Source organism: Rhinolophus sinicus, chromosome 2, assembly GCF_057876585.1.
Source record: "Rhinolophus sinicus isolate RSI-liver-muscle chromosome 2, RSI-T2T, whole genome shotgun sequence".
In the NCBI taxonomy this organism is placed as follows: domain Eukaryota; kingdom Metazoa; phylum Chordata; class Mammalia; order Chiroptera; family Rhinolophidae; genus Rhinolophus; species Rhinolophus sinicus.
The window spans coordinates 103,585,774-103,644,355 of NC_142502.1; the positions used below are offsets into that span (position 1 = coordinate 103,585,774).

The following is a 58,582-nucleotide window of genomic DNA, read 5'->3' on the forward strand; positions in this document are numbered from 1 at the left end:
AGGGATGGAGCCCAGGCAGATGGAACCAGCCATACTCTCCCCACTGCCCCACACGGTCTGTCCAGCGAGAGCAGACATGGGAAAGCCCTTCAGGGCCATCCACCCCATCCAGAGGTTCTTCACGCAGGACCATGCATGGGCTCAGTTTCCCCCTGAGATTATGTGTAAAATTCTGTGGGGGGGGGAGGGAGGAGTTTTCCAGGGAAATGGTCCTCAAAGGGGTGTGGGACCCAGAGAGGTTTGGACCCTGTTTTGGGCCACATGTGCATATCCCATGGGAACACTGAGGCAGAGGGTGGATGTAATGCAGGGACTCAGCTCCCGTTCCCCACACAAGACCACAGGACATGGTGAGGCCAAAAAGGAACAACGGAGCCACACATAGGGGAGTCAGACCAATATATTCTCGATGGCGGCTGGTCAAGACACAAAAGCAAACATCCGCCAGTATCCTAACAAGGGGTCTTCCTGCACCCCCATTTCATTGGCGGCCAGGTGAGACATGGGAAGTAGGATCCACAGGATCCTCAATCCACCGTCTGCTTCTCTGCTAACCAACCCAGCCCCTAGTGAAGCCACGGCAGTTATGTCAGTGGCTAATGGCTAACTGGTTACAACTGATGGCCAACTAGCCACAGCTGATGGCCAACGAGCCACAGCTGATGGCCATCCACTACCCGAACCAACACCTTTCCACGTGAGGCCGAGAGCCTGGAAACTGCTCTCCTGGCTCTGTCCCCACAGTGGGGTAATGACTTCCCCAGGGTCACCCAGGGACTTGGTAGTACAGCTGGCACTAGAACCCAGGCATCCTGCCCCCAGCCCAGGGCTGCTTTCTTGGCATCACACTGCATGTTTCTCAAGTGAATGGGGGTGAGGTGGGCAGAGAGGCCACCAGGGCCCGGGAGGTGGGTTCCTTCACACGCACCCCCAAAGCAGGGGAGGCATTGTCAGCAGCAGTGGGTGCCAGGCGTGGAGGTCTGGGTGGAGAAGGGACCGAGGGGAGGGCCCCTGGCTGATGGGCTGCTCCCGGCAGGAAGAGGGTGAGCTCTGCCTGAACAGCGCCCAGTGCAAGAGCAAGTGCTGCCACCGTACAAGTGGGCTGAGCCTGGCCCGCTGCGCACCCAAGGCCAGCGAGAACAGCGAGTGCTCCGCCAAGGTGGGTGCCAGAGGTTGGGTGTGGTGGTGGTGGTGGGAGCGGAGAGGGGCTGTCCAGAAGGGGAGGGCCCTGGAGAATTGGGGTGGGATCAGAGAGGATGGACCTGGAATGCTGAGATGTGAGAGGGAGGTTAACAGGCTTCAAAGCACTTTTTCCCATCCCGTGGTCTGTCTTGACACTCACAACTGACCAGTGAGGTGGATGGGGGCAAGGATTTGGTGTCCCCATTTCATGGATGGGTAAACGAGGCTCCCCAGAGAGATCTAGTTAGTAGGAGCAAATGAGCCGGAATGGGAACCAGACGCTGGGTCCTCCAGGCCCACAGCGCCCCCTGGGGAGGCAGTCAGGAGAGGCACCATCAGAAAAGAGCCGGCTGCGTCTGGTTCTTGGGGTCAGGCAGGTGGCAATTGGTGCCCAAAGTAGCCCCACACAGCCTGGGACTCCCCTGGCTCCATGTCTCTGCAGACGCTCTATGGGGTTTACTACAAGTGTCCTTGTGAGCGGGGCCTGAGCTGTGATGTGGACAAGTCTATCGTGGGCTCCATCACCAACACCAACTTCGGCGTCTGCAAAGATGCTGGACGCTCCCTGGAATGAAACCACCCACCCAGCCCTGCTGGCAGCGCAGCCCACAGAAGGCTCTCCTCCTTCACCGTCTCTGCCTGGCTGGCCACCCCCTTGACCACCACCTCCATTTTCTGATTGGGTTCTTGGCAATTAAAGCCCCTCCTGCAAACCTTCCCCAGGCTCCTGGATGTTTTTGCTGAATCAGCGCCTTCCTTTATGTTCCGTCAAACCTTTGCCTCAACGGGGTAGGCGTCATATAGGAAGGAGGGATGGGTCTGGTTCCAGGCAGGATGAGGCTGGACAGACTGGAGACAAAGTTGTGAAGCAGACCCCGGCAGGCTGGGAACCCTTCCATTTCTGGGGAGCAATCACATCTCCCTGGGATGCTCTCCTTGCCCCTCGAGTTCTCAGACAGACAGGCAAGTGCACACATACACAACCCTCTGGTGAGGAGTTATAATGACCCATATTTTTTACTCTGCATCAGAGCTTACCTGTCCCGTCCTGGGCTCACACCTCTTTTCTGGCCCCAACTCTCAGATGTGACAGCTATCGGACTCAACCCACGTGTTAAAGAGTCAGACCCCTAACGTTGTGGGTTAGTTACTGTGCTCGCAAATCCTCACAGCGATCCTGGGAGGCAGAGTTTATTGTCTCCACTTCAGAGATAAAAGAAATTAAGGTTCAGAGAGGTTAAGTACCTTGCCCAATCTCACAAAAAGCTGGCACTAAACCCATCTATCATCACCCCACCCTTTCTACGATTTCCTGTTCTTTCCCAATCATCCATCACCAAGACAATTGGCTGGAATTGCAGGAAATTTCGTTTTGGCTTCATATGAAAATGTCATGCCCCCTGGAGCCATCAAACCTGTGCTGCCTTAGGCAGACCCCATCTCTAAGATATGCAAGTGGAGGTTCACTGACCCCTCGGTGGGGATGCTGGAGAGGAGATTCACACCAAGAATGTGGGAGAGGAAACTAAATAAAACTAAGATACTCTCCCAGGCCCAGTATTCTGTAGTTCAAGGATCCATGAATCATTTGAATAACCATGAGGTTTATGAGTTAGGACTGGATTTAGCTGTAACAAAAAACGCAAGTAATTATGGCTTAAACAAATAGTGGCGTATATTTCTCATGAATCAAGAAATCTAGACATAGGCAGTGCTGGCATTTGTTTGGGTGCTGGCAGATCTGCAGTTCTCTTGACCTTCTCCTCACAGTTGGCAAATGCCTTTATAGTAGCTCCTATCCTCTCACCATATTCTGAGTTAGGAAGCATGGAGTAGAGTAAGGGTGGGATAGGCGGTGAAGGCAGAGTGTTTATCCTAGCATACCTTCTAGTCTTGCCCTAAAACCTCCAGGCAGACTTCTCCATAGCTCCATGACTGCAACGAGGTCACCTGACCATCTGCAGCTGCAAGGGAGGCTGGGTAATCAACTATTGGGAAAAGGGAATGGAATTGCCGTCACTGGCTTAGACTAATTATGATCTCTCTCCTGGTGCTGGGCACATACTACCCAAACAATACTGGGGTTCTGTTAGCAAGGGAGGGGGTGGGGCCAAAGGCTGGTAACAATGTCTGCCACGCCTGAATTAGTGCTCAACCAGAGGGGCTTTCCACACCTTAGCCCAGCAGGGGTCTCAGTCCTGAGACAAGGGTAGGTCATACTCCTGGGTGCCCAGACTCAGCCCTGGGGGAGATCTATATTCATTCACTTCTTTTTTTTTTCCCTACCCCACTCACTCCCCAACTCTGAGTCAAGCCATTGTTCTCAGTCTAGTTGTGGAGGACGCAGGACACCAGCCCGTGTTGGTGTTATGGGCATTGCACTCTACCCAGCTGAGCCGGTCAGTCACCAGCCACTGGCCGGCAGCTCACCGCAGCCACTCACGGCAGCCCAGCTCCAGATCGAGCCATTGTTCTCAATCTACCTGTAGAGGGCACAGCTCACTGACCCATGTGGGATTCGAACTGGCAACCTCAGTGTTAGGAGCACAGAGCTCCAACCACCTGAGCCACCTGGGCCAGCCCTGTCCATTGTTTCTGTGCATCTAGGTTAGCTCACCTTTAAAATGCCCCCTTTCAGACCAATACTTCTAAAACATACATAATCTTAACTAGCCTGTAATCCAATTCCCACCTTGCTTTCTCCCACCCTCATGTAATCTTCCTTATGGTCCCTCCTTAATCTTAAACACATAAAAAAAAAACTGCAAAGTTGTTATTCTCTGGAGCATTTGAGAGTTTGCTTCCCACATGTTGTGAGCTTGGCTGAAATAAACTCTTATAAAAATTCTCGGGGCCGGCCCGGTGGCTCAGGCGGTTAGAGCTCCGTGCTCCTAACTCCGAAGGCTGCCGGTTCGATTCCCACATGGGCCAGTGGGCTCTCAACCACAAGGTTGCCAGTTCAACTCCTCGAGTCCCACAAGGGATGGTGGGCTCTGCCCCCTGCAACTAAGGTTGAATATGGCACCTTGAGCTGAGCTGCCTCCCGGATGGCTCAGTTGGTTGGAGCGTGGGCTCTCAACCACAAGGTTGCCAGTTCAGTTCCTCGACTCCCGCAAGGGATGGTGGGCAGCGCCACCTGCAACTAAAATTGAACACGGCACCTTGAGCTGAGCTGCCGCTGAGCTCCCCGGATGGCTCAGTTAGTTGGAGCACATCCTCGCAACCACAAGGTTGCCGGTTCAATTCCTCGAGTCCCGCAAGGGATGGTGGGCTGTGCCCCCTGCAACTAAGATTGAAAGAACAACAACTTGAAGCTGAACAGCACCCTCCACTACTGAGATTGAAAGGACAACTTGACTTGGGAAAAAAAAAAAAAAAGCCTGGAAGTACACAGTGTTCCCCAATAAAGTCCTGTTCCCCTTCCCCAATAAAAAAAAATCTTAAAAAAAAAAAAAAAATTCTCCACAAGTTTGGATGTTTCTTATGTCAGCATTCCTCAATCCCTGTTTCCCCACCTGTAAAATAGGATGATAATGGTAACTACTCCTTAAAGGATTTTTGGAGAATTTGAGATCATGTGTGTAAGGCATCTCGCGTGGCCCCTGGCATCTAATAAGTGCTCAATAAACATTCAATTCTGTATACATGTTTGTTTTGTACACTTTTGTTCACATTTCTGAAATTTAAGGTCAGGGAACCAAGAGCTCAGATGTAAACTGAGCTTATTATGGCATGAGCTGAAGCCAGAAAGGGGTTGGGGTGGAGAAGGGAGCTCAAGTCTCCTCTGAAGGACTTTTATTCATGTTCCAACAGGGGAAAGACCCTGTTGACCCCGAGAAGGAATATACCTGCCAAGAAGGACTCCTTGTAATTAACTGGGCTCAAATTCATAATCAGAGTCTAGCAGCCATTGCTGACAGGAGCTTCTCACACATTCTGCATTTCAGGGGAAAGCCAAAGACTGAACTGTCAGCCTCCTGCTCTGTGTTTCTGCCATTTGAGCTGACCATTATGAAGGGGGTTCCTGGAATTGTCTTTCAGCCAATGGGCTGAGATCTGCCCAATATCCTCATTTGCATCCTTACTGACCAATCAGAGCAGCTCCATAATGACCAATCAGAACACGTGATTCCAACCAATCAGGGCAGTGCTATTTGGACCAATAAGACTGCAAATTTGGATTCCTTATTTGCATAGAAATAGACCAATCAGGGACTGGGACAGGGACTTTCTCTATAAAAGCAGGCTTCCCCTTTGTCTCTGCTGTGGTGGTTGCTCACTCCCGGGTTGTGAAAGAATTCATGAGGCACAAAGGAATAGAAGTTAGAAAGTTTATTTAAGAAGAAAAGCACCGGCAGAGGAGTTGTGGGGGTGGGGGGGGAGGGGGGAAGGGCGGCTGAGTCTAGAGTAGACAGATGTGCTGAGTTTCTGTTTAGCTGGGGTTTTATACTTTTCTAACCAAGATGTAATTTGCTTCAGCCTGTAGTAGAATCTTCTATTGTGTTCAGCTTTGTCCTTTGGGATGGGGGAAGGTGCTGTTAAACTTGTTATCATAATCTTTGCATTATTATGTAAATTTAAGGCGGAGCCAGCCCCCTGGAGTCCATTCCTGTCTACCCCTTCCTGTCTTATAATCGGCAAAGCACTCTTATGATTTCCCCAGGAGGCTGCTTCTCTCCATTTTGCAAACTGTTCATCTGAATAAAGTTTCTCCTTTTACTGCACCCCAGATTGGGAACGCCTGTTGGCATTGGATTGGTGGCTACAAACTTTTGTTGACAAACCCAAGCCTAAGAGAATCTCTTCCTGTTTCCTTCCTCATCTCCTCACGACCTCCTCACTGCCCCAGGAACTTGTCCCATGCCCAGCCCAGCTGAGCCCACCCAGCGCCCAGCTCCAAGGCAGCAAACATTGAAAACTCTTTATTTCAGTGATGGAGCATTATCCTTCCCTCCCTGCCCCTCCCCTGTTGGTAGAGGCTCTGGGGATCAGGGGCAGGAACACAGAGTTCTGGGTAGACATGGGGATGGGTGGAGGAGGGGCAGGAGGCAAGGAAGAAGAAACATTAGAAAAAAAAACTTTTCTTAGTTGGCCTATTTTTTTTTCAATTTTCTTATAATGGCCATAGACAATTTCAAACAATTTCTCATTCTTTGGAAATACACAAGTCAGGTCTGGCTGTCAGCGACACTTGTTATACAGGCCCAGGAACATCTGGGAAAGGCGGGACTTTGACCTTGACCTTAGCAGCTGCTCTGCCCTCAGCCCTGAAGGGCAGCCCCCATTTCCACCCCAGCCCAGCTCTGGGGCCCATCTGCTTCCACATAGCAGAGGAACCTGGGCATAAAGGACCCCCTCACCCAACTGCTCAGAGTTTGTGTCTCTGGTTGCCTCCCCCAGGCTGATCCTTAGGATTGTTCAGTGCCCTTCTAGCTCTTCTCCTAAATCCTTTCATGGGCAAATCAACTCACCAATCCTGCACACCTAGCTCAGAGGCTGCCTCAGCCCACCTACCTCCAGGAACACCTGGGGCCACAGCAGAACTCCTGGGGCTGGAGAGGAGGGGTGAGTCTAAGGCAGAGTAGACCTTCTAGCTGTGCGCATTTATGGTGCTACTTTCAGGGTTTGTTGAGATGAACCCTGGAGAACAGAAACCCATGTTAAAAAGGGGATCTTGACCCTATCCAGGATCCCAAGCCCCTGAAGTAGGAACCCACCTTAGGTCTCTCCTCAGTCTCTCCCTGGCCCCAGGAAGCTTGGAGATGCAGTCACAGCAGAGAATTACAAGCTCTGGGTCTTTTCCACCCCCTTACCCTTCCCTCCTTCCCGAGATCTGGGTCCACCCTGGATCTCCCTTTCTGTGAGTCCCTCCCTCCTCAACTACCCTCCACCCAAGGCTCCACGCCTACACCCACCTGTGAATGACACCAGTTGCTTTCAGATCCCTTTATGGCACAATGTGACTGGCAGTTGTAGGACTCCCGGTGGCAGCATCTGCTCTTGCACGTCTTGCTCTGGATGAACATCTCCCTGTTGTCAAGTTGGGAGATGACCCTGCCTGCTCCATCGCCGCCCACCGCCTGCACACCAGGAATTTTCTCCCTGCTGGCTCCCCCAACACTGTGTCCTTACCACCACTTCCACTGCCGCCAGGCTGGGCCATCTCTAGTTGGAGACTGGGGCATATCTGTGCAGTAGGGGGCAGGGAAAGAGGGCACCAGCAGGACGTGACTTGTGCCTAGAGGGGCTAAACAGTTTTTAAAAATTTGCCCTTAGTGTCCCCAAAATAGTTACTTCTCTAGCAAACACCAGGGTTATCCAGACCTTCCTGTCTTTGCTAATGCAGTTCTTTCCTTGGCACAAACTTTTCTCCTGCAAACTCCTACTTACCCTTTCACTTGAGCTGGAATGTCACCTGCCACCGCCCTCCCACACGCACGCACACATATAAACACTCACATACATCAGTGACCCTCACTGCTGGGGTTTATGACACGTTATCTATCACTGCCATCCACCACCTCTCTGTCAGACAATTTCACGAGTCATTCAACAAGCAAATGCTGAGCACCTACTGTGTCCAGGCACTGTTCCAGGCACTGTTCCAGGCACTGGGGACACAGCTGGGATCAAAACAAACAGAGCTGACATTCCAGAGCAGCAGTCGAACAGAACTTTCTGCAATGCTGAAAACGTGCTTCTTCTGCATGGCCTACTTTGGTAGTCCCAGCCACTATGGCTGCTGAGCACTTGAAATGTAGCTAGTATGCCTGAGGCGCTGAATTTTACATTTTGTTTAACTTTATTAATTTTCATGTAAGAAACTGCATGTGACTAGTGACTATACTATTGGACAAGTGCAGCTCGAGGGGAGGAAACGGATTATAAGTACATCAGTGAAATAGGGAGTCACAGACAAAATGTTAAGCAAAAGAAGCCAGATTTAAAAAAAAAAACACAACACTGTGTGACCCCATTATATGAAGTTCAAAAACAGGCAACACTAATCTACAACGATAGAGGTCAGGAGAGTGTTGTTACCTTTGGTACTACTGACGGGGGAGCTTTCTGAGTGCTGGACAGGCTGTGTAAATAGATCTAGGGGTTGGTTATGAGGGTGTTTGCATCGGTTTGAAATCCATTGATTTTGATGTCAGTCAAGATTTGGGCATTGTATTGTATGTAATTTTTACCTAACATAAATGTTAGGTATTATTAATTAATAATTATGATATATATTACATGTGTGTAATTGTATCTATTATGTATGATTAAGTGCTATAAAGAAAACAGAGCAGGAAAGGAGGGCTGGATTGGCATTAGCCTCTCCCTGGTCTCCCTGATTCCACTCTTGCCTGTAGCTCACCCCAGTCCCCCACCTCTACCCGGACACTCTCACCTTCTCCTTCCCACCTCCTAACGCTCCCTCTTTCCCATCAGTTCTTCCCAGAACAGCTAGCAGAATCTTTTTTAAAGGGTAAATCTCATCACATCATTCCCCTATTTCAAAACGTCCAAGGACTTCTCAGGGCATTTAGATAGAAAACTCTTTATGGGACCTGAAGTGCTTGTTCATTCCAGGGCTGGCCTCCTGTCACTAGATTTCTTGCTGTACATCTCCCCCCACCCCACCCCCCCACACACACACACCCTGCAGATACCACTGGGGCTCTGAATGCACCCAATTCACCTGGCCCCAGGCCATTTGCACTGCTGGTCCCTTCCCCCAGAACACCCTGCCCTGTGAGCTCTGCCTGGCTGCCTCCCTCTCCTGCCCTCACGTCAAGGCCTTCCTGTACACCCAGCTAGAACGGTCCCCATCACCTGCTTCTCAGCGCTTATGACTCTCTGAAATTGTCTTCTTTATTTATCTTTTATTTTTTAAAAAACTCTCCCCTTGCTAGAACCTCAGTTCCAGGAGGGCAGGGATCTTTCACTACCTCATTCACTGCAGTATTTCTTAGCCCCTAAGATCAAAGTCCTCGCACATAGTAGGTGTTGAATGCAAAGCAGCTGAATAAATGAAGACACTGTAATACTCTGTCCTTTACCCCTCTGACCTCATGCCCTATTATTTCCACTCTCCCTCACTCCTCCTTGTTGTTCTTTGAATCTGCCAGGCCAGGTTCCAGCTCTGGATCTTTGCCCTGGCTCTTCCCTCCACCTGGAACGCTCTTTCCCACATACCTGCCTAGCTGGCTCCCTTTAGGAAAGACCTCATTCCCTTCAGGCCTTCGTTTAAATTTCATTCTGTTAGTAAAGTCTCCCTGTCGTCGGCCCCTGTTTAAAACTGCAACCTCTCCTCCTATCGCCACTCCTGAAGCCTCTTCCTTGTTTTTTTGTCCCCAGGTGTTTATCACCCAGGATATAGTAATATTTTACTTATTTGCCTCCTACAGGAGAACATCAACTCTACAAGGGCAAAGATTGATGTGTCTTGCTCACAGCCCTATCCCTACCAACTAGAAAAAGAATTTACATAGAATAGGTGCTGAATGAATGCATGAATGAATGAACGAATGAATATCTCTCTTACCAGATATGGGCCTGGGGAGGGGGGCGTGCAGCGTCACATTCCCCTCTGTGATGGCCCGCCTGGGTGCAGCTCCCGTGACTCAGATGAGTTTCCTTTTCATCCGATACGTCTTCTGCCCAACACTCCCTGCTGCCCCCCCACTCTTGGCTTTCACCCATGTCAGCCTCTGTGCCCTCCCACCCTCCCCAAACAGTACAGGTCTTAGGATGGTGGCAGAGGACGTGACTGTACCCTCAAGGTTCCTTACCAAATTTGGGGGTTGTATCTGGAAAAATGAGCCCCTGCTGAGGAGGAACAAAACAGAAGAGAAGCAGGAGGACCGGGAGCAGCAGCCTCCGAATCACGGCCCAGAGGTGGTGGTGGCACTTCTAAGGTCCATCTAACTACACTGCATCTGCCATGTCCCTGCCATGTGACCAAGGCCTAAAGGGTAGGTAATAACGTGTGACCGCCCAATCCCAGCATGGACAGGAGAGGCTGGCAGTGCGGGGCTGGCTCCCAGACCAAAGACAAGCAATGGGGAAAGTGGACGTTCTCGGGAACCGCTGTGCTTCCTGGCCCACGTGTTGTGCTCATCTCACTGCCGGCAGAATAGGCTAGTCCGTGTGCTAGGGCTCCGGCAAGATCTGGGTTCAAGCCCAGCTTTCTAGCTTACTGGCTGTGTGATCTTGGGCAGGCTTCATGACTTCTTGGAGTCTCAGCTTCACCATCTGCAAAACGGGGGATAATAATATTACCTCACAGGGATGACGCGAAGTTTAAACAACCGGTGTCGTGCTTCACATAGAGTAGACACCCAGGAAATGGAAGTTGTTCTCTTGAGAATTAGAAGATCTCAGAGTTACAGGGATTTGAAAAGATTCTCTCATCCAAACCAATGGTACATTATTGTTAATAAACAGCATTATAAACATTTTGTCTCTCAGATGAGGTGAGTAAGTAACAAAGAGGTTGCCGTACTTCCCCAAAGTCAGCAAGCTAGCAAGTGACACATTAGACTCTAGTTTTCATCTTTGTACTCCCTTCCCCCAGAGACCTTCCATTAGAATTCAATAACTCCATTTCTGTAGAAAATCCAGAATGCCTAGATGCACTTGCGTAGGCCTTTTTGGCAAACACAAGAATAACAAGCCTATGACTCACAGACCGTGAATGGGTTGTGGTGTCAGAGTCTTAGGAGTGGGAATGGATGGTAATGCAAAGGGCAGAGCAACGAGAAACATTTTTATATACACTCATCAGGCAGGCCAGGTACTGCTGTGGGAACAAACTACCCAGGACTCCTAGAGACTTCACACAACAAAAGTGGATTTCCTGCTCACTCAAAGTCTGCTATGGGTCCGGGGACTCTCCAGGACAGCATGTGGTGACTTAGTGATCCAGGCATCTCCCATCCTGCACCACCTGGCCATGGCAAGGAAAGAGAATTGTAGAACTCACAGGCTTTCTGGGTACCACGCTGAAGGTGAAATCAACCCCCAAACCCCCATGAGGTCACGTACCAAGATGATAAGAAAAGGTTTATTACTTGAATTACATAACGTTCTAGGGGCAGCAGGCAGGTGCAAAGAGATGTGAGTGGCATGAACGAAGGTGCCTGTGTCTTTAACTTTTACTGTGGCTAGAAGATGGGGCCAGGGGGACGTTCCCATGAGCAGGCTGGGGTTTGTGCGGTTTGCACTTCCCAACAGCGCCAAGGGAGGGCGCACGTGCTTTTCTTATTGACTTGCTGATTTGTAGGGCAAAAGGGGAGTGATGGGGACTTGAAAGCTGTCATCCGCCAATCATCAAACATGGAGTCTTGCTTTGTATCACATCAGGCTTGCTCTTCTCTGCGTTGGCCCAGAAGTTGCACCTGTCGCTTCACACAATCAGAAATATTCACACAACCCAAGCTACCTGCGGGAAGGCAGTCTTTCTGGTGCTGAGGGAGAAGACAGGAAGTGGGATTTGCTGAATTCACAGCATTGTCTCTGCCTTGTGTTGAAAAAAAGAAAGGAAAGCTAAAAGGGTGTGGACCCCGCCTTAGAAATACGGCTTCTGAAAGGATGGACATACATCTTGGTGTGTCTGAAATGTTCCTATAGTCCTGTTGTAATTATTGACAGTGTTCACTTTCTCAAATAGGGGAACTGCATGAAAAATATGATCTGGGTATAATTCTAATTTCTATTGTAAACGTTTGTCAATATCACAAAATTCAGCGCTATTCAGGTTGACAAAGGTGATACATTATAGAATTGTACTTCTGAAACTTATATAATTGAGACAGGTTAGTTAACATGTTGTTAGGCAGACAGGAAAGTCCCTGGTAAAATAAGTAAAAAGCAGCCATATCCTGAAACTCCAGGTTCTGGAATGTCTCCTTCACTCCAGGACAAAGATATGAGAATGTGCCTTGAGGTTAATAAATTATCTATAAATCTCTTTTGGCAAAGGAGCCGATCTGATAGATAGGGATGGGTTCCTTAATCCCTTCAGGATGGGCAAACAGGACAAACCTGATAGACGAATTCCATAAGAAGGCGCCAGTTCCTCTTCCCCAAACAGACAAGGGAAGGTATAAAAGTAAGAATTTTTGCCTCAATCACTGGGCAGCCCGGTCAGGACCCCCTCTCATTCCGAGAGCTGCGACTCTTTACTCTTTACTTTTAAGAAACGACCCTCTTTTAAAACTCCTCGCCTCTCCTTGGTCTGTGCTTCCATTCTTTGGTTTCCCAGGACACAATCCGGCACGAAGAAAATATTCTACATCATGATGTGATTAAGCAACATTACCCTGATAAATTTTTAAAAAATAGATTTATGATATGGGTTTATCAATCTGGAAAATGGCAAATTAAACATGTTTATTTAAAAAAAAAAAAAAAAGAAAGAAAGAAGGCTTCTGAGAGGGGCTGAGCCTGTGTTTGGGCAGAAATAAGTCTGATATAACGGGAGGAGAAAGATTTGGTGAAATTCAGGTGGCCTGGAGCTTTTGCCTTCTCAGCATCAAGTTTGTTTCTCTAAAATCTCCAAGTGAGGAACATTTGAATATCCAGATGCAGAAAAACTTCACCTCTGAATCTGCATGTTAACTACCATAATGCAACAAACAAACAAAAACAAGTATTTATTACTATAGCAAGAAAGGGAGATTCTGAAAAGCTTCTCATCTGCCAGGGACAGAGAATCAGTCAGGACTTAACTTGGTTACAAGTGACAGAAACCCAACCCAAAGTGGTTAAAGAAAATAGTGAATGTACTGGGTTATGTTACTTAAAAGTCCAACGTTAGAGCTATCTGACTTAAGGCACAGCTTGTTTCAGGGGCTAAAATAAAGACATTATAATCTGGCTAAATTCTCCTCTGTGTTGCCTTCATTCTGAGTCCATATAGTGATAAGATGGCTGCCAATAACCCCAGACCTACTTTTTCCCATGCTCAAGTCCAGTGAGAAAGTATTTCATCTTAGTAACTCATACAAATCCTGAACTTCACTCTGATTGGGCAAATTGGGCCATGTGCCCATGGCCAAACCTATCCCGAAAGCCAGGGCAGCAGAACCAACCTCATGGCCACCTACTGAACCAATCTCTGTTTCTAGAGGACTCAGCATTCTGATGTGGATGGAGTCCCACCCAACTTCATGAACTGACAATGGAAGCGGGTTGGTTTCCTTACAGGAAATTCAAGGTTACCAAGAGAAAGGGAGCAATGGATCTTTGGCAGGCAAAATCAGTAAATGTGCCTTAGATAGGGCAAATGGGAATTTTTAGGGGACCACCCACTATGCCTAACTTAAAGCAATGCAAAGTGTCATTAGCACAGCTTTTATTTAGTGTTTTCAGTCTTTATTGGTTTTAAAGTTTTTCAAAGTAAAAGTATTTATAAGACTTTTTATAAGTCACTACCATTCTCAGCTCTCTTTCCAAAGCAATTGTGTTTTGAGTGAATTCTACCCATTTAAGGAGAGTCTAGAGTTCCAGAATTGGCTTTGCCTCCACTTGGAAAGTTTCCTTCTCTACCAGTCAATGTCCAGTCAGGAAGACAGAAACTACTCTAGGTATTTGAAAGAGAATTTAATATACGGAAATGGTCACACAGGTGATGGAGAAGCTGCGAAACCAAACAGGATGTCAAGGCAACAGGGAGATTAGCGATAGCAGGAAGACACCAATGCCCCTAGAGCTGGAGAAACAATGTGATGAGGCTGTGTGACTGGAGTCCCTGGGGACTGTAGGGGAGGGGCTGTCCTAAGGGAGACAAGAGGACTGCTAGTGACATCACCTGAAGTGGAAAGCAGAGGCTTGGGAGGAGGGCAATCGCCCCATTTCCTGCCCTCTGATCTTCAGCCGGTCCTAGAAGCCCAGAAGACAAAGGAGCCTGGGAAATGTAGTTCCAGGGATAAAGAGCTGAGCAGGAGGAGGGCAAACAGGGAAATGACTGGCCCACCTTCCTTCCAAACCCTCCAGGCTGGGAGGAGTCAGTGTGCTTCTGTCTTTTCCCCACTTTGTCCCTCTCTCACTCTTATGTCCGGCTTCAGACATAATGCTAAAGTGGATGCTTTACTTATAGGGGGACTTTAAGGGAAGGAATCACACCTGCCACAAAGCTCATCATTAAGCCTCGGGATAGCATTGATGTCAGTGTTTAGGATGGGGAGACACCACTCTGTGAAACAAACCTCAAACTTTTCCTGTTTTTTTTGTGTGTGTGTTTTTTAATCTTCATAAAAATTTTGCCATATTCATCTCCTGCAGAAAAGAAAGCCACGACTTGCTCATGGATATACATATAGGTAGCTGCTCTTCTGAGTACACTTCTACCATGTTTCCAATAGGGACCCAACTGGACTTTACTGCAAGGCTTGCTGGGAAGTTGAGGGTCATGTGCTCCCCTTCCACCAGCAATTTCCAAAGCCATGGTGAAGCCAGAGTACACAGCTCCAGGAAGAGCTGCCAAACAGTACACCATTGGCTCTAGGTCGTGGGATCCAAACTCCCCTCGCTAATTAAAATAATAATAAAGGGGTTTGTGGTGGCAACTTTTTCCCACTGTAGGTTCTTCTTTTGTCCTTTGGTACTAGAACCCCAATCTTTAGTTGGGCACATGGACACCCAGATGAAAACTACACTTCCCAGTCTTCTTTGCAGTGAGCTGCAGTCATGTGAATAAGTTCTGCCCAGAAGTAAGAGAAAATAATTTGTGCTGCCTCTGGGTCATGCCCTTTTAGGAAGGGTGAGCATTTGCTGTCCTTCTACTCGCTTTCGTCTAACTAGCATATGGACACAGCAGATAGGGTGATGAGCCATCTTCGAAGATGTAGAGGGAAAAAGAAAAATATCCTAAGGCAGAGCTTCCCAACTAGTGTGTCAGAGATACAGATCCGCTCTGCCCTCAGGAAAGCCCCACAGCCCTTCCACTTTCACCCCACCGTGCTATACAGATGTTGTGCTTCTATGTTTGCTGCGCTGTAAAAAATAAAACAATAAAAATAAAAAGGAAGCAGAGCAGCAGACGGCCAAACGAGAAGATGGAAAGCGGTGGGGAGGGGAGCATGGACAACCTCACTCAGCACAGCCTCCACCCAGCCTCCTCCAACTACCGGGTGAAAGACAAATCGTCTACCTTGCTTAAGCCATCATTAGAGTAGGTTTTTGTTTCTGTAGCTATAACCTTGTATCCTTAAGAACATAGATGGTTTGGATTAGGAAATGACTTTATTGTCTACCCATAAGGAAAGAGTTAAGCAAAATATGGTCCATGTGTAATAAAATTAGGCAGTCATTAGTGTCTTCACAAATACTTGGTGACGTGGGGGAAATGATCAAGATAGAATGATATAGGAGAAAAAGCAACATCTAATTTCTGTGTGAGGCAAAGGATCTCTGAGCTGCACTGTGGTTCTGTCAAACGAGGAGTGGTGAATGGGTCTAGGACAGGGTGGCCCTCAAGGAAGACTAAATTTGGGGTGAAGTAGAGTCTCAGGGTTCCAGACTGACCCAGGAAAGTGGGTCCAGACATCAGAGCTGTGGCCGGACATCTTTGTCAGGATCTGGCCCAGCAAGGAGGGGGAGTTCCGAGTCCCAACTGTGTGGGTGCCCTCTTGGCTGTGGGGATGCCAGAGAAAACCTGCACCCACCCCTATCAAAATTATCCCAGGGAGGCTGACTCCACCCAGGCTAAGCCAAGGCTAAGCCAATCCGCAATTTCTACCACATTGACTGGTTCAGGAGTGAGTTTGCAGACTAAGCCAGTCTAATCAGAGTCAATCTTGGGGTGTTTGCTAAGAACTTGGGACAGAGATGTTCCCTTTTTCTGGAAGGAACAATATGCATGGGTCAGGTGGATTTGTGGTTAAGAGCCTGCCCTCTGTTGCAAGACAGCCTGGGTTCAAATCCCAGTCCCATCCCATACCGTGAACCCTTGAGAAGGGTACTGTGAGCCTTAACTCCCTATTTGTAAAATAAGAATAATTATGGTGTGTACTATAATCTTGTAACAATGAGTTAATACAGATTAGAAAGCACTTTGCACAGTGTCTGGGACATAATAAGTGCTCAATAAATGCCACCTGTTTTTATTAGGTGACACCTGGAACTTTTGTGGCCACCAGGAAGAAATCCAGCCTGAGGGCCATGGATTCAGCCAGACCGGAAGCCTGCCCTGCTTCTGGATTTCTAGTTCTCATCACCAATGAATTCCCTCAGCATCTAGATCAATTTAAGGTTTTGTTTTCGTTTGTTTTGGATACTTGCAGCAGAAAATTTCCTCACCAATACCCCCACTGTGTGACCTTCGACAAGTCACGTAGCTCTCTGAGCCTCAGTTTCTATATCCATAAAATGGAACTGATAATATCTGAGATAGTAGAGACGTCAGTGAACCAAGCCCTTTCCAACCACAGGCATGAGCATTTTTGTGTTTATACGTCACACATACTCTCATAAATACTCTCTCAATGACCTCTACCCTTTTGCTCCCTTGGCAAAGCATTTACGTACTCCCTCTCAGTCCTTCCCACATACACCCATCCATAGGCACCTCAACCTCACTCTCCAGACACATTCCTCAACCCTCCCCCAACCCACACACACACGTACACACACGGCCCTCCATCCCAAGACTTGGCCCTTTCTGGACTCAGCCTTCTCTCACTCACACACACCCCCTCACCCCATTCCCGTCCCTCAATTCTGCCCTGAGGCCACCATGCCTCCTCCAGACAGGCCAAAGCCCATCAGAACCTCTTTCATGCCTCTAGTCTCCCTTTTTATCCACCCCCAAACTGGAATAATCCCTACAAGGTTCCCTCACCCAGGAAGTGCAGACAGAGGCCAGAGCCAGGAAGAAATTTTCATGTTTCAGGAGCTGGATTTTGAGCAAGATGGAGGCTCCCAAGGCCTCTGGCCCCAAGGGAGGGAAGGAAAATGGCAGTGACCAGCATGTATCCTCCTCTAAATCAAACGGCACCGGCGGGGACACATCTCGTCCTTGGATACGCACCTCAAACCCTTTTGGCAGGGGCATATTATGTTGGTGGCTCCCTTGGTCTGCAGGGAAAGAGTATGAGAGTTGGGGGTCACCAAGGTGCAGGGGAGAAGAGGGTTAAAGTTCTTGAGGAGAAGAAACAAGAGCACAAGTGATGGAGTAAGACAGACCTGGGATCTGTCAGCCGTACAGCTTATAACCTCCTGAGCTTAGGCAAGTCAGTGAGCTTCTTTGTCTCAGTGTGGTCATCTGTTAAATGGGGATAACAATAGTAACCCAGCTCTTAGGGTTAGTGTGAGGATTAAGTGAAACAAGGTAGATCAAGTACCCATAATGAGAAGACCCTCTGGCCACTTTAGCTGGAGAGTCAGACCAGGCAGGGGCCTGGTTGGTTTCTAACAGCACTGGCAGTTCCCCAGACAGGGACATGGAGGTCGAGCCCATGCTCCCTAGAAAGACTTGGGCCTGGGGCCAGAGAGAGAAGACAAGCAGGAACAAGACATACTGTGCATTCTGCTCCCTGCATCTCCACGAGCTAATAACAACCACGCTCGGTTGAGCGCTGTCGTTGCCAGGACCACATATTCTTCCCAACATCCTGGTGGGGTGGGTACTTTAACCCCATTTTACAGATGAGGAAATTAAGGCTCAGAGAACACAAGTGACCTGAAGTCTCAAAGACAGGGGGCGGAAAAGCCAGGATATACACTCAAGTCCAACTCTAAAGCTGTGGTCCTGCCACTTCAGCGCCCTGCTCCTCTCTGGAAGTGAGGTCACTGTGGCAGGTAGGTGGGGATTGCTAGGGAGAAGGCCTTTCCCCACCTACTGTGCCTCAGTGATGTTAGGGTAGAGATAGTCATTCATTCAACAAATATTTGTCCAGCAACTACTTTGTGCAGACACTAAACTGAGGGGTGGGGGTCAAATATAAATATGCTGCAATCCTGCTCTTGAAGAGCCCCCCCAGTGGCAGAGACAGACAGAAGGCATGGCAAATCAGGGAGCGATGTGCTCTGCTGAGAGTATGAGCCAAGGGTGTGGGAATTCTAAGGAGAGAGGGCTTCTCAGAGAGCTAGGCTGGAGTTGTATTGCAGGATGAGTAGGAGTTTGCCAGGTGGAGAAGGGGGAAAGGGTTTCCCAAGTACAGGGTGAAAAAGCAGGTGCAGCCAAGTGGGGTTTTTTTTGTTGTTGTTGTTTTGTTTTTTGACATGCTCCAACCAACTGAGCCATCCGGGAGCTCAGCGGCAGCTCAGCTCAAGGTGCTGTGTTCAATCTTAGTTGCAGGGGGCAGAGCCCACCATCCCTTGCGGGAGTCGAGGAATTGAACTGGCAACCTTGTGGTTGAGAGCCCACTGGCCCATGTGGGAATCGAACCAGCAGCCTGAACCAGCAGCCTTCGGAGTTAGGAGCACGGAGCTCTAACCGCCTGAGCCACCGGACCGGGGGGGCCCCCCCAAGTGGGTTTTTTAACCTTCCTTCCCCACCCTACTTGCCAATGGTGCTGCCCCACCCCAGAGCCTCACCTGGGGCAAGCATACTGTGGCTATTTTGGTCTTGGGGGCACAGAAGGAGCCACCGTGGTCCAAGTCCATGAGGCAGCAGTCACTGAAGCATTCAGCGTGGTGGGCGCACCCAGCTCCATTAATCTGTGGGGACAATCCAGTCAACAGCTCTCTGGGGGGAGGGGGGAGGGATCTTGGTATGGCCAAGGCCCCAGGGCTCCAAGAAGAGGAGCCTGAAATAGTCACCCCCAAGTCTCCCCCCCATGTCACCCCCTCCCCCCCAGCAGCATTCAGAGGAACAGGGGAGGGAAAGAGTGGGGATTTAGTGTTTTCTTCTCTGCCTCTTGTTTCCCAGGGCCCTCTCATTTCTGTGGGTCCCAGAGGGTGACCTGTGCTGGGGGAGCAATACTCCCAGATCACACTTTCAGTAGGGAGTGGGCAGAAAGTGGGGGAGAAGAAAGATAGAAAAGGGAAGAAAGAGTCATTGTGCCTGGAAGTGGGGGGGAGACTGGGAGACACTAGAGCAGGTAGGTTAAGGCAGGGCTGGAGGGCCAGGGCTGAGACGTCCCGAGTGGGCGAGTGGGAGCTGGGTGCGGGATGGAGGGGATAGTGCTAGTCATAGGCACACATTCTTTCACTTCCAGGGCCACCAAGGAACGCATCAAAGCTTCCAGTCTGGGAACAAATCCCCAACGTGGGCTGCTTCCCACCCCCACCGGCCACTTGTCTCTCCGAACCCAACCTGCACCTTCTGGCCAGACTGATGCCTCAGCCACCACATTCTACTGCAGTGAAAGATTAGAAACGCTCGCTCTCTCGCTCACCTTCGTTCCCCACCTTTTCACCTGCGGGAACGCAGCGCAGCAGGGGAGCAGGACCCCCGCGAGGAGCAAGTAGGCTGCAGCCATGGGCTTGGGCAGCAGAGGTCCAGCGGGGCTCCGGAAGGGCCAAGGGGATAAACCCCCTTCTCTGACACGTGACCCCGCGCCCCGGGGGCCCGCCCTCGGCGGGAGGGGGAGGGGAAGGAAGTCGGGGCAAAGCCTTTTTCAGCGCCCCGGGAAGGGATGGAATAAGGAAAGGCGCTCCGGTGAGACCCTGATTCAAGCCTTGAACAGGCTGGATTTTATAGGTTGAAGGGGCCCTGGGGGCGTCCATATATGTTACTTCCAAATAAAAACTAAAACTAAAATAAAACTTTACAAATTTTATTGAAAAATTATGCAAAATTTATATGCTGAAATGAAAATGATACCGTGCTAAGGTCTGGCTGCCTGCCGCTTGAAAAAGTTAAACATCGAGAGACATGGTTGGTGGAAAGAAAAGCAAGTTTATTCAGGATGGCGGATTCCTGTCCAAAGGCCATCTCCCCGTTCCTAGACGGGTCAGAAGGTTTTCTAGGTGCACAGGAAGAACAAAAGACCGGGAGCCGGTCAGGAGGGTCGGAGTGCTGATCCTTCCGGGGGTCTGGTCTGTGTTAAGATCATGTTGTCGCCGGACTCCCCAGACTCAGCCACTGCAGCCTGGGGCTTCATCTGTATTCTGGTGTCTGGGCACCTGATGATTAAGCAATCGCTCCTTTCAGGTTAGGATTCTGTTAATTATATGGCTTAACGAGATATGGGTAGCCTTGAGAAAGGGAACAAAACAGAATTCTTCAGTTAATCAGTGAGGGGAGAAACAAAGAGGAAATAGCTGAATATCAGGGCAGATGTAACTGCAAACCAGCTAGGTTTAATTACAGGTGGCTAGATAGCGAGCTATGCGGTGAGTCAAACTGCAAACCAGCTAAGTCTAATTATGTTATTGATTTACCGAATTTCACCCTTACAAAAAGAGCTTCCTTCTTGATATTCTGACCGTCTCTCCGCCCTTGCTGCACCACACTTCCCCACCCCTTATCTTTTGCATAAACTAGCCCTGACTTCTGGGGCTTCTCCAGGCCCTGTCTCATCATCTGTAAGAATCGGGGTAAGACAAGATGACCTCTTCCAGTCCTAATGAGTTGATTCACTATCTAAGAATTTATTTGTGAATTCTATGAAAGTCAGGGTGTGGGGGACAAAACGGAAGGGAGGAGAGAGTAGAGAGGAAAACCCAGAAGGAAAAAGAGGATAAAGGGTAAAGGGAGGGTGCCTGTAGCAATCAGTGGAATTGGGGGCGGTGGGGGGGGGGGGGATGCAGGGATGCAGGCCTTTATCACGTTAACCCTGGATGAAAGTCCTGCCTCACCGCACCCATGCCTGCTTCTGCATTTAAAAATGTGCTCTTAAGAAAAGATCTGAGGAGCCCAGTCTTGATGGGGTGGTATGCTATAGACTGAATTATGTCCCCCCAAATCCATGTTGAAGCCCTACGCCCCATGTGATAACATTTGGAGTTGGGGCCTTTGGGAAGTGCTGTCTCGTCTCTCTGCCATGTGAGGACACAGCAAGAAGGCAGCCATCTGCAAGCCAGGAAGAACTCTTGCCAGAACCCGGCCATGCTGACACCCTGCTCTTGACTTCCAGCTTCCAGAATTGTGAGAAATAAATTGCTGTCATTTAATTCACCAGTCTATCGTATTTTGTTATAGCAGCTGAGCTGACTAATATAAGGGGGCTTAGGTGTTTTCTCTAAGAATAACAGCCCCCACTGTACTCTGAGTGTTTTGTGTCTATTATCTCTATTCACCCTCCCTGTCTTAGCGTCATTGACGTTAGCTGTCACAGCTAAGAACTCCTGGAATTTCAGTGGTGCAATACCACTTTATTTGCCAAACATGTAAAGTCTGATACGGGACAGGAGACCTTTCTTCCATCCTGTAGCCACACCATATGGGAGACTGGCCTCTGAGGTCATTATGGAAGATGGAAGAGAGACATGGAGGAAGCACACAGACACTTGAATGCCTCAGCCAGGGGTGACACATGCCTCTTCCACTCACAGACCATTGGCCAGAACTAGTCACATGACCACAATCTGCTGCAAGGGAGGCTGGGAAATTAAGGGAACTCAGGAATATTTAGTGTATTCTATCATTTCTGCTGCATAACTCTTATCCCTATTTTACAGGTGAAGAACCTGAAGCTTCAAGATAAAATAACTTGCCCAAATAACGCAATTAAGTTGCAGAGCCGGATCTAAACCCAGGGCATTCTAGCTACTGAGCCCAAACTCTTCCCACTGCCCTACCCTGCCTCGGGAGGTCAAAAGGCATTATCCCCAGTACAGGGATTCCTGTCGGGGCAGCCGGATGGCTCAGTTGGTTAGAGCTAGAGCTCTCAACAAGGTTGTAGGTTCAATTCGCGCATGGGCTGGTGGGCTGTGCCCCCTGCAACTAAAGATTGAAAACGGCAACTGGACTTGGAGCTGAGCTGCGCCCTCCACAAGTAGATTGAAGGACAACGACTTGGAGCTGATGGGCCCTGGAGAAACACACTGTTCCCCAATATTCCCCAAAAAAAATTTTAAAAAGAAAGGACTCCTGTCATCACCGCGTCCTCTTCCTCCAGTAGTCACAGCCCGAAACTCTTTTCAGACCCGTGTCCTGCTGCTTTGGTCAGCGAGTTACCCATCCATAAAGGTCATTGTGTCTCCCAGCCCCACTGAGAACTTACGAAGAGTCCCCAGGGACTAATAATTCTTTGTATAGAGTAAACACCTTCCCTGAGCTACTTGGCCCTGCCGGTGATATTTGAAAAGTACTATTGATTGTTTTGAAGGGGAAGATTTGAAAGCAGGAGAGCAGCAGCTGTGTATCCAAATTGGCAAGTTGGGCTTCTTGATCTGGGGCCCAGGGCCCCCTAGGAAGTTTATTGCAGGCCCTGAGGGGTTGGTGGATCCCCTGAAACACTATGCAAAATATTTTGTGCATGGCTTTAAAAAATGATTTTTGACAGTGGGCTGTGATTTTCCTCCGAAATGACTCGAGACTGGTTCAGAATCTTTATGTTAAGCCGAGGAAACTGAGCCCAGAGAAGGAAGGGACTTCCCCAAGTGACTCAGCAGAGCCAGACCTACACCTCGGGCTCCTGACTCCAAGTCCTGTGCTCTCTCTTCTGTACCGAGGGCCTGCCTCCCAAATCCAGCGGGGTTGGACCTAAGCTCAAGTCCGGGACACCTGCACTGTGAGGGGGACGGAGCCAGTGGGGCCAGTAGGGCCATCCCTGAGCCACCTGACCTATGAGCATGGCCGCAGCTCTGCCCGTTGGTCAAGGCCCAAATCTGACCATCCCAGTCTCGTATGAGGAGAAGGGGGGTCGGTTCAGGGCAAGGGAGCCCCTCACTGGTGGATCTCTGTCTCCCCCATGTCCTCATTCCCTGTCCTTTTGCCTTCCCTCGTCTTACATTCTCCAGTGTCTCTCTTTTTCTTTCCTGCATCTTTCTGGTGGTTTCCATGACAATGTTCTCACTGGTCTATAGCAAAATGAAAAGAATAAGGGTAATGTGGTATTTTTGGTTAAAGATAAATGTACTTAATTTAAAGAATGATTCTTTATTCTGAAATTACATCCCTCCTACTTTTTTAGTATTCAATGTGTTTTTACGAAATAATGGCAATAACACAATGGTTGTTTTTTTCAGTTTTCCATGTTATTGCTTGGTTGTTATATATGTTGTTAAATATATACAAATTCTGTCAGTCTGCAAAATTTTTTGCAAGTTTTATCAGTCTGCGACATCCAAAATAAAATTCTGGAGAAAAGTGACCTAGTGGAAATTGTGTTTCTCAATCCATTCCTGAAGGAACTCTAAAGGTAATCTGGGGAGATGATGAACGAGGAGGTGTCTGAGAGTGTTTGAGATGTGGCGACAGCACAGCAAAGTCTTCTTAGAGAAGAGGACCTCAGTGGGAAGTCTTTGGAGGTGAGGAGGCACCGAGGTCCAACGTAAAGCGCCCAGGACAGCCCTGGATGCCAGCAGGAGGGCTCTTTGTGAAGCTTGAAGGGGGACTAGGATTTGGACAAGCAGAGAGTAAAGGCCTTCCAAGCAGGGATCCAGAGTGAGCAAAGACGAGAATGTGTAGAGCGCAGGGAGAGCATAGCGAGACAGGCTGTCTGCTAGTGGAAGGATGCAAAGTGGAGTCAGGGCAGTGTGTGCTCCAGGGAACTTGGGGGACCATGAGAGTAACCCCAGCTGAGATGACGCTTCAGTGGACAGCTGGGCCAGTGGTAGCAGTGCTGGAGTCAGGGAAGGAGTACCCCAGACCTAGCCTGGGAGCCATGGGTATGAAGGTGAGGGAGGCCGCCCTGCTCTGTCTGTGAGGAGGGGAGGGGACTCCTGAGAGAGGGAGAGGCCCAGCATGCACTGGGAGAGGTCAATACCTGCCCAGCCTCAGGTCTCTCTCTCTCTCTCTCTCTCTCTCTCTCTCTCTCTCTCTCTCTCTCTCTCACACACACACACACACACACACACACACACAGAACCAGGGGCCAGACTCAGAACACACAGCTCTCATTTCTTCCCAGGATAGGCTGAGCCTTGGGGAAGGGGAGGGGGTAGCTGTCAGCTCAGCTGGGGAGAAAGGCCTGAAGGGAGAGGACAGAGCTAACTAACCAGCAGCCTCTTCCAGACCTAGGCAGCCCTCAGACCCTGGGGCTTCCAGCTGGAGGACAGAAGTGGACAGTCATACCTAGTGGCCGTTGCCTCCCACCCAAGGCAGTGGATTGAGCTCCAGGCCTTCCTCAGAGGGGTCATGGAGGGCTCCCTACAACCTCTATGTTAGGTGAAATGCTCATGCAGAAGACAGTCCCCAGAGCATTCCGTGCGGCTTCGGAGCATCACAGAGGGATGGCCCACCCTGGCGCCCTGGACACGCGGCCTAAGTGTCGGGTGCATGTACAGCCTCGCTGGCACTAGATCATCAGCATCTCGTCCTGCTCCCACTCAGTGAGTTTCTGAGCCACATTAGTACTCAGTCTCTTTGGCAATGAGGGCCCCTTGTCCACCTCCAGGAGCCATGAGGTAATCACGACTCCTTCATCGGCAAGTGAAAGAAACCCAAAACAAACTAACTTATTTTAAAAATAAAAACCAAAAAGAACAGTACTAGGGCAGTAGCTGTGTGAGGCTGGCTTCCAGGTTCCAGAGATACGCATGCTGACATCAGATGTCTTTCTTCTTGTTTCCAACCTTTGCACAGGCCCCATTCTCTTTCTCTCCAAGAGGAAGACTGCCTCTCTGCGGAGAGTGGGAGGGGGAGGGCAAAGCTCTATACAGCCCCCAGCACCTCCACTCAGCACCCATATAGAAAACCCTGGAAAACTTTGATTGGTCCAAATTGGGCCAATCACTGCGGCCGGGAGTGCAGGGACTGGTTGGTATCAGCAGAGCCTCATGGAGCCCGGGCAGAGCAGGTTCCCAAAGGCAGGGGAGCTGAGGGGTCGCCGGGTCCTCGGGAGATGCCAGCAGGCAGAAACACGGGTGTCCGGAATATCCCAAGTTGCAACACACTGGGGATTGCTCTGGATTCGTGAAGGGCTCCCCCAGGGGCAGGAATGAATTACAGATATGTTCCTTTCGCTGCCTCCCATCCCCCAAAAGCCTTAAAGCTATGTTCCATATTCCATAGACCAGTGGCCTTCAATCACTTTTTTTTTTTTACTACAAAAGATACATTTTATACTGGTATTCGGACAACCAGTAGATATTGTTGGCATCCCTCTCAATCGGTTTTTATCTATGTCGTGCTTGTTGTTGAATATTTAGAAAATCACCACTGTGTAACTAAAGTAACAAAAAAATACTTACATTGCTATTAATATATGGGATCTGCTCTGACATTTTCTATTCTATTCTATTTCATCTTTTTAAAATGTTGGTTAGAATCCACCAAATTGATTTCACTGCCCACTGATGGTCTGTCAATTGCTCTACCACTGTACTGAGTCCAACTGGTTTGACTGCCCAACTCACTGTAGACATCTTGGCAGACTGCATATACCCATCCATCCATCCATCCCAGAAACATTTAGTGACACATACTCTATATCAGGCACTTTATTATCAGGGTTCAGTGCAGATAACAGACACCCCTGTATGTATTTTAAGCAGAAAGGGATGAAATCCAGATGACCGGGGACTCACAAAGTCATTAAAAGGTCCGGAGGGGTGGAAATCAGACTGAGTTTCCAGGAATGAAATCCAAAAACCACTGCAGAACTGAGTTGCCGAGGAACCTACTACCTCTGCCACCATCAGGAAGGTGGGAGTCAGGAGGCCATCACAGCAACTGTTGGCTCCAGGACCCACCTTAGCGGTGACCTCAAGATCACGAAGCTGCCAGCAAAAATTATTGCCTGTGTCTATTATATCTGCCCTCGCTATAAAAAGAAAAAAGAATGCCTCCCACACAAATGCCTCTGCCCCCCTTAACTCTATTCAGGTTAGGTCTTAGGCCGCACACATGACCACAAATACCTAAGCCACGTCTGGAACCCTTGGTGCTACAGTCTAGTGTTCAGCTTTCCCACCCTGATGTACAGGAAGGCACACCGGGAGGAGACGGAACAAAACTGAACAAGCCAGCTACAGTAGCCACTACGGGAACACAATGTCTGGCTGTGGCATGGATTACCGGGATGGAGGTTTCTACCTCCTGTCTGAAAACCTTTCAATTTTTACAGCTGCAGAACATTTTAAATGCCAACCTGTACTTCTTATTTCTATGCTTCTTTTTCATGTATATTTAACATGTTGGGTTTTTCCTATCACATTTCCAATGGTCAGGGTTTCCACCCCCGTGGGAATTTGATGGGGAAGGCCCATGCCCCCAGCCTTCCCCCTTACCGACTGCACTGGGGTTACATACCTGCCCTGGCCCACTCCCTGGAACACGAGCTGCCACTCACCTACTCCTTTGTCACTTTCTTCTAGCAACAACCAGGAGAGAATGCGCCCTCTGGCCCACGCCACTGTCAACTTTTGCTGAACGAATGCCCAGGGACCAGGAAGTGCTGATACAGAGCTCTGTCCTCTTTCAGTCACTGGCAACTTGAACTAGCTCATCCCCTTCTAGGCTTCCATGGTAATCATAGTCTCCCTCCTTAAAAATGGTTGCTTCACAGACAGATGATAAATGCCATTTATGGGAAGCAAGGCAAGAGATGGTCCTGGGAAGGACCCGCAGACAGATAAACTCACCTCCCCTTTCTGAGTCCTTTGACAGACCAAACTCGCTCCCTAGCCTGGTACCCCTCTCTGTGCTTACCTGCCAGCTCCTGTTTTAGAGGCTACAACAAGAGCATTCAACGCTCAATAAATATTTGCCCAATAAATCAATTACAAAACAAATGAGTCACTAATTTACCAAGACAGGGCTGTAGGATATACAAGTAGATTTGGCTGCAGTAAAAGAAACCACAGAACAAATGTTTTAATATAAGATAGTTTCTTTTTCAAATAGCATTCCATGCATACAGAGTCCAGGACTGATACGGCAGCTCCACGGCCTCGGCAGTCCAGGCTGCTTTAATTTTGTTGCTCTGGCATCTACAGGCGTTGTCTTCATTAGCATGGTCCAAGATTGTTTACCAACCCGTTCACATTTCAGGCAGTGGAATGGAGGATGAGGGAAGGAAGGGCCTGACTCCTCCCTTCAAGAACTCTTCTATTCCATCGGCCAGCCATAGTCACATGGCCATACCTAGCAGCTGCAAACGCTGGGAAATGTCGTGTCTATTCTAGGCAGTCATGTGTCCAGACAAAAATCAGGCATGGGCGGGTGGCCGGTTAGCTCACTTAGTTAGAGTGTGGTGCTGATAACACCAAGATTGCCGGTTCGATCCCCACATGGGCCACTGTGAGCTGTTTCCTCCTTAAAAAAAAAAAAAATCAGGCATGGGCAGTCTAGCAGTCTATGCCGTGTGTGTGTGTGTGTGTGTGTGTGTGTGTGTGTGTGTGTGTGTGTTGGGGTCCTGCTAGAAGTCTAGTGGTGCTTGGAGTCGCTTTCTCTCACCCATCTTCTTCAGGAAATCAGTTACAGGAATAATTGGCAGCCTGGATGACCAAATACCATCTACCAGCACCCCATCCCTACCATAATCCCATCGGAGTTTCCCTTTTGGTAAAGTTCAAGTGGTTTCCCATCCTCAAAAGCTTTTCCCTCTCTCTCCTCTCCTAAGTGAAGAATCACTTCTAATGCATAAAATGTGGTGGAGTGACAACGTATGATTTATGAAGTTTGGTCAGAAAAGCCATTGCAGCTTTTGCCCTGCTCTCCCTTGGATGATTCACTCTAGGGGAAGCCAGCTGCTAAGTCATGAGGACTCTCAAGCATCCCTGTGGAGATGCCCACCTGTAGAGAAAATGCCAGCAGCCATCACCAACTTGCCGGCCACGTAAGTGAGCCATCTTGGAAGTGGATCCTCCAGCCGCAGTCGGACCTTCAGATGACTGCAGCCCCGGCCAAAAGCTTGACGGCAGCCAGAGTTTGACTGAATCAGAACCACCCAGCCCAAAGAATCCTGAATTCTTATGAGAGATAACAAATGCTTCTTGATGTTTTAAATTGCTAAGAGGGAGGAAGCCGGAGGGACACTGCGAGAGGAAGAGGGTTTTGCTTCCTGGTTCTAGTGCACTTGATTGGCAGGCTCCGGCAGTGCAAACAGCTTCGCCGGTGCCCAGTTCCAGGAGTGGCCAGCAGCTCCCAGTGGCTAGCCGCTTCTGACACTGTCCCTGTTGGGCAGTTGTGTAAGCCAAGTGCCTCTACCTCCTGCAGCTTTTGCAGCTTCTCCAGCTCCCAGTACCTGCTGTACACGTGGCTTCTCCAGCATGAGATGCCAGCAGCACACACAGATATCTGAGCACCAGGCTCCTGCAGTCCCTGGAGGCCAGCAGCTCCCAGCGAGTGGCCACTGCCCCGAACCCTACACCCCGCTCAAGCAGTTTTGCTGTAGAGTGCCTTTGTTATGTGGCCTCACCACAAAGAGCTTTCCTTGGCATCCTAGAGGGCATACTTCCAGCAAGTTCCACTGGCATGACACCACAGTGACTTTTCTGTCCTCTTGTGAGCCACAGCCTGTGTTCTCCTCAACAAGATCCGGATTTCAGCCTTGTGGGGTGAGGTATCTAGGGGCTACTCCCATGTCTGCTATTCATGTATTCTTTAGAGTTCTCTTTACTCTTCCTCACCAATTCTTTGTTACTCCAATCCCGTTGTAAAATGTCCCTGTTCAAATTACAGTGTGGTTTCTCTCTCTTGATTAGACACTGATGGATATACTAAGTTTTGTCATAATCTCTTACGCAGCAACAAATAATCAATACACCCTTCCCCATCTCATTGCCCACTGCCAACTCTTCTTTTATTACCATCAGCCAATTGTTATCACATGCCTACCCAGAGCAGGCTCTTCCTTCAAGGCTTTTAAGCAGTTAGATATGACACACTGCAAGAAGAAGAGCAGAGTTTATAAGATCCAAGCTTTAATTTGCCAAATGCCAAAGGAGAGGTTCCAGTGAGGAGTGCCACAGGAAGCAGTAAAGGTTGGCACAGCGGAAGAAAGTTCTAGGCTGCAGATGACACTATAGAACACAGCCCACCCAGTACAAAGGAGAGAGAAGGGCATTGCAGGCAGGGAAAAGTTTGTACCAAAAGCTCAAGACTAGTGCATCCAGTTCGGCTAGAGATGAGATTTGACGTGGCAGGCTGGTGGCAGGCCAGATGGCCAGATTGGGAAAGGCCTTGAAGGCAGCTAATTCATTTGGTGTTATCATGAACGAAGGAGTCCAGTGACCATATCTTCCAGAACTAAACTCAACCTGCTTTTGCTGTGAGTATATTTATACTTGTCAGATCATGTGACTTAGCTTTGGGGCTGGGAAAAGGTTCACTATGACAGCGAGGAACCGCTGAATGTTTTCGAGGATGATACAATGTGGGGTCCTAAGATTATCCTGAAGTGTGTAGGGCTAGAGAAGATGGAGGCCAGAAGTAGGAAAGTGACCACCCAAAAGTCCTGATGTAGGGGATAGGGTGGCAGCAGTGGAAACTGGAGAACTGGGTTGATGAGATCTTCAGAATGTCTGGTTGGATGTAGTGGGGTGGAGAAGTTGAAGGTGTTGCCCAACTGGTGACATGGGAGCGGGTTGAGGGGTGGGCAGGGTGATGTTGGCTTTTGATAAGTTCCATTGGGGTGACTGCAGTGTATCCAAGTAGCAGGAAGGAGCAGCCTTCAGGTCTGAACTCGACAGAGAGATGAGGGCTGATGATGCAACTCTGATGTGATTCAGAGGTGACAAGTCAAATATTGGGAGATAGTGATGAGGATGGTCCCTTGGCAGGAACTGGCTGTCTCTGATCAGCCCATCCTCAGTAACCCTCCACCGAGCCCACCCACGAGACGAGATCCTGGGTGAGGGACAGATTTCCTCAAGTAGTTCAGTCCTAAGCTGGCCCCTAAAAGCCAGAAGCGTTGAGGTATTTCTCACCTGCCACACATTCTGGCTTAGAATCCAAGGTCCACTCTCATGGGCTCAGGCCAGGACTATAAAAGCAAAACGCCCAAGACTAGGAAGTTCTCATTCTATTTCTGTCCCAGACCAGTCATGTGACCTTGAGCAAGTCACTTTCCTTCTTTGGGTTTGTTTTCCCTTCAGCAAAATGCCAGGCTTGGCCTTGGACTAGATTCTGGTTTTCAAATCCTGCCTCTGAAGAACACCGGGGTTCCAAGGCTGGATCAACATGTTCTGCCTCCTAAACCAAGTAGTAACAGACTGTGAATAGCTCCAATTTTAGTTTTCTCCCATAATGTTTCCTTAAAACATCGGCAATCAGTACTCTTTGTTTGCAAGCAAAGGATCACAGACAGCACAATGAATGAAAAAGTGGGAAATGCAGTGAATGGGAAAAATCTGAGAATGGGTGACCATATTTGGATTGACGGTCTGCTTGTTTCTGGAGACTTCGTGGATGTGGTTTTGTATTACACAATCACTCTGGTTTCTATCCCACAAGTACTCTGGTTTCTAAAGCTAAGTTCCAGTGACATTTCAGGGTGCTTCATAGAGGGCCCTGGGACTCCCTAGTGCCTGTAACCCAAAGAGGCTGGAGAAACATCAGACTCAGTGATCTCCAAGGATCTTCTCAGTGCTAATCTTTCATTTTCACAATGATGATTTCCTAGCTCCTCAGAGTCAATCTTTGATGAATACCCTCTTCAGGCAGAACATGCTGCCTCAGATTCATTAATTCAAATAAGTCCCATAAAATCCTCCCAACAGCCTCATGAGGTAAGTATTGTTATTATATTCATTTTTATAGATGAGGGGACTGAGGCTCCAGTAGGGTAAAATGACTTGCCCAAGGTCACACAGCTAGTGACAGAGCTGGGATTTGAACCTGAGAATGTGATTCCAAAGCTCTCACTCTTCCCCAATATGCCTGCAGTTCTGTCATTAGTGCTGTCACCAAATATTTTCAGTTCTCCCTTAGACACATGGTAAGACTGATCTCCCCTACCCCCTGAGGCCAGTGAAATATGAGCAGAAATGGTGAGCATCATTTCTGGTGGAACTTTTAAGAGGTAAGATCACTGCCATGGTTCCTTTTCCTTCTCGAGGAATTGTAGAAACCCAATGAAGAGCCACCCTCAGCCTCTGGGTTCCTGAGAGAAGATGATGTGGAACGGACACCTGCCCTTTCACCACCATCCCCACCCGATGGGCATGCAGTGTGAATAAGAAAAAACCGTTATCATTTTTAAGCTGCGAAGGTTTGGAGGTTGTTTGTTCCTGTGGCTTCGCCTAGCCCCTCCTGACTAATCCAACGCTCTACTGGCCTCAGTTTCCAAACCTGCCCTCTCCCTGCAGCTCCCTGGAAGCACTGGCTCCACATTCCAATTTGAAAAGCAGCAAGAGAAGGGGACTAAACAGGGAAGTGGGGGTGTGTTTTGGGAGATGGGCCCCTGCTTTGCCATATCTAGGGCAGGCATTATGCTGAATGAAAGCTCTCTCCAGCCCTGGAAGGCCTTGGACAGACACTGGCCTTCTAGCTTCTCTCCCATACTCATTTATTGGCTCTCCTTAATTTTATTCCCCGTTATTAAAGTAGGAACGACTGGCGTGGCAGAGGGAGGGCCGCAGTCCCACGTCCTTGGGGCACTGCAGGCTGACTATGACCTTGCAGGCCTGGATCTGAACCTCCTCCTCAGGGTGGATGACCAGGGCCAGCAGCCGGTCTGCCAGGCGTGACTCATCCCCAAAGAGGGCTTCGTGCAGAGACTGCTCGTTGTAATGCCATTTCACGGCGCGGTAGTGCGGTGTATTCCGGCCCTCACTCAGCCGCTCGGCAAACACGAGTACCTCAAACAGCAGGCTCCCCGGTTGTGTGGCCTGGAACAGGTTCAGGAAGTTGGAGTGCACCTGTGATGGGATGGAGAGAGGACGGGAATGAAATCCAAGGCAAGTTCTAAAGTCCTTCCTCCATCTTTGTATTGCCTCAACTCCCCAGTATACCTAAGTTTCAGATTCAACTGTATAGGATTTTTTTTCAGTTTTCCTTTCATTATCACTCTCTAACATAATTACATTGTGGTCATAAAATGAGTGATATGGTAATAATACTGGTTCTGGCAAATACGTTATGACACACTTAAAGTTTTTTGGGTTTTTTCCTTTAAATTAAAGTTCATTGGGGCGATGATTGTTAGTAACGTTACATAGATTTCAGGTGTACAATTCTGTAATACATTATCCATATCTCACATTGTGTGTTCACCACCCAGAGTCAGTTCTCCTTCCATCACCATATATTTGATCCCCGTTACCCTCATCTCCCACCCCCCACCCCCCGCCCCCCTTACCCTTTGGTAACCACTAAACTATTGTCTGTGTCTATGAGTTTTTGTTTCTCATTTGTTTGTCTTGTTCTTTTGTTGTTTTTGGTTTATATACCACATATCAGTGAAATCATATGGTTCTCTGCTTTTTCTGTCTGACTTATTTCACTTAGCATTATAACCTCAAAAACCATCCATGTTGTCACAAATGGTCCTATTTCATCTTTTCTTACCGCTGAATAGTATTCCATTGTGTATATATACCACAACTTCTTTATCCAATCATCTATCGAAGGACATTTTGTTGTTTCCATGTCTTAGCCACCATAAATAAAACTGCAATGAACATTGGAGCACACTTGTCTTTATGGATAAATGTTTTCAGATTTTTGGGGTAGATACCCAGGAGAGGAATTGCTGGGTCATATGGTAATTCTATTAGTAATTTTTTGAGGAACCTCCACACTGCCTTCCATAACGGCTGCACCAGTCTGCATTCCCACCAACAGTGTATGAGGGTTCCTTTTTCTCTACAGCCTCTCCAACACTTGTTACTATTTGTCTTGTTGATGATAGCCATTCTGACTGGGGTGACACACTTAAAGTTTAATGTGTGGTTAATTTTTACAAATATTTTGTCTGCTTGAGAGGAATGTGTCTGGGTATGTCTAATGGCTCAAGCTTATTTGTTACTCACAGTACGTACATCCTTACTAGTTTTAGGTTGTTATCTATTAATTGCTGAAAAAGTAGTTAAACTCTTCCACTGTGGTGGTAGATGTGTCAATTTTTCTTTATAATTATTCAGGTGTGAGAAAGGAGGAAACTTTGCCATTTGTGACAGCATGGATGAACCTTGAGGACATTATACTAAGTGAGATAAGCCAGACAGAGAAAGACAAATACTACATGGTATCACTTTTGTTTTTAGGTGGAACCTAAAAAAAAAAAAGAGAGAGAAGAAACGTCAAACTCAGAAACAGAAAATTGGTTGCCAGGAGCTGGAGGAAGGGGCAAATAAAGAGAAGTTGGTAAAAGGGTACAAACTTTCAGCTGTAAGATGAATAAGGTCTGAGGCTCTACTATAAACATGGTGACTATTGTTGATAACACTGTATCATATAATTGAAAGTTGCTAAGTGATTAGAACTTAAATGTTCTCACTCCCCCTCGTACTCCTGTCCCCCAAAAAGATGTGAGATGATGGATATTTTAACTAACTCGATGGCAGGAGTATATCACAATGTATACATACATCAAATCTCCACAATGTACACTCTAAACATCTTACAATTTTCTGTCAATTACACTTCAATGAAACTGAAAACCAGAGAAAAAATTTTTTCCTTGTATCTGACCAGTTTTACCTTGTAATTCTTCCAATTTTGAGAGTATGTTATTAGGTTCATATAAGTTCAGAGCTGCTTTATCCTTACAAACCATTAATCATTATGTAGTGACTGTCTCTTCCTAATAATGGTTTCTGTTGTAAGTAATTTTTACCTAATATTAAAATACCTACATTAACTTTTTTTTGTCACCTGTGTTCCTGATTCTCAGAGTTTAGAAAACTCCTCAAAGGCGATTCCCCTCTCTCAACAAAATAGATTCTGATTCTACTGGGATAACAGGAGAGGGGATGGTTTTCAATGTATCTAGTGCAGAGGCAGAAAGAGGAATAAGACAGTCTTGTTAGGGCTAAGTCTGCCTGGAGAATCCATGATTCGTCCTTCCCCAATATCTGAGTTGGAACCCATCAGCCCCTCTTCAGTTCCTTTCTCACCTGGCAGTTGAGAATATCATAGAGAAGGTCATTCTTCTGCGCCAGGGAGCTCAGCAATCGAATGACTTGCACCTGAATAAAGGAAATAGTAAAGCATGAGAAGGCAGGTGAGTGTGAGCCTGAGCAGAGGAGACACAAATCTTTTCTCCTCCCTCTAGATGCTGATCCAGGGCTGTCAGGCAGACAGAGCGTGGGCCATGGTGTTGAGGCACCTGTGCCAGGATATAGTCTGACTGAAGAATCTCCATCAAGGCAGGCATCACCCGTCGCAGCTGTGGATGTGCAAAGTCAGGCAGTGGAAGGTTGTTGAGGAGTCGGAGGCTTGCAATGTGCAGCTCTGAGTCCCAGATGGTGGATATCAGTTCCAGCACCTTGATGGAGTGTTCCTGGCGAGGAGGGGAGAGAGACGGGTTTGCTTTTATGAAGATCTCAACACCGTCCCAGCCTCTGCTTTCACTCGTTGCTGCCCCCACCCACGATGCCTGCGCCAAACCCAATACACAATTCCCTCTAACTTAAACTCGCAACACTATTTGACCTAATTGACACTCCCACATCCTTGACATTTTTTCTTCGCTTGGCTTCTTTTTCACAGACTTCTTTTCTCGTTCTTCTGACCAACCTCCTCAAATTTGTCTCCACCTTGCACATCTTCCTAAACTCCAGAGTCATATATTCAGGTGCCAATTCCACTTCTTTTCCAGAATTGTTTAATAGACGCCTGAGAGTTAACACACTCCAGCTCCCAAACCTGCTCCTTCCACCACCTTTCCTGTGTCAGCTGTTGATTACATCTTCCTTCCAGTTACTCCAGCCAAAATTCTGCGGTCCTCCTTGACTGTGTTCTTTCTCTCACACCCCTTTTTCCGATCCTTCAGGAAATTCTATTGTCTCTACCTTCAAAACTATCAACAACGAAGCCACGTCTCACCGTCCCCCTTCTACTACCCTGTTCCAAGCCATTATCTCTCGTCTGATTTCTGCAATAGGCTCCTGTCTCCCTGCTCCCCCCACCACCACCACCCCCACGCCCAAGTCTATTTCAGAACAGCAGACATGTTGGAGATGCCATTCCTCTGCTCAAGAGTCCCTAGCTCACTGAGGGTAAAAGCTGAAGTCCTTACAGTGGCTTACGGGGTCCAGTATGATCTGCCCCTCCCCCCATTATTTCTTAGACCTCATCTCCTATTCTGCCCTTTGCTTGCATGGTTCCCATCGCAATGGCCGCTTAGCTATTCCTTGAATAGCTAAGGTAACACCCAGGTACACACCTATTTTAGGATATTTGCATAAGCTGTTCCCTCTACCTAGAATGCTCTCCCTCCAGACATGCATAGCTCACTCTTACCTCCTTCCAGAGGTAAGAGTGTCACCTCACTGAGGTCTTCCTTGACTACCTCCTTTGAAACTGCAACTCCACTCCCATCCTAGCCTTCCGTATCCCCCATCTTTATTTTATTTTCCTCTATAGCACTGTCACATGTAACACACTTTTTACTTTTCAACATTTCAGTTTCCAGTAATTACAAATTCACAGGAAGTTACAAAAATAGTACAGAACAGTCCTGCGTGCTTTTCACCCAGTTTCCCTCGATGGTTACATCATACATAACAATATTGAAACTAGGAAATTAGTATTAGTACAATGTGTGTGTGTGGGTCTAGGTCATTTTATCACATGTAGACTCATGTAACCACCCCTGCAATCAACAGATTATTCCATCAGAATTGTCCCATCACCACAAAGATCTTCCCTGGGAGACTGCCGATAGTCACACTTATCCCTCCCCACCAAAACCAACCCTAACCACTGGCAACCACTAATCTGCTTTTCATCTCTTACATATAATTTTATCATTTGGAGAATGTTATATAAATGGCATTACACTTTGTGACAGTCTGAGGTTTTGTTTTGTGTTCTCCCTCAGTATAATGCCCTTGAAATCCATCCAATGTGTTGTATGTATCAATAGTTCATTCCCTTTTATTACTGAGTAATGTTCAATGGTATGGATTGCCAGTTTGTATAACCATTTATCTTTCTTTTTGTTTTTTACTATCACAAATGAAGCTTCTATGAACAGCCATGTACAGGTTTTTGTGCAAATGAAGTTTTCATTTATCTAGGATAAATGCCTGGGATTGCAACTACTGGTTTGTATGGTAAACGTATAGTAAAAAAAAAAAGCAAAAAAAAAACCTGCCAAACTATTTTCCAGAGTGGCTGTGACACCATTTTATATTTCCATCAGCAATGTATGAGAGACCTAGTTTCTCTGCATCTTCAACAGCATTTAGTATAGTCACTGGTTTTGAATTTAGATAGGTGTATCTAATTTAGATATCTTAATTTGTTGTCTTAATTTTCATTACCCTAATGGCTACTGATGTTAAACATCTTTTCATGTGCTTATTTGCAATGCATATATCTTCTTGAGTGAAATATATCCATGTCTTTGCCCATTTTCTAATTGGATTAAGTTTTAATATTGAGCTTTGAAAGCTCTTTATATAATTTAGATATGAGGCGTCAGATATGTGGTTTGCAGATGTTTTCTCCCAGTCTACAGCTTGTCTTTTCTTCCTCTTAATGGGAGAAAATATTTCATAAAGCAAATGTTTTTAATTTTGATGAAGCCCAATCCGTCCATTTTTTCTTTCATAGATCATGCTTTTGGTGTTATTTCTACATACTCTTCATCAAGCCCTAGGTCCCAAAGATTTTCTCCTTTAAAACTGCAGCCATAAAGAAGAAAGAAATCTTACCATTTGCAAAAACATGGATGGAACTAGAGAACATTATGTTAAGTGAAATAAGTCAGAGAAAGACAAGTACTATATGATCTCACTTATATGTGGAATCTAAAGAAAAGAATAAATGAATGAACTAATCAGAAAAAAAACACAAAACACTGCAACACTACTTCCATACGAACCTTCCTCACCAAATTTGTATTTTTCTCCATAGCACTTGTCACATGAAACACACTACATAGTTTATTTGTGCATTGCCTGCCTTGCCCTGCTAGCACAGAAGTCCTGTTGGGACAGGGATCTTTCCTGCTCTGGTCACTGCTATATCTCCAGTGCCCAGCAGCGTGCTTTGGTGCCTAGTCAGTGCTCAGTATAGATTTGTTCAATGAATAAAGGGATCTTGCCTTCTGAGATGCAAGGTGCTTGGACCAAGAGGTATCATCAAAGACAGGTAATCTCACAAGCTATACCCCTGTGAGCCATGTAAGAGGGAGGGAAGAACCCTGGAGTGAGCGTCACAGCATTCCCATAGAACCCTGCTCCTCTCTGCCCCCACCCCTCACTGTCTGCTGAGACCTGAAGGACAGATAGGAGCTAGCATGTCTAGGATGGGGTTTCAGGCAGAGAGAACAGCAGATGTAAAGGCCAGGGAGTGGGAGAGCACGAAACACAGTGTAAATGGCTGGGGTTGGAGCAAGGAGGTGGAGCTGATACTGTACGTGACGCTAAGAGCCTTGAGGAAGACCAAGCAAAGGGCTGATGAGATCAGATCCCTGAGCAGAGGGTGGTCTAACTCAGGGAGTAAAGGCGAGCTCCATTTGGGATGTGCTGGGTTAGCAGGCTACCGTGTTTCCCCGAAAATAAGACCTAGCAGGACCATCAGCTCTCATGCGTCTTTTGGAGCAAAAATTAATGTAAGACCCGTTATTATATTATATTATATTATATTATATTATATTATATTATATTATATTATATTATACTGGGTTTTTTATTAAAATAAGACTGGGTCTTATATTAATTTTTGTTCCAAAAGACACATTAGAGCTAATAGTCCTGCTAGGTCTTATTTTTGGGGAAACAGCGTACTACGCTATCTAAATGGAGCTTCTGGACATGAGTCTGGAGGTCAGGGGAGCCCCCAGGCTGAGGACAGAGATGCAGGAGAGCACCTCTAGATGGAAACTGAGGCCAGGGAGTGGTTGCTTTCACCCAGAGAGCAGAATAGGACTCGAGTCCTCAGGATACAGACCCTGGGGGAAAGAATCAGTGGTGCCTGGGCCACCTGTGTGAGAATCTCCTGGGTCCCTTTGGGTGTGGGGCTCTAAATCTTTGTTTTCAACGAGCTCTCCAGGCAATTCTGATTTGCTTGAGAAGCACAGCTTTCAGGGATACTGAGAAGACCAAGGGATGAAGCAGAGGCAGCAAGAAAAGTGAAGACCGAGAGACTTATTGTTTTCCCCAAAAAAAGTTTGATGCAAAAAATTTAAAGTGTGCAAATACGAAGTGCTGGGGAAGAAATGACACCACAGGGACACTTGTACAGGCTGGTGGAGGCGTAAACTGATACAACCTTTCTTGGAAAGTTGGGCATACCCTTGCACCCATTCCAGCCATTCCACTGCTGCAAACATACCCTGGAGAATATCTCCCACTTCTGCGAGGGAGATGTGTACAAGAATGTCCACAGGAACAACGTACAAACAACTCCAATGCTCAGCCATGGGCAGGTACATGGATAAATAAAATGGCAGGGTACTCACAAAGGAGAATACCATAAGCAGTGGGAGAGAAGGAAACAAAGCTATCCACATCAGTAAGGATGAATCTTCCAATGTGGAGGGGGAAAGGCAAATCACAGAATACAAACTGCATACTTCCAGATACATGAAGCTTAAAAGCTTTCCAAATGTCAACGAAAACACATCCAGCCTGAGAGAAAGCTTGTAAGGGTTTACGTGAGCCAAACTGACGACAATCGCTGGGACGGATTGAGAAAATGCTCCTTATCTTCCGAGCTGAACAAGTTCAGACTCTCATTTATCCAGTCAAAGGTTTTGTTCAGACTCGCAGTAAGCAATTTCAATTGAAAAGCCGAAATGAAAACCAACCACCCATTTTTTTTTCTCCTGTCCCAGAGTTATCTTAACTCTTGTCCTTAACCTGGGTTATCTCAACCCTTAACCTTTTAATGCCATCTCGAGGATTTAAAAAAACAACAATAAAAAAAAAAAAAAAAAACAGCTAAAATAAAGGTCAGGGCCTTCTACCTTAAAACAGGGAGGTCCGGAATTCCAAGAAAAACTCACCCAAGTTCACCTGCTGCAAAGCGGGGAGCCGGTGGGGCACAAAGGGCCCCTGCTGGTACCTAGCACAGAATCGGGGTCCGCAGGGTGGTCCTGGGTGGGCTTCTTTGGAATCCTGCCCACTCTGCCAAATAATGTCGACGAAAAAACATTCAGCCTAAGAGGAAGCTTATAAGAGTTTATTTGAGCCAAACTGACGACAATTGCCAGGAAGCAAAATCTCAACGGATTGAGAAAATGCTCCAGAAAATGGCGGTTTTGCAACTGATTTTATACATTAGAGTCAAAGGAGGAAGGTTACATGAAATCCATGGGTGGTAGATTAAGGGGGTGGGAGAAAGCAAAGCAGGGAAATCTCTGACAAAAAGCAAAATGGAGAGACACACACTTCTTTTACATTGGTGGGTACAGGATAGTTAATAGCATTTTACTGCACAGAGAGATGGTATTTGGGCAACAAGATAACAATGAGGGATTTTTAGTTTCCTGCTCTAGTGTGGTGGGTTGTGCCCCATGGGGGGGTCTGGAAAGGGATTACTCTGACATTCCAAGGGTACATTATTTTAGATGCAAAAAGACAACAGACAGACTTACTTAAGGTGAAGATTGACCCTTGTCAAGGGAGCTACAGGCCAAGGATGTGACTTCCCACCATGGCCCACCTTAGTTGGAATTTTTATGTTCACACCATCCTATGTGGTTATTTTCAGTCTCCTGAGCTTGTCAGGTTTAACATGTGGCCCCTTTTCCATCCACACAAACTACATTTTACCTATTCATTTATTGTCTGCCATGCCCTGCTGCAATATAAGATAATGCATGCACACATGGTAAAACTGATAAGACAGGGCAGATTGTAATGGTGGCACTATATCTTCTACTTTGAGATTTGGACTTCTGGTATAATTCGATTTAACAAGTGTAATTTAGCTTGGGATTTTTTGAAAGCTCTTTTCTTTCTGACAAAACTCAATGGCTCTGTGTACTGTACATTTACTATGCATACCAGTTTCAATGTTTCTATTTACTTCAGCAGGTGACTTGGGTGAGGTTTTTATACCTGTATGGGATCCACTCCTGGCTCCAACTTAAATCTACATAACATATGCAAAGGTTGCAATAACCAGTTTAACCACATCTTCACCCACCCCAACAGATAAAGCCGAACATAATAGAAGATTCTATTGCAGGCCAAAGCAGTTTACATCCTGGTTAGAAAATGAAAAACTTCAGAGGAAACAAAGACTCAGGGCAGTAGTTTCCAGCAGACTCTGCCTGGCTTACCCTCCTCTTGCTTTCATAAATCTTCCCTCTGTATTTCTACCTGCCTGGTGAATGCTTTCACAACCCTCCAGCCACAACAAAAACTACAAAGAAAATCAAGGAATTGATGAACAAAATTCAGGGACGTGATTGCCTCTGGTGGCGGAAGAGGCATCAAACCTACTGGTCCTGTTTTGTCTCTGAGCCCAGATTCTGGTTATGTGTGTTTTGTTTTATTGTTATTCTTTGTACTATACACATAAAAAATGTAAGTTTTAAATATTTTACTTATTTTTTTTAATTTATTTTTTAAATTTATTGGGGTGGCAATTGTTAGTAAGATTACATAGATTTCAGGTGTACAATTCTGTATTACATCATTTATAAATCCCATTGTGTGTTCACCACCCAGAGTCAGTTCTCCTTCCATCACTGTCGTGCGGGACGGCCTGCGGGGTCTCTGGTCCCGCTCCCCATACAAGAACGCAGGATATGGTGAGGCCAAAAAGGAACACCCACGCAGCCATAGATGGGGGAGTCATACCACTATATTCTCTCTGGCGGCACTATACTCTCAATGGAGGCTGGATCCACACTGTCCGCAAACCGCCATCCACACTTGCCAGCCCAGCCGCCATCTTCTTGCTAGCCCCCATTCTTCTCTCTCTTCTCTCTCTCTCTTGCTGGCGTAGCCATAACAGTTATATTAGTGGCCAATGGCTCACTGGTTACAGCTGACGGCCAACTAGCCACAGCTGATGGCCATGCAATCACAGTTGGCCATTTACTACCTGAGCCAGCACCTGTCTATGTGAGGCCGAGAGCCTGGAAACTACTCTCTGGGGCTCCGCCCCCACAATCACCATATATTTGATCCCCTTTACCCTCGTCTCCCATCCCCCACCCATATTTTACTTATTTTTGATTTGGGAGATAGACTGTTTCTAGAGAGAAGTTTGGAGGTCAAGGAAGAGACTTTTTTTTTTTTGTTTTTTTTTTGAGTTTTGCTTTTTAAGATGGGAAGGATTAGAGCATGCTGAATATGAATGGGAAAGAGCAGGAAAGGCCACATCAGAGAGGCTAACCAGGAGAGAGTCCCTCAAGGAATGGGATAGGACCCCAGACAGAGACTAACAAATATTGACCACAGACAAGAAGAAAGCTTTTTTCATGTGAGGATGGAAAAGGGGCCACAGGTTAAACCTGACAAGGTCAGGAGACTGAAAATAACCATATAAGATGGAATGAACATAAAAAATTCAGGGGTGGCTGGATGGCTCAGTTGATTAGATTGCGAGCTCTTAACAACAGAGTTGCTGGTTCGATTCCCACATGGGCCAGTGAGCTGCACCCTCCACAACTAGATTGAAGACAACAACCTGCTGCTGAGCTACCAGTGGGGCGGCCGGATGGATGGCTCAGTTGGTTAGAGCATGAGCTCTCAACAACAAGTTTGCCGGTTCAATACCCGGGATGGTGGGCTGTGCCCCCTGCAACTAAGATTGAAAATGGCAACTGGACTTGGAGCTGAGCTGTGCCCTCCACAACTAGATTGAAGGACAACGACTTGACTTGGAGCTGATGGGCCCTGGCAAACACACAGCTTCCCAATACTCCCTAATAAAAAAATTTTTTTAAAAAGTGTACAAAACATTTTTTAAAACAATCATAACTAAGGTGGGCCATTGCGGGAAGTCACATCTTTAGCCTGAAGCTTCCCTTATAAAGTCAATCTTCACCTTAAGTGAGCCTGTCTATTGTCTTTTTGCATCTAAGATGACATTCTTGGAATGTCAATAATCCCTTCCCCACCCCCACCACCACTACCAGAGCAGGAAACTACAAAACCTTCATTATTATTCTTGTCCCATGATTAACATCTCTGTGTGAACCATTAACTATTCTGTACCCACCTATGTAAAAGAAGTACCTGTCTCTCCAATTTACTTGTATCCAATTCCAGAGATTTCCCCACTTTGCTTTCTCCCACCCTCTTTATTTACCACCAATGGATTTCACATAACCCTACTCCTTTGATTCTATGTATAAAATAAGCTGCAAACCGCCATTTCATGGAGCATTTTCTCAATCCATTGAGATTTTGCTTCCTGGCAATTGTCGTCAGTTTGGCTCAAATAAACTCTCATAAGCTTTCTCTTAGGCTGGATGTTTTTTATCAACACATGGTATCAGCAGGAAAGCAGGAAAAGGATGGATATGGAAACAGGTAAGGCTGATGGCAGGAAACTGGGGGAACTGACATTTGGTGGATTATATTTTCTCTATATGGTGGCAGTGAAGTCACCAGCCTCTGACCCGCACAGCACGGGTGGTATGATAATGTAACTGGTCTTTGTCCCTGGTTCCAGGCACAGATCTCCTAAAATCCTTGCAATTTCCTGACTGGAGGGTCTTTTGTTATTCATAATGAGCCCCTTTCTATCATCCCTGGGTTTATGCTGATGAGGTGACTCTTGGCTTACTCCTAGATAGCTTCTGGATGGGGGCTGGTGACCAGAAAGACCAAGCCATGATTAGACAGCTGAGATTTTTAGCCCCATCCCTGACCTCTGGGGAGAAAAGAGGGGCTAGAGATTCACCAATGGCCAATTAATCAATCACGCCCACATAATGAAACCTCCATAAATACCCTCAAATGACAATTCAGAGAACTTCCAAGTTGATGACTACGTCCAGGTACTAGGAGGGTGGCATGCCAAGAGAAGGCATGGAAGCTCTGCCACCCCTTTCCTCATACTCTGCCATTCCTATGTGTCTCTTCCATTTGGCTGCTCCTCAGTTTTATCTTTTACAATAAACCAGTAAACAAACATAAGTAAAGCATTTTCCTGAGTTGTGAGTGTGGATGAAAAAGAGGCCACACACTAAACCTGACAAACTCAGAGGACGCCTGCATTGTAGTCCCTACAAACTCAGAGACCGAAATGCACCACACAGGACAGTCCAAACATAAAAATTCCTAACTAAACGCGGTCGTGGCCGGTAGTCACATCCTTGGCCGGTAGCTTCCTTGACAAAGGTCAATCTTTACCTCAAGTGAGCCTGTCGATTGTCTTTTTGCATCTAAGATAACATACCCTTGGAATGTCAGAGTAATCCCTTTTTCCAGACCTCTCAGGGCACAACCCGCCACACCAGAGCCAGAAGCTACAGAATCCCTCGTTGTTGTCCCGATTACGACCTGTGTGCTGTAAAATGCTATTAACTATCCTGTACCCACCAATGTAAAAGAAGTATCTGTCTCTCCAATTTATTTTTTATCCAGTCCCAGAGATTTCCCCGCTTTGCTTTCTCCAACCTCCCTAATCTACCCGCAATGGATTTCAAGTAACCTTCCTCCTTTGATTCTAACGTATAAAATCAGTTGCAAAACCGCCATTTTCTGGAGCATTTTCTCAATCCATGGAGATTTTTCTTTCCAGCAATTGTTATCAGTTTGGCTCAAATAAACTCTTAATAAGCTTTCTCTTAGGCTGGATGTTTTTTCGTCGACATGAGCCATTCTAGTGAATTATCAAACCTGAAAAGGGGGTCGTGGGAACCTCCAAATTTATAGCGCAGTCAGTCAGAAGTACTAAGACTTGTAACTAGCTTTTGAAATTGGTGGGGAAGGTGGAGGGCAGTTTTGTGGGACTGAGCCCTTAACCTATGGAGTCTGTGCTAACTCCAGGTAGTGTGTCAGAATTGAATTGAATTTCAAGACACCCAGTTAGTGTCAATGAGTTAGCTGGAGTCAGAAAGAACCTCAGGGGGCTGTTTGGGGTTCAGAGATATTCCCAGTGCCCTAGTTCAGCGTCACCCTGAGATCAAAGGCTTTTAATGAACTTGCTGGGAATCCGACCACCATTTTCCCACTGATTTCCAAGGAAAAATATTGTTTCTGGGTTACAAACTCAGCACCAAACCAACTTCTGGAACGTGACCATTTATCCTATGCCTGTTAAAGAACCCAGGGACTATGGCCATCCTGTGTGCTCTAGCCCACCACTTGCCCCTGGGCTCACCTGGATTTGGAGCCTGAATTTTCTGATGCCAGAGAAAGCTTTAAGTGTGTTCAGAGCTTGAATTTTGACACTGTTCTCCTTGTCATCCAGCATGGAAGCCACCAACACAATGTCATCGGCAGTACAAGCAGAGGCCTAGAGTGTGCCAAGAGAGACAGAAGAGGCAGGAGAAGCAGGAGTCCTGGGTCCACTGCGCCCCGTCTACCCCCCAGCTTCACCCCCATCACCACGACCCCTCAGCACAACCCCTCCCTCCCTCCATCAGCCAGAGAGACAGGCCCCAGGACAGTCTGGCCAGTCAAGGGGCCAAGGATCCCCTGTAGCCTCCAGGGCCGGCCTCCTGCTTCCCTGCCCTCACCTCGGCCTCCAGCAAATACACGCAGCGAGTGATGCTGTGCAGGATCATGCTCCTGGCGTACTCATCCTGTTTGCTCTCCAAAGAGTTGAGAAGCCTCCGTAGCTCACCTGAGTCCCGCCCGTGCCGCTCTCGCTCGATGGCCAGGCCTAGACAACCACCCGAGCCCAGGTCAGGCTGTGGGCTCAGAAGTGATGAAAGAATGGGGTTGGGAAGTTGGGGAGAGGGACCTGGGGACAAAACTGCCTCGTCTTTTCTGAAGCTTTCTTGCTATACACACAACCACCGTGTACAGTAGAACAGGGTGTGTACTGCACAAGGGCACCATATCAAGGTGGTGACTACATGGACTCCTTGCAAGGAGGAGTAGAGTGTAGAGGCCCCCAGAAGCCTCCTCACTGCCATGGGACCACCAGTCACCACTCATAACCTCCAGGAAGGAAATGTTTGCCTGGTGAGGACTATTTTAGGTTCCAAGGCTACCCTGGTGGATCTGCGGATAGATCCTTTAGAACAAGGTCCCTGCCCTTCCCTGGGGTGTGACCCAGAACTACTGGTCTCCCCATTATTCATATCAGAAACATCAGAGTTTGTAATGTTTACTGTAACTATTTCCTGGCATTTGTACAAAGTTGTCATACGAACTAGTAGAGGCTCTGGGTATGCAGGTGCCCCAATGTCCCCTTAGGGAGAATTGCTGATGCCAAATTTCCATGCAGCAGCATCCTGGAAGCTAGAGCGAATGCAGAATTCAAAGACCTGCCACATGAGTCCTGAGGATTCCCCCTTGAGTGCCATCCACTACCCAGGGACCCTGAGCTAGCATCTCTAGAGTAAGTTTGAGGAAGATGCAGCCGAGAACTAGGAAGGAAAGAGGAATTTGGAGGAGTCACCAATGGGCCCTCCCAAACGGGAGGCCTCGGGAGCAGGTACCTCCTAGGGCAGAGCTCTCTCCCCTGGGCCCTGACACTCACGAGCAATGCAGATGGGCGAGGTAGTGCTGAGCGGCGGTTGGCATTTTATGCCTGCCCTGATGGCCTTGTAGAGCAGGTAGATGGCCCCAGCACCCGTGGCCAGGCCCACCACACTTTTGCGGATGTCCAATGGCCCCAGGCGTTGGGGGACAGACTTGCCCATGTCTTCAGTGCCACCTTGCGCCCAGGTGGGAGCTAGTCCTAAGGCACCTGGCAAGGGCCTTCCAGAACCAGAACTCTGGCAGGGCCAAGAACCCAGGGTATCAGAATTGGAACCTGGGCAACAAAGGAAACTGGGCACCCAGGGGTGCTTCGAAGGAGAGAAAGTTTAGCTTGGAGGCTGTAGGAACTAAATCTCAGGACTCTGGAAATAAAAAGCCTGGGGCAGAAAGGTCCTTCATGTCGCCTTTTCTTTAGGGGAGCTAGGTTAGTGGGGCCCCAGCAGGCGGTTCCAGGGGCTGCCTTTACTCCATTAGAGGGCAGCAGAGACCCAATTTCTGGCCTTTGGAAGTTTCTGGGAGGGGTGTTTGGGGTGTGCCCACAAGCAGCCCTGTTCCCCCCTCACTTCCCTGGCCTCCCCATTTTTTATCTCGTCACCATACATCTAGTTCTGGGCCTCAGGCAAGGCCTCCCTCAAGGGAGGGGAGCACCTTATAAAGTTTTGCAGAGTTTTGAGGCAAATCCATCATCTTCCAGCATTTACACGTTCTCCTGTCACATATTTACCTGTGTGACCCAAAGCTCTTGAGAGCAGTTGTCTGCATCTCCAACATTCAGCAGTCCTACATTTCATAGGTGCTCAAGTCATGACTTCTGACATTCTTCGAGGACTTGAGGGCAGAACAGTGACAGGGAATCTGTTTACAGGGGTTCCAGGCCCATTTAACCAGTGTGACCCTAGAGGAGGGACTGCCCTGGCCTGGGCCTGTTTCTGCATTTGTAACCTGAGGAGATCCAGATTTACCATTCTAAAACTCCAAGATTAAAATTTGGGCAGGTCTGTGCCTTTAAATAATGGGGTCCTAAATCTATGAGAACCATGCCCCAGTCCTCCCCCACCCCCACCCCCACCACAACACACACAGGGCAGCATGGGGCTTGAGGCCTCCTCTGGTGTCAAAGGATGCCACAACCCTGGAGGATGAGAGCCCAAGTTTGGAGGCCTTAGTCTTCACCACTGCTAGGATGGAGCAGGTGAGACCAGACCCCTTCCCTTCTTCTTCCCCTCCTCCCCCACCCCCAGTGGCCCCAAGGACGCTGCAACCAGCCAGGCCTGTCCATCCAGAACCTTCACCCATCACACCCGGGCTGCAGACAACGCTGCTTCGTGGCCATTCTCTTCCTTTCCTTCAGCCCTCCTCAAGGGTCATTCCTAGCACTCTAGGAGCCCCAAGGTGGGTGACCATATGGACTCCATGGAAGGAGAGAGTAGAGGCCTCCTCACTGCCATGGGACCACCAGTCTCCACCCATGACCTCCAAGAAGGAAATGGTTGCCTTATGAGGACTATTTTAGGTTCCAAGGCTACCCTAGTGGATCTGAGGATAGATTCTTCAGAACAAGGTCCCTGCCCTTCTCTGGGGTGTGACCCAGAGCTACTGGTCTCCCCGGTCCATGGAGTTGATTCTGCAACCCTCCTATCTTAAGCAAACACAGTGCTCACATGTTCTTTAAAAGACCTCCAAAAGAGAACTCTTTCTTGACTCTAACCTCCTTCCTGCTGTACCTAAAGCCCATTTCTTTTGGTTCTGCCTTCAAGTGATTCAAAGGGATTAGAGGCAGAGCCATCCCCAGTAGGGCATTTTAACTAGTCCACAGCAAAACTGAAAAAGACAGGGGCGGCCGGATGGCTCAGTTGGTTAGAGCGTGAGCTCTCAACAAGGTTGCTGGTTCAATTCCCACATGGGATGGTGAGCTGTGCCCCCTGCAACTAAAGATTAAATATTGAAAACGGTGGGCCAGCCTGGTGGCTCAGGTGGTTGGAGTGCTGGGGCTCCCAACGCCAAGGTCGCAGGTTCGACTCCTACATGGGTCAGTGAGCTGTATCCTCTAAGCTAAGATTGTGAACAACTGCTCTCCCTGGGGCTGGGCTGCCGTGAGCAGCTGGAGGTTGGTGTGAGCCTGTGGCCAGCGTGAGTGGCCGGCAGCCATCATGAGTGGCTGGCAGCAGGCAAGAGCTGCTGTAACTGCTGTGAACAGACCCACGACCTGCAACCAACTACCTGGGGAGGGGGTGGAGCGCAGGCTCATAACACCAGCATGGACCAGGGAGCTGTGTCCTACACAAATAGCCTGAGAAACAGCGGCTTGAACCGGAGTGGGGAGGGGGGCGTGGAAGAAGGGGGAGGGGGGCGTGGAAGAAGGGGGGGGGGGGAAGATTGAAAACCGGTAACCGGATTTGGAGCTGAGTTGCGCCCTCCACAACTAGATTGAAGGACGATGACTTGGAGCTGATGGGCCCTGGAAAAACACACTGTTCCCCAATATTCTCCCAATTAAATAAGTAAATAAATAAATAAAAACTGAAAAAGACAGAGGAATGTATATTTGTTGATATAAAGTCAATGACTGTTCTTTCTTGGGAATGACAGCTTTTGATTCGGATGTCTTTCTTAGAGAATTAAAATATACTTGCTCTTATGGAATGATGGTGACAATGGATGGTAGTTATGTTTTGAATGTTCTTAAAGAAGCATAAATTAAAGCTGCAACTCTTTGAGGGAACTTGGCTTTTGTTTGTTTTCTTGTTTTGGTTTTCCTGTCAAATCCAGAAATCTGGAACCACTGGCTAAAGTCTGAGACTCCATATATTCACTGCCAGCCCAGAGTTTCTTACTCATCCTCACCAAGGCAAAAGGACATGGGGTGTCCTATCACACCCCTCTCTGCCATCTACTCCCGCTTTCTATCTTCAAGGCTGATGTTCCCATCCTGTTAGGTGCAGTTTAGTTTGGTGAGAGTGTGGGCTCTAGCCAGATTGCCAGGTTCAAAACCAGTTCAGTCACTGACTCAGCTTTGTGATTTCTTTGTGCCTCATCTTCCCCACCTGTAAAATGGGAATAAAATGGGAAACAACCCTCGTGGGGTTATTTGTGGGGATTAAGAACTTGGAACAGGGCCCAGCACACAGAGCTCACCAAACGTTGACTGTACTAATAACTATTATAAGAGGTTTCACCTGGGAAAAAAACGTTGAATGTGGTAAGGCAATGAGCACAGACGGTGGGCTTCAGTGAGACGTGTAGGGTACATCATTCAGCCCCTTCCACTCCCTGGTCGTCAGGCTAATCATTCTCAATTCCTGTAACCCGTTTAACTGCCTTGAATAATTTCGGGTTAGAGAAATTAGAGAAACTGATTATACTGCGGGATGCCTACTGTGCGGACAGAGTGGTAGGCCATTAAGGAGGGTGACTCTGGCGGGGCCCAGTGCTTGTTGTATGCACAGGAGAAGCTAAGAGAAAATTAGCATACTTCATAACGAAAAGCTCCTTGGAGTCCGACCAGCTTGGGTTTGGGCAAATTCCATAATCTGAGTCTCAATTTCCTCCTCCGGAACACGGGTCTATTAATATCTACCTACTACCGGGAAATGCTGTTGTCAGGAATGAGAGAATGTGTGTTATGACTCTCGGTGCACAGAAGACGTTCAACACGTGCGAGTTTCCCTCGCGTAAAGCCAGAAGCTGAGAGCTGAAAGGCTTGGGGGGGCGCCAGTGCCCTGCCGCGGATCCCACACTCGCCGAGACCGTCTCCTCCCCAGCCAGCGCTTACCCGGGCCCAGGAACCAGATTCGCGGGCCTCTCGCTGGCTCGTTACTCAGACGAAGGCGTGGGGACCCGAAGAAACGCGGCGAAGGCCCTGGGATCGGAGGGGGCGGAGCCCCCAGAGGAGGAGGAGTGGGTGGGGGTGGGGGCCGCGCCTTTCCCCGCCCCCGGCCTCCCCCATCTTGCCCTCCCTCCCCGGTCTACCTCCCCCCGCGCGCATCCGGCGGCGGGCACAGGATGTTCTTTCGCTCCCGTTCCCCAACCCCCCCGCGCCCCCGCTCTCACTTTCCCTTCGCTCCCCTCCCCCAGCCCCGTCGCGCCCGGCGCCGGCACCTTGTTTAACTCCTTGTCTCCCGCGCTCCGCGGCGCCCGGCCGCCCTCTGAGCTCCTACCCTTCCCGCCCACCCCCCAGGAGCCCGAGAGTTGCCCGGGTAGGGGCGGGCCAGGGCTGAGCGCTGGGCCCGGGTTCGTGGGACCCACTGGCTCGTTGGGGGTGAAGGGGTGAAGAGGGTTTCCCCGGCCTGAAGCCGGCATCCTCCCAGCCCCTGTCAAGTCCGGGCTTCGGAGGAGGTTAGTGGTGGGCACCCGCACGCGCCCGAGTGGGGCGGTCAGGTGGGCGCTGTTTGCTCCAGGCCCCGCGATGGGGCGGGAAGGTAGAGGACACTAACGTCATCCTCTCCCTGCTTGGGATAAGAAGGGGCCCCCTGCTCAGGCTGAGGATGGAGAGAGTTGACGCCCCTCACTGCACGTCACTGTTGCCAAGCCAACCGGGGGCGGCGGAAGCGGGCTGGGGACTGCGAGACCTTAGAGAAAGAAGGCTGCCCGAGGCTTTGGGACCCGGGTGGGGGTGGGGAGCTGGCAGGGAGAGGAGGGGGCGGGGAGTTGGGGGGAGCGGGCTTTTCAATCTCCTTCACTCGCTGGTGCCGCAAGAAACTGAGGGAAGAATAGGTTCTGTTCGCTGTTTCATTCAACAAATATCCATTGAGCTTGAATTATTAGGCATGGGGTGACCCTGACGACGCTCTACCCGAACCCTGCCCTCACCGGTTATCGTTAAGGTAGGGTGGCCATACGTCCAGGAGTTACTGCTGTAGAACCGGTGTAATTATTAGTAATGTTCCTTTTCACACTTAAGTGTCTCAGTATGGGTGGGTAGTTAGGGAACCCTGTCCCTCAATTCAGGGAAGGCTTCAACTGTGCACCAAAGGAAGACAAGCTGTTGTCTACTCACTATGCAACAGGCACTTTCTTGACACTATTCTCTGTCATTTTTGCCCCTCATTCTACAAGGTAAGTATCACAGATGATGGAACTGGCTCAGAGAGGGTAAGAGACTTGCCCAGGGCCAAACAGGTAAGTGTTGGAACCAGGATCCAGACCCAGGTCTACGAGGCCTTCAAAGTCAGAGCACCCTATCTCTGCTTCCTTCTCAAAATAAATATATTAAATAAGTAAACAAACAAATAAAAGACACTGTCTCTGAAGGAGCTTACAATCTATGGGGTTGAAAATACTACAGGTAATAACTAATAATTGTGAAAAGATTGAAGGCAGCACACAAGACTCAGAGGGAAGGTGATGACAAAATGACCAAAGGTGGGTGGAGATTATCTGAACCTTCCTGCAGAAGGTAGATTTTGAGCTGGGTCATGAAGTGGTGATGGGGGTGTGTGTGCCTGTGTGTATGTGATGCGGTGCCAAGAAAGAGAACAACCTAAGGGCATCAGACCAGGGACCCAGAGCTAGGCAGGCTGGGATCTCCAATGGAGAGATCTCTCTGAACACCCCAAAGCCATTGGTTGCATGCAGTGTCCTTTCTGCCTTCTACCCTCCTCACTGGTTTTATTTCTCACTGGAGCAGGGGCTCCCAGCAGGCAGCTGTACTAATTCCACTCTGCACTCAAGGTCTATGCAGTTGGTATTTGGCTCACACTGATGTTAACTCGGATGTCAGCTTCTCCCTTCCCCACCCCTCTCTGAAGATTTTGGGAAATGAAACATAGTGGCTCCTCAAAACAAAAGGACCTGCGTGAGTATCAGGAAGCCAACAGGCTTGATGGAAATGGGGAGACCAAGTCAGGAGGGAGAACTGAAAGAATGACACAGGAGCAACCAAATGTATCAGTGATTTTGCTGCCCTCCTGCTCTGTACAGTGCTGGATGCACTCTGTGGTCTGGGCACACCATGAATGAATCCGGGTCCCTTCATATGAAACGCAGGTTAGCAGCTGGTGTGTACCCGATGTGCTTGGTTGAGGACTCTGAAGTTGATCACATACACAATAAACAGTATTTGAGAAAGGTTATTACAGCAGGGTGTGTAGGAGGAAGGAAAAACCTGGGTTAGGAAGGACAGTGTGGCAGCTGCTGTAGGAATTCAGGCCAGAGGTAGAATCTATGGAGTTGGAGAGGAAGAGGTGAATGAGAAAAATAACAAACAAAGCATTTTGTAATAAAAGCAACCAACAGGAAGAATTGGGTGATAGGTCAGATATAGGATGGTGAAGGAGAGAAAATAGTTAAAAATTAACCCACATCATGGTGAGTTTGGGGGATGGGAGGGTGATGCTGGGCATTGGGGAGGAGCTGGTGTGAGGAACATGAGGGTAAGTTCAGTCTCTTCTAGGCCATGTGAGAGCAGGTATCCTGGGCTTGGAGATAGGGGAGTACAGTGGGCTGCATTGGGAGTGTCCCTGTCACTAGACATGTGCAAACAGCTTCAGAACAATCACTTACCTGGGATATCACAGACAGATTTCATACATCAGTAGAAGTTTGGAGTCGATGATAGTGAAGGTTACTCCTGACTGGGAGATTCTGTGTGTTGGCTGGGTAAGGACATGTGTAGGAAGTATGCCTGAATTTGTGGGAAAGTGGTCCATGGCCCAGACCTGTGTTGGCATCCATCTCCTCACCTTTGGCTACAGAGGGTGCCAGAGATGCCATCAGATGGGCCCCAGGGTATGAGGCCCAGGTGAGGCACTTGAGCAGCCTAACGTCCCTCCCTCAGCCCCACCTTTGAAGGCCCTGAAGCCCAGGCCTGTTACTGACTGCCAGAGCCTTTCCTGGAACTCCGCAGAGGACAGAGCCCCTCCCTGCCTGCCCTGGCACACTCCAGGCACAGCTTGTCCCCTGGGGTACCTTGCAGACACCCCAGTTGGCTGGGGCATGGGACAAGTCCCCGCCCTCCAGGAAGAGTCCAGCTCTGGGGCTGTCATCCTCACAATGGCCCCACCAGACCACAGGGGCCAGCAGGCACAGAGAAGGAGAAACTTTGTGGCTGGGTGGCAGGATTCCTGGGGCTTTGTTGTGGCTTTGGGTAGGAGGGTGGGTAAGGCAGAAAAGCAGGGTCTCAGGCTTCAAAGCACCTCCCACCTGCTTCTCTGAGGAAATCTTCAGGGGCCCAGTGGTTTTGAGGGGAGGGGACAGGAAGAGACTCTGAACTTTGGGTCAGCTGAGGGCAGAGATGGGGGAAGATCTTGCTCTATATCCCATTTCTCCCAGCATCTTCTTCCTCTGCTCCCCAGCACCCTAGAACAAATTTCTACCTTCATCTGCTAGGAAGAGTTACATCCATCAGAGGACTTCCAGAATGGTGGGGTTTGGAGGAAATGGGACGTGCATCCAGCAGCTGTATGGCCGGCCACACCTGCCGGGTGGGGTGAGGAGAGTGCCCCTCCCAGGGGGCCAGAGCCGGCTCTGCTCAGACTGGGGGCTGTGAGACACTTTAAAGGAGGGGCGAGAAGGCAGAGAGATCCGCCAACCGGCCACGTGGAGGTCCTGAGCGAGCGGCAGGCAGGGGCGGGGGCCGAGGAGCCCGCCGTGAGCTCGCCCCTCCCGTTCGAGGGAGCCTCCGAGAGTCGGTCGTCGCTGACCGCAGGCTGCAAGAGCGGTTGATCTGGTGAGCGAGCACACACCCACTTACCCAGCTGCTGAGTCAGGCTGTTCTCGTTCCCCGCTCGCCCGCCCGCCCGCCCGGGACATTGTGTTCCAGCCCCGGCGCGCTGGCACGGGGCCCAGGCGCTCACACCAGCCTCCTCGCCCTGTTTGTGCTCGCGGCTTACGCTCCGCGCGCAGCCTCCCCGCCGCAGCCTGCGAGTGCTCGGTGGGGCCCGGGCCAGGCGCTGGCCCCCGGGACCGCCGACGGCGGCTGCGCGACCCCAGGGACGTGCGCCCAGGCCGGGTGGCCCCTGCAGCCCTGCGCGGTCATCAGTCTTAGAGCACCCAGACCTTTCCAGCCCCCACCTGAGCCCTGATGTGGAACCCCAGGCGGGTATGGGGCCTGGAGTAGCACAGTTGGGGGTGGGGCAGGTGGTGTCGCTGCAAGAGGGAGAAGGAGCCGCCCAGGCTGCCGCCCATGCCCCACCAGCGCTCGGCCCGGGAGTCTGGAGGAGGATAGTAGCTGGGAGCGCGCCAGCCCCAGACTTGGGAGACCTGGGATGCAGTCACGTGACAACGGAAGCCGGGTAGATGGGGCCAACTTCTTCGATCCCTGGAGGAGCCTCCCAGCTCCTCGGCTCCCTTCCCTGGTCCCTTTCTTCACACCAGCCTGGAGACTCCAGGGACTCCCAGGGGTTGGCAAACCAAGCCCAGCCCTTTTGGCTAGCTTGGGAAACCCCTGGCACACCGCCAGGGGTAGGAACAGCTGGGACACTAACGGGTGGGAGCCGAGAGCAGGGTGGAGGAAGACGACCCCAACTGGAGCCTGACGCCTCCCTTTGTCCAGCCCCAAGGATTTATTCAGAGCCACGTTTTCTCCTTACCATCTTTCTGCAGAAAGACATCACTGTGTGCTAGTCCTGGAGGTTGCTACGTCTCCAAACCAAGGAGGGAACAAAGGACTTAATGCCGAGCACCTACCCGGATGGAAGGTTGTGTTGGGTCCTGACAAGGATGTCATTAAGATTTACATTTTTAAACAAATTAAATTTTAATTAAGTTAAATTTTAAAATGTAAGACAATTCCTAAAGCCCTTTCTTCTCCCTCTTCACCTTCACTGTTGGCAGTGCCATTTGCGGTGACAGGAGAGCCTATCCTCCATGTCTACCCATCTCTCAAGCTCCAGTTCATAAAGCCTGCTTGGAACAGCGCCAGCCAAATCTTACTCCTCTCCCCTTCAAATGCCCTACACACCGGGTTTGTACCTTTCTCATGGCACAGCAAGTGGCTTGTCTTATATTCTAGTGATCTGTTTACTAATCCTGTTCCTGTAACCAGATTAGAAAGTCCTTGAGGCAGAAACAAAGTCTGCTTCTTTGAGGCCTCCCCCATCGCAGGAGCTCATCCCCACAGGCAAAACTTGGCCCTGGAATTGATGTTCAATAAATGTTGGGTGTATTGAAATAATTTCCTGCCCTTGGGCAGTTTGCAAGCCAGTTGAAGAGACAAACACACTGTGTGAGGTTAAATAATAACCCAAGCCAGCAGGTGGTGAATACCAAATGTGTGTAAGAGCTATAGGGTCTCAGTAGGAAGGAGGTGGTGATATGGGAGAAAGATCCCTGGAGGTTCTAGGCCTTGAGCTGTGTGTGGAGGAGGAGAGAGGAGGCGTGGAGGTGACTCATTCTGGCTGACATCACACACCAGCCTCCATGCTAGGCACTTTACATTCATTATCTCTAATGTTTAAGGAGGAGGCTAGGTTTGGGAGGAGTAGAGGGTACAGTGTCTAAGCCAGACCTGCCCAGAGCCAACCAGAGAATAGAGGCAGCCTTAGATCTGGGCTCCCCACCCTCAGTCCCGGGGCACAGCCTGTTCCCTGGCCTGCCACTCCTACACACTACACCCAAGAGGGCTGCCCAGCACTGCCCAGCTCTGGATGCACTCAGGTCCCACCCTGCTGAACAACTGGCTGTGTGACCTTGGGCAAGGCACTTCCTTCCCTACACCTTGCTGTCATCAGTACCGCCATTGCAGCACTAACAGGCTGTGACTCTGTGAGCCAGTGTTCCAGTGATGCTTGCCACTTCCCCTGATATTACCTGGGCTGCTGTGATTGCCTGCACCACTACCACCCCTCCCCCACTCATTGCTCCCTCCCAGTCTGGAGCTGCTGAGAAGAACACTGGGTACAGAGGGTAAGCAGGGATAGTAGGTTTCCTGTGGTTGCAAAAGGAACATTGGGACTTTCCCTGCAGTGCCCAAGCTGTGGGAGAACTGGGGGAGGAGGAGGCAAGGCCAACCTCTAAGGAACCTCTGCTCTCTTCCCTCCCCTCCTCAGCACTCCCAGCTCTCAAAAAGGCTGGTACAGTTTGTTACGCTGAAGCTGGAATGTACCGTGTGTTTCATATGGCCTCTGTCCAGTCCTACACTGGCCACTTCATATTTATACTTCCTTCTTCAGTCGTGGCATCTGGCTGTCAGTCACCCCTGCTCTCATCTGCCCACCTCTCACCTGCCCCCCACACACCAGCCCCATGGTGGGTCATGCTTGGGTTCTAAACTCTTGTAGGAGGTGGGGGTAGGGTACAGAGAGAGCCCTGGAGGAGAGAAGTTGGACTCTGGAAGGATGAAGGCCCGTCCCCTTTCTCTCTCCCATCACCCAACCCTAAAACTGCCTCCAAGGCCATGGACTCTCCAAGTTGGATCTGAAGGTACTCTGGGCCTTTGAGATTGACCCCCCACTCCTGGCCACCTGAGCACTTCTGTAATGTTGTTGAGTCCAGCTAGACTAGTGAGCTGAAGGCGCTATTTAAATTGCCTCCCCTCAAAATCTTGGCAGACCTGCTGATCCATGATCCTCCCCCATCAGAACACTGCAGAGAGAGGGTTGGGGGGAAATCCCACCCCCTGGCCCAGGAGTCACACATTCCTAATAGATGCTGCAAAGTGGAATTTGACACTTGGTGACTTAATGATATTCTAGGTTGTGACAAGTTTAATGTCAAAGTGGCTTAGATATTCAGAGATGCATACATTTGTGATCTGGCCTTCCTCCCCCAGGAGCGTGTGATATTAGTCACATAATAGCTAATATCGATTGCCTACTAGGGACCAAGCACTGGGCTCAGGGCTTAATATACTTGTACACGAGCTTGTTTACTCATCTTAACAACCCTGGGAGGTGGGTGCTATTGTTAGTCCTCTTTGACAGTTAAGGAAACTGAGCCTCAGAGACGTGAGAGTTGGGTTTGCATTTAGGTCTGTTTGACATCAAAGCCAGTACTTCTCAATGATCTGCTAGATTGCTTAGATCATGTACCTAAATCGTAAATCCTCCATTTCTCAAGCCTCAGTCTTATTCCCTTCTCCCTTAAAATGATTTCAGGAACTCTGCCTCCTCCTTGGAGCCCATGCACACCTTGAAGTGTGATTAGCCTGAAAAGTGTTTTCAGTCCTTGTAACAGGCTGCGGTGTGGAGGCCCCAGAGAACACTCATTGGTGGAGTTAGTCAGGCCTGCTGGCTGTGGGCAGCGTCTGTTGTCTCTGCCGGCAGCTGGTATGCCTGCTGCCGTTCACCCTCTCACCTGGGAATAAACTTTGCCTCATTGTATTGATCTGGCCCTGGGATCTAAAAACCAGGGGCTGAGCCTAGGTTCCAGGGCTCTGAACTCAGATCTGTCTGTGAAACCAGTGACATGGTGGCATGGCCGCTCTTAGGACCCAGTCACAGCAGGGCTTTGGGAGAAATCACCATACATCAATCCCTGGCGTTTGTATCAGGCTGTGTATATTTCCCTTACATGTCCTCACTCAGTATGATCTTAATGTTCCTCTAAAGTAAGGAGACTATTACCCACTTTCCTGATGGGAAAACTGAGGCAAAAGTAGCTAAGTTGCTCGCCCAAGGACATGAAACTAGGTTTGTGACTGTGATAGCTGGGGTGCTTTGTTTCATAATATAGGGCCTCTCCTGAGCTAAGAGAGGAAGAGTTTCCCAAGATGTCCCAAAACCTGGCGACATGTGGCCTTTCACCCAGCCCTATCACTCTAAGAAGGGACCACAGCAACCACACTGCCCCTGCCACCCTTATCTGCCCCCAGGGGCTGAAGCAAGGGCACCAGACATCCTGTAGGTAGCTGGCCTGTCTTGGTCTCTGGCTTCCTGTCCTCGGTGGCTCTCACGGGCACATTTTGTCCTCTCTGAGCCCAGCTCTTCCTCTTTTATCCTTCCTTCTCACTTTCTCTCTCCTTGCTCAATGAGAGTCCTGTTTATATGCCTCCATCCATCTGTGTTTGCTTTTTAGTTTTGCTTTTTGCATGTCCATTCTCCTGGGACATTTCCCAAGTCCCCTCTGCCTTCTTCCCTCTGACGTTGTCTTCTTTCCCAAGAAGCATCTTCCATTCCTCCCCCACCCCCACTCCTCACCTTGCCTCCAGCTTCTGCCAGTGTCAGATCGCTCAGGTTCATGCATTCAGTGGGTACTTACTGGGCTCCTACTGTGTGCTCCAGGAATTGTGTTAATGCCTGGGAACCAAAAGTCCAAAAGTGGTGCTGGAGCATCTGTTAAGCACCTACTGTGTGCATTAGGCATTGCGCTTCAAACTGAGAGCGCAAAAGCTGGTTGTTGCCCTCGGGAGATCTCTGGGATACTTGGGAAGACGCACAAAAACAGATCATTATAATGTCCTGGAAAGTTGGGGACTGGGTGTGGCCACAGGGGTCAGGGAGGGCCCCCCTGAGGAGGCGTCTTCCAGTCTGACTGAGAAGCTAGCCAGGCAGAGCAAGGGTGCCGGGCATTCCAGGTAGAAGGAACAGTATGTATAAAGGCACACAGGCGTGAGACTGCCTCGTGTTCTCCAGCAGGCACTTTGAGTTGTTTGGTCTGGCCTGGCCATGGACTGCAGGTTGGGAAGCCCAGGGAGATGAGGCCAGCGACAGGCGGGCCAAGACAGTGCAGAACCTCATGTTCCAGCAAAAGGGTTGACCTTTATCCTGGAGCAGCCAGAAGCCCAAGCAGCCTC

At 48.8% G+C, this 58,582-nt stretch overlaps 3 protein-coding genes and 1 long non-coding RNA gene across 7 annotated transcripts in view; 2 read left to right on the forward strand and 2 right to left on the reverse strand.

The window, feature by feature from the left end:
* CLPS (colipase) overlaps positions 1-1,900 on the forward strand; it is a 2,552-nt gene extending 652 nt beyond the window's left edge. Inside the window, exons 2-3 of the mRNA XM_019738717.3 lie at positions 1,037-1,159; positions 1,625-1,900. Coding sequence (XP_019594276.1) covers positions 1,037-1,159; positions 1,625-1,756 — 255 coding nt within the window. The 3' untranslated portion in view covers positions 1,757-1,900. The remainder of the gene's footprint in view (positions 1-1,036; positions 1,160-1,624) is intronic.
* Positions 1,901-9,901: 8,001 nt separating this feature from the next.
* CLPSL2 (colipase like 2) lies at positions 9,902-19,651 on the reverse strand. 2 transcript variants are annotated; one of them, XM_074333989.2, is made up of 3 exons: positions 19,518-19,651; positions 18,715-18,837; positions 9,902-10,428 (listed from the first exon to the last, which is right to left on the reverse strand). In XM_074333989.2, the coding sequence occupies exons 1-3, from the start codon at positions 19,599-19,601 to the stop codon at positions 10,351-10,353; spliced, it is 285 nt and encodes a 94-aa protein (XP_074190090.2). In that variant the 5' UTR covers positions 19,602-19,651; the 3' UTR covers positions 9,902-10,350. The 2 variants fall into 2 exon arrangements, with proteins under 2 accessions (XP_074190090.2, XP_074190089.2); XM_074333988.2 differs by lacking the exon at positions 9,902-10,428 and adding an exon at positions 17,045-17,253.
* A 6,005-nt stretch (positions 19,652-25,656) lies between these two features.
* ARMC12 (armadillo repeat containing 12) lies at positions 25,657-51,904 on the reverse strand. Of its 3 annotated transcripts, XM_074332849.2 has the most exons (7): positions 46,637-46,937; positions 44,940-45,085; positions 44,582-44,716; positions 34,446-34,619; positions 34,234-34,305; positions 31,975-32,034; positions 25,657-27,487 (listed from the first exon to the last, which is right to left on the reverse strand). In XM_074332849.2, the coding sequence occupies exons 1-7, from the start codon at positions 46,701-46,703 to the stop codon at positions 27,416-27,418; spliced, it is 726 nt and encodes a 241-aa protein (XP_074188950.1). In that variant the 5' UTR covers positions 46,704-46,937; the 3' UTR covers positions 25,657-27,415. The 3 variants fall into 3 exon arrangements, with proteins under 3 accessions (XP_074188950.1, XP_074188949.1, XP_074188948.1); XM_074332848.2 differs by lacking the exons at positions 25,657-27,487; positions 46,637-46,937 and adding an exon at positions 49,685-51,904 and having other exon boundaries at positions 27,497-32,034; XM_074332847.2 differs by lacking the exon at positions 25,657-27,487 and having other exon boundaries at positions 27,497-32,034.
* Positions 51,905-53,609: 1,705 nt separating this feature from the next.
* LOC109450900 (uncharacterized) lies at positions 53,610-54,940 on the forward strand. The gene is made up of 3 exons (XR_016020347.1): positions 53,610-54,143; positions 54,454-54,548; positions 54,685-54,940. It is a non-coding gene; the product is annotated as an uncharacterized LOC109450900 (long non-coding RNA).
* Positions 54,941-58,582: the final 3,642 nt, after the last annotated feature.

Bases quoted from the DNA above. Each gene is read 5' to 3' on its own strand.
- ARMC12 (XM_074332847.2), bottom strand. From the start codon at position 46,703: ATGAAATGTAGGACTGCTGAATGTTGGAGATGCAGACAACTGCTCTCA. The intron at 45,086-46,636 runs GTAAATATGTGA...GTGGTTGTCTAG, and splicing joins AAGAGCTTTGGGTCACACAG to GCCTGGCCATCGAGCGAGAG. The intron at 34,620-44,581 runs GTGAGCCCAGGG...CCTCCTCGCCAG, and splicing joins AATTCAGGCTCCAAATCCAG to GAACACTCCATCAAGGTGCT.
- CLPSL2 (XM_074333988.2), bottom strand. From the start codon at position 19,601: ATGGCTGCAGCCTACTTGCTCCTCGCGGGGGTCCTGCTCCCCTGCTGC. The intron at 18,838-19,517 runs GTGAGCGAGAGA...TTGTCCCCACAG, and splicing joins TGAAAAGGTGGGGAACGAAG to ATTAATGGAGCTGGGTGCGC. The intron at 17,254-18,714 runs GTGAGGCTCTGG...CTTTCCCTGCAG, and splicing joins CCACAGTATGCTTGCCCCAG to ACCAAGGGAGCCACCAACAT.